Source organism: Rhinatrema bivittatum, chromosome 7 (genome assembly GCF_901001135.1).
Source record: "Rhinatrema bivittatum chromosome 7, aRhiBiv1.1, whole genome shotgun sequence".
Classification (NCBI taxonomy): domain Eukaryota; kingdom Metazoa; phylum Chordata; class Amphibia; order Gymnophiona; family Rhinatrematidae; genus Rhinatrema; species Rhinatrema bivittatum.
Window position 1 is genome coordinate 312,749,577 of NC_042621.1, and position 72,089 is coordinate 312,821,665.

General features: G+C 45.3%; 2 protein-coding genes across 2 annotated transcripts; one reads left to right on the forward strand and one right to left on the reverse strand.

The window, feature by feature from the left end:
* Positions 1–12,974: 12,974 nt before the first annotated feature.
* LOC115094977 lies at positions 12,975–14,732 on the forward strand. The gene is made up of 2 exons (XM_029608106.1): positions 12,975–13,855; positions 14,610–14,732. Exons 1-2 carry the CDS (start codon positions 12,985–12,987, stop codon positions 14,696–14,698), a joined length of 960 nt encoding a protein of 319 aa, XP_029463966.1. The 5' UTR covers positions 12,975–12,984; the 3' UTR covers positions 14,699–14,732.
* A 10,430-nt stretch (positions 14,733–25,162) lies between these two features.
* Positions 25,163–56,314, reverse strand: OAT (ornithine aminotransferase). Its single transcript, XM_029610607.1, has 9 exons — positions 56,072–56,314; positions 55,554–55,778; positions 54,824–54,919; positions 34,553–34,680; positions 34,330–34,452; positions 33,821–33,949; positions 33,146–33,259; positions 32,787–32,931; positions 25,163–27,401 (listed from the first exon to the last, which is right to left on the reverse strand). Exons 1-9 carry the CDS (start codon positions 56,268–56,270, stop codon positions 27,241–27,243), a joined length of 1,320 nt encoding a protein of 439 aa, XP_029466467.1. The 5' UTR covers positions 56,271–56,314; the 3' UTR covers positions 25,163–27,240.
* Positions 56,315–72,089: the final 15,775 nt, after the last annotated feature.

Sequence of the window (72,089 nt, forward strand, 5' to 3'; positions counted from 1 at the left end):
GGTTACAGCACACTCCAAAAAAACTTGTAAACTGTTAACCCAAACAGCAAACATCACTGATTGATAACATGCCAGCATCAAAAAACCAGGTACCGGCTTTGCCATACAATTGTCACTCTGTAACGTTCACAGCACGCCACAGGAAAGTCAGAGAAGAAGAAAAAAAATAAATAAAAAGAGCTGCGCTTTGATGACACAGAGCAAAGTAACAGGAACAATTTCCCTAGATCAATATTCTAGGTATTCAGGCTTCCAAGTGCCTATATAGAGATTTGTATCTCCAGTGGCAAAAACACAATATCAGCCGTGTGGCACATTTGTCGCCCCTTCCCCAGGCTGATCCCGAGACAGTTGTGCCTGGCAATAGCTCTGCGCCTCCGACAGTTCTGTAATCCGCCGCACTCCATCCTTCGTCTGGATCCGCAGGTGAGCTGGATATACCAGGGTGGCTCTCAGTCCGCCCTGTATAAGTTTAGTACAAATTGGTGCCATTTGCTTGCGCTTTGCTGATAATTCTGCCGAGAAATCTTGAAATATTAAGATTTTTTGATTTCCATAGCTCAGCGATTTCCCACGCATCGCCTGTAAGATTTCCACTTTATGAGCGTAGTTAAAAATTTTTGCTATCACAATTCTGGGCCTTTGCTCTGTCGCCCGCCTCGCTCCCAGTCTGTGTGCTCTTTCTATGCGTAGAGGGCCATGTGCTGCAGTGAGATTGAGTTCTTTAGCTAGCCAGCCTTCTAAGAATGTTGGGAGCCCCCTCTCTTCCAAGCTTTCCGGCAACCCCAAAAAGCGCAAATTAGATCTTCTTGATCTATTTTCCATATCCTCAAGGCGTTCTGAGTGCCGTTTTAATTGTGCTTTGAGAACTGCGAGTTCAGCCACTCTCTCCCGGTCGCCATCTTGGAGGTCAGAAACTCTCCTCTCCAGCTCACCAAATCTGCCTTCATAGCCCGTGAACGCCTCGGTAAGCTCCGACAATTTACAGGAGATAGTTTTTAATTCGGGGCCCAATAGCTCTGTAATCGCTACCTTTATGTCCGCGATCGCGGCCGTATTCGCCGGCAGCAAGGGCTCCGGCGCCATTTCTGCGGGCACTTCCGGGGTCTTCGGTTTGTCTTTTTCCTTGTCCTTCTTAGTCAAATGCGAGGTCATTGTCGACACGGTTCTGCAGATTCCGCCTGGGGAAGCCGGATTGTGAGCTGGCCACTCGAAAAATTTTCTTGTAAGAGTTTGGATGGGGCTGGATAGATGGGCTTAGGTGCCACGCTGGGAGATCACGTCTGTCCCCAGCACTGCATCACGTGGTCTCCCAAAAAGTTAATATTATGAGTTTTTGCCTCTATGTCCAACTTCATTTCAAATTCTCTCTTCACCTGTCTTATCAATGTTTTACACTTAACTTGACAGTGCTTATGTTTTATCCTATTTTCTTCAGATGGATCCTTCTTCCAATTTTTGAAGGATGATTTTTTGGCTAAAATAGCCTCTTTCACCTCACCTTTTAACCATGACGGTAATCGTTTTGCCTTCCTTCCACCTTTCTTAATGCATGGAATACATATGGACTGCGCCTCTAGGATTGTATTTTTAAACAATGTCCATGCCTTTTGCACACGTTTTACCTTTGTAGCTGCACCTTTCAGTTTTTTTCTATTTTCCTCATTTTATCAAAGTTTCCCTTTTGAAAGTTTAGTGTTAGAGCTGCAGATTTACTTCTTGTCCCCCTTCCAGTTATTAGTTTAAATTTCATCATGTTATGATCACTGTTGCCAAGTGGCCCCACCACCATTACCTCTCTCACCAAATCCTGCGTTCCACTAAGAATTAAATATAAAATAGCTCCCTCTCTTGTTGGTTCCTGAACCAATTGCTCCATGAAGCAGTCACTTATTACATCCAGGAACTTTATGTCTCTAGCAAGTCCTGATGTTACATTTACCCAGTCAATATTGGGGTAACTGAAATCTCCAAAAATCAACCGAAGCAAACCTTGCACAGAAGCAAGTACTCACGTAAACATGGTGCAGGAAAGAATATACAGTTCCATCGAAATTTCAAATATACTTTTATTATATCTTCAGGCATTCAAAGTTCAGTTAAGTGAGGCAACTCCATTCAAAGTAAACAAACGGAAATTTTAAAGTCCCCCGACACGGTCCGTGTTTCGGGTAAGCTGCATCAGGAGGGACCACAGCAAATTTATAATCTACAATAAAATAACATACATCAAGAATGGAACAATTAAGGCTGCAAATAAAGAAATATAAAATAGAAAGTTCATACCTTTATGGTTGACATCAGGAGCGCAACGCCCTGTATCAGTGACAGCCATTTAAAGGGCAAAAAGGCGCGAAAGAGAAAGAATCTCTCTCGCGAGATGCTGAAAGCGATAGGAACACAGTGCCACACATGTAGAATAATAACACATTAATAGAATAAGTACCATTCTATTTCCTTGTTTAGGCCATTGGGTGAAACTGTGTCCAAGGTAAAAATCCAGCGCTGTTCTCTCCTACCTAGTATCCCGGCAAAGTCTCCACCCCGACGAGGGAGTGAGACTACCTCCAGGACTAGGAAGGAGAGAGAAGCGACGGAGTGGCCAGCCTGGAGCCAGTGTGATACCAAAGGCTCATCGATTCTGGAGGATCTAATATTGCAGCAGTGCTCAATGATCCTTGTCTTGATCATACGCGAAGTCTTGCCCACATATAGCAGGGGGCAGGGGCACTTAACCACATATACTACTCCTCCAGTGGTACAGTCAGTTTTGGAGAACAATTTGAACACTCGTCCAGTTTTTGGATGTACAAATTCTGTGGACAATGCCGTATGCTGACACATAGTGCAGTGGCCACAGGGCGAATGCTCACCTCTCACATATGGTCGCACTTCACTGAGATGACTCGCCGTATGCACCAGCCGGTCCCGTAAGTTGGTCCCTCTTTTAAACGTGAATCGGAGTGGTACATGCATAAGGTCATTCAGGGAGAGAGCTGCCCAGTGTCTTTTTATCATATTGGCTATGGACCTGCCAACAACAGAGAAAGGAAGGATGCAATTCAGAGATGTGTCATCCGAAGTCAAAGATGGTGTAAAAAGCCATTCCCGGTGCGTATATAGTGCCCGCTTGAACGCCTTCTTTATGACCCTTGGTGGATAACCCCTCTCTGAAAACCGGACAGATAAGCTCTGAGCCTGTGACAGAAAGTCAGCACGATTGGAGCAAAGTCTGCGGAGTCTCAGAAATTGTCCTGTGGGGATGTTATCGCGGAGTGCCCTAGGGTGGCAGCTGTCATAAGCCAACAAGGTGTTCCGGTCCGTGTCTTTGCGAAACAGTGAAGTCTCAAAATGATCACCCTTCCAAAAAATGGCCACGTCCAAAAAGGACACATGTGTGGAGTGAATGTTGAAATTGAATTGAATGTGGGGATTAAGGGAGTTGACCCAGTCAAAAAATACAAAAAAATTGTATATCTGAGCCTGTCCATATTATAAAGACATCATCTATGTAGCGTAGCCATATATGGATGAATGAAGACCATTCCGAAGAATGGATATGGGATTCTTCATAATCATCCATATACAGGCACGCGAGGCTTGGTGCCATTGTCGCCCCCATTGCAGTCCCTTTATTCTGCTGGTAAATTTGACCCTGAAATTGAAAAAAGTTTTTCGTTAATGCGATCTCCGCGAGTTGGATCAAAAAGGGGGTAGTGACCCGGTGGGGAGCTGGACGAGTGTTCAAAGCCTTCTCAATGACTGTCAACGCCTCAGATTGAGGGATATTCGAATAAAGGGAAACTACGTCAAGAGTAATAAGAAATATGGTCGGCTGGGTTATCTCTATTTGATCCAGGATAGACATGAAATGTGAGGAATCCCTTACAAAGGACTTCGAGCATGGATCCTGGATCAAATAGAGATAACTCAGCCGACCATATTTCTTATTACTCTTGACGTAGTTTCCCTTTATTCGAATATCCCTCAATCTGAGGCGTTGACAGTCATTGAGAAGGCTTTGAACACTCATCTGTCCGGTTTTCAGAGAGGGGTTATCCACCAAGGGTCATAAAGAAGGCGTTCAAGCGGGCACTATATACGCACCGGGAATGGCTTTTTACACCATCTTTGACTTCGGATGACACATCTCTGAATTGCATCCTTCCTTTCTCTGTTGTTGGCAGGTCCATAGCCAATATGATAAAAAGACACTGGGCAGCTCTCTCCCTGAATGACCTTATGCATGTACCACTCCGATTCACGTTTAAAAGAGGGACCAACTTACGGGACCGGCTGGTGCATACGGCGAGTCATCTCAGTGAAGTGCGACCATATGTGAGAGGTGAGCATTCGCCCTGTGGCCACTGCACTATGTGTCAGCATACGGCATTGTCCACAGAATTTGTACATCCAAAAACTGGACGAGTGTTCAAATTGTTCTCCAAAACTGACTGTACCACTGGAGGAGTAGTATATGTGGTTAAGTGCCCCTGCCCCCTGCTATATGTGGGCAAGACTTCGCGTATGATCAAGACAAGGATCATTGAGCACTGCTGCAATATTAGATCCTCCAGAATCGATGAGCCTTTGGTATCACACTGGCTCCAGGCTGGCCACTCCGTCGCTTCTCTCTCCTTCCTAGTCCTGGAGGTAGTCTCACTCCCTCGTCGGGGTGGAGACTTTGCCGGGATACTAGGTAGGAGAGAACAGCGCTGGATTTTTACCTTGGACACAGTTTCACCCAATGGCCTAAACAAGGAAATAGAATGGTACTTATTCTATTAATGTGTTATTATTCTACATGTGTGGCACTGTGTTCCTATCGCTTTCAGCATCTCGCGAGAGAGATTCTTTCTCTTTCGCGCCTTTTTGCCCTTTAAATGGCTGTCACTGATACAGGGCGTTGCGCTCCTGATGTCAACCATAAAGGTATGAACTTTCTATTTTATATTTCTTTATTTGCAGCCTTAATTGTTCCATTCTTGATGTATGTTATTTTATTGTAGATTATAAATTTGCTGTGGTCCCTCCTGATGCAGCTTACCCGAAACACGGACCGTGTCGGGGGACTTTAAAATTTCCGTTTGTTTACTTTGAATGGAGTTGCCTCACTTAACTGAACTTTGAATGCCTGAAGATATAATAAAAGTATATTTGAAATTTCGATGGAACTGTATATTCTTTCCTGCACCATGTTTACGTGGGTAATTGAAATCTCCCATTATTACTGCACTGCCAAATTGGTTTGCTTCCCTGATTTCTCTTAGCATTTCATCATCTATCTGACCATTTTGTCCAGGTGGATGGTAGTATACTCCTATCACTATACTCTTACCCAACACACATGGGATTTCTACCCATATAGATTCTACTGAGCATTTACTCTCTTGTAAGATCTTTATCCTGTTGGACTCTATACCCTCCCGGACCCTCAGGGGACCGTAGGTGAGCAGCATAGGAAAGATATTCATGGGCCGGCCTTCTCTCCTCTCCGCCAGGCCGGCCCAAGGGTCCACCGTCCAGTCCTTAACAGCAACAGTTTACAAGGCCATGGACCCAGCGGACGCGACTGGGCTACAGGCCATACCCGGAATGGCCCAGAGGATTCAGCAGCAACAACATTGCTTAGATGTGCTCGCCGCCACTGTTGAACGCCTGGCGAACCGCCTGGACGCCAACCCACCGGAGGCCCCGCAGGCACCACCCCCAGTTCTGGCTGTGACCATTTCTACGCCCACCCAGCTTCATGCTCCTACTCATTATGCTGGGGATGCCAAGGCTTGCAGAGGATTCTTGAATCAATGCTATATCCGGTTTTCCTTACTGCCTGGGCAATTTCCTTCAGACTCCATGAGGGTGGCGTATATCTTTTCCCTACTTGATGGGAAGGCCTTGAATTGGGCCTCTCCTATGTGGGAGCGACAAGACCCATTGCTGCACGACCTACAGCAGTTCATCATCCAATTCAAGCAAGCGTTTGATGAACCTGCCCGTCTGCCCACGGCAACGTCTGAGATCTTACAACTGAGACAAGGATCTCGGTCCCTGGCAGACTATGCCATTGAGTTCCGCACCCTCGCCATGGAAGTGGGCTGGCGCGATGATAGTTTGCACAGAATCTTCCTAGAAGGTCTGGCGGGGTGCATTAAAGATGCATTGGCCACCCGGGACATCCCAGATACTCTGAACGGAGTAATAGACTTAGCTGGAAGAATAGACCGACGGCTCCAGCAGCGAGCTAAGGAAGGACACTTACTACGTTGTCCTATTTCACTAACACCAGCCTTCTCCAGACCCCTGACAACTCCAACTCAGGGAGCGACGTCTAATGACTCGTCCACCGAGGAACCTATGCAAATTGGACGTACACCCTTGATCGACAAGGAAAGGCGAAGGCGCCGCAACCTGGGGCTATGCTTGTACTGTGGCAGCAAGGGCCACTTCCTAGCTAAATGCAAGGAGCAGCCAGAAAACGCCAGAGTCTAGGGTGGAAGGAGGAGCTCCCCCTAGGCTGCGCTAATGCCGCTCCTCAATGTACCATCCCAGTTACGTTGGAATATCCAGGAGGGTCCTTCCACACCTTAGCTTTTATTGACTCTGGTGTGGGTGGAAATTTCATCTTACTCGATTTAGTGCAACAGTTACATCTTCCAACTGTGCCACGAAACCCGCCATTACACATTACGTCCATTCATGGGACCGTCCTCCCAGGCAACATTACCGAAGTCACGGAACCCCTGACTCTCCGGACTGGAGTGCTTCACTCAGAGAGTATATCTTTTCTTATCCTGGAAAAAGCGGTGCACCCCGTGGTTTGGGGTTGCCATGGCTACAGCAACACGCTCCTGTGATCCATTGGGACACGCTTCAAATAGGCCAGTGGAGCCCCTATTGTTTCAACAACTGTCTTAAACTGCCAAGCTTACCTAGAGTGTCTCTGCTCAGCACCGCTATCTCGCTCCCCACGCCCTATATGGACTTCTCAGAGGTTTTTTCTAAACAGAAAGCTGAGATCCTACCACACCACCGGCCCTTTGACTGCGCTATAGACCTCCTGCCTGGCACCACGCCCCCGCGCGGCAGAGTATACCCCTTATCGCTACCAGAAACATGCGCAATGTCCGACTACATTGCAGAGAATCTCGCCAAAGGATTCATTTGACCGTCACAATCTCCCACTGGAGCGGGATTCTTCTTCATGGGAAAGAAGAATGGTACGCTCAGGCCATGCATCAACTATAGAGGCTTGAATGTCATCACCAAAAGGGATCGGTACCCCCTTCCGTTGATCCCAGAGCTGCTAGACAGACTGCAGGGAGCAAAAATCTTTACAAAACTCGACCTACGAGGGGCGTACAATTTAGTCCGTATTCATCCAGGAAACGAATGGAAGACTGCCTTCAACACTCGTGACGGGCATTATGAGTACCTGGTGATGCCATTTGGGTTGTGTAATGCTCCGGCAGTCTTCCAGAACCTCATGAACGAGGTCCTCAGAGAAATGCTGCACTTGTTTGTTATAGTGTACCTTGATGACATTCTGATCTACTCCTGAGATCTGGAGTCCCATCGCCAACACGTCAGACGAGTATTACAGGTCTTGAATAGGGATGTGAATCATTTTTTGACGATTTAAAAAAATCGTCTGATATTTTTTAAATCATCAAAAATCGTTAAAGTGAGCAATACAATATACATTTTCCCGATTTATCGTGAAAAATCGTTACTCCCGTTAGTGTCCACTAACGGGAGTAACGGCCATCTTTAAAGATGTGGTGGTGGTCCAGTGGTGGTCCCGGGAGATCACTCCCAAGACCACCAGGTAATTTTAAAATGTTTTAGGGGGATCGGGAGGGTGGGGGAAGCTAAGGGGTCATTTTTAAAGGGTTGGGTGGGGTTTTTTTTTTAATCGAGCCATCGGCGCCATTTTTGAGTGGCAGCCAAAATGGCGCCGATGGCCCGAGAGCGGAAGATCGGTCCCCGCGCCCCTACTGGACCACCAGGTACTTGTAAAAAGTTTTGGGGGGGGGGTTCGGGAGGGTGGGGGAAGGTAAGGGGTCAATTTTAAAGGGTCGGGCCTCACTAAAAAAAATTTAACGATGTGAATCGGAACCGATTCCAATTCACATCTCCACCGATCAGATTTTTTTCTCCCTCCAGCTGAACCCGATCGTTAAGAAGATCGGGCACACGATTCATATCCCTAGTCCTGAAGGACAATCATCTGTACGCTAAACTTGAAAAGTGCCAGTTCGAGTGCGAGTCGCTTCCCTTCCTGGGATACATTGTGTCTTCAACGAGCTTTCGAATGGACCCCGAAAAGGTGTCGGCAATTACTAATTGGCCTCGCCCTACTGGACTAAAAGCCTTGCAGAGTTTCCTGGGATTCGCCAACTTTTACAGACACTTCATTCCACAGTATTCACAGAAGATAGCACCACTCACCGCTTTAACACAGAAAGGGGAGGATGCTAAGGTATGGCCCGAAGCTGCATGCTGGGCTTTTGAAGAACTGAAACAAGCCTTCTTGGGGGACACCTATCTCCACCACCCGGATCCCCAACGCCCCTTTATTGTAGAAGTAGATGTGTCCAGCATTGCCGTTGGAGCAATTCTTAGCCAACACTCAGTGTCCAGCAAACTAGTGCCATGTTCATACTTCTCAAAGAAATTTTCGCCTGCCGAATGCAACTACAGCATCGGAGACAAAGAGCTTTTGGCAATTAAGCTTGCTTTTGAGGAGTGGCGGCAATGGCTTGAGGGAGCGAATCACCCCATCACCGTCTACACCGATCATAAAAACCTAGAGTTTCTTGGCCACGCGCAACGATTGAATCCCTGACAAGCCAGGTGGTCCCTCTTCTTCAGCCGATTTGACTTCACCCTTCGTTATCGTCCCGCAGCAAAGAACATCCGGGCAGACGCGCTGTCCCGCACTTCGCAAGCTGAGGAGGAAGAGGGGCCACAATACATATTGGATCCTGCACGAGTCCGAAGACTATCGTGCCAAAGAGACTCCGCAGGAGGGTTCTAAGCTGGGCACATGACTCTTTGTCCGGAGGACATGCCGGTTGAGAGAGAACGCTAGATCTGATAAATCGCTTCTACTGGTGGCCTAACATTCGATGAGATGTCTCCACCTATGCAAATTCATGTCCTACTTGCGCCAGACAGAAGCCTTTAGTTGGACCCCCCCCAGGGGTTTGTTGCAACCATTGCCGGTCCCAACAGAACCATGGGTACCTCCATGTACCCATGGTTCAGAACCGGATACTCCATGTACCCATGGTTCAGAACTGGATACCTCCATGTACTTCACTTCGCCTCAAGTACGAGACCTGGGTGTACTTCTAGACAACAGACTCAGCCTCAACAAATTCGTAAATAACACCACAAAAGAATGTTTCTTTAAATTACAAGTTTTAAAGAAACTAAAGCCACTTCTACTCTACAGAGACTTCCGCATGGTGCTACAAGCCATCATACTCCCGAAACTGGACTATTGCAATTCTCTCCTTCTGGGCCTTCCCGCTTGTACCACCAAACCACTTCAGATGGTCCTCCTGAATGCCACGGCAAGAATTCTCACAAACGCCAAAAAGAGGGATCATATCACCCCAATCCTCCAGCATCTCCACTGGCTTCCGATTAAATACAGTATTCAGTTCAAAACCATTATGATGATACACAAGGCACTACATAACATCTCTCCTCTCAACTTAACTTTTCAACTCCAGCTACACACCTCCAAGAAACCGACTAGAAGTGCGTACCAGAACAGGTTAATCACCCAACCGGCAAAATCCTCCCTGAGGAAACGCGCACTATCCACAGCGGGCCCTTCACTCTGGAACTCGCTACCTCCAGACCTTCGCCTTGAACCTTGCCATACTACATTCAAAAAGAAACTTAAGACTTGGTTTTTCACTCAAGCATTCCCTGAGAGCTAAGAGCAGGAAGAATGACAATTTCAGCTTAGTCGTTGTCCCCCAGCTCCCTGCATACAAGTTCCTGAAGAGTTCACTATTGAAATGTAAATTCATGTTTCTGTTCTCTGTAAGTTCCACTAAGTTCCTCCTTGCGCCTTCATGTTTTTTGTGTTAATCGTTCAGCAAATAATTATTAATTGTTAATTGTTTAACTGTTCAATGTAAACCGCCAACGAGGCGATAGTTTTCTTCCTTGTAAACCGGTTTGATATGTATATTATACAGGAACAACCGGTATATAAAATCCAATAAATAAATAAATAAATGGACACATATAGCCATGGACTTTGTGGTAGACCTACCACCTTCTAGAGGCAAGACAATGATCTGGGTCATGGTGGACCGTTTTTCTAAAATGGCTCACTTTGTGCCTCTAGCCAAACTACCTTCCGCCCCAGAACTGGCATTACTGTTCACGCAACATATCTTTCGCATCCATAGATTCCCTCACGACATAGTTTCCGACCGGGGCCCGCAATTTACGGCCCAGTACTGGAAGGCTTTATGTAAAAAATTCGAAGTACAATTCAGCTTCTCTACAGCCTTTCCCCCCAAAGCAACAGACAGACTGAACGGATGAACCACTCGCTGAAAACGTTCCTTAGAACCTTTACCAACGACAAACAAGACAACTGGGTGGAGTTGCTACCTTGGGCTGAGTTTGCTTATAATAATCAATAAATAATTATTAAATTTATTTATATTTCCCTTACAGTTCCTGTTACACCCCACTCTCCCCCGTTCTGCTCATTCCATGTTATTTACCCCTGTTTTTTGTAACTGCTTCCCCCCTTGCACAAGTTTAGTTATACTGTTCATTGCACCCCTTGTTCTATGTGAACCGGCATGATGTGACTTGTTCATGAATGCCGGTATATAAAAAAGCTAAATAAAAATAAATAAAGTCCACGCTGCTACAGGGAAATTCCCTTTCCAAGCGGTCTACGGGAAACAACTCAAGCCGCCATTACCAGTGCCAGTACCGGTATCTTCACCTGCGGCTCAGCTATCCACTCAACAGTTGCGGGGACTCTGGGCATCCATTCAACAGAGACTCTTGTCTGCCGCCAGTACTGCTAAGAAGTACGCCGATCGCCATCGTCGGCCAGCTCCCACGTTCTTGCCTGGGGATCAGGTCTGGCTTAGCACAATAAACATTCACTTGAGACTGCCCTCCAAAAAGCTAGCACCAAAGTACTGTGGACCCTTCCGAATAGCAGAGCGAATACGTCTAGTCTCCTACCATTTGCGCTTGCCCACTACCTTGTGCATTCACGACGTGTTTCATGTGTCCCTCATGAAACCTGTACTCTTCTCTCGGTTCCATCAAAGACCACCAGATGCGGTATCCACTCCTACCGCCAAGGATTCCACATATGAAGTTCGGGAGGTTCTGGACATTCGCTTTTTCAACAGACGCTGGGAGTACTTGCTAGCTTGGGAGGGATGTGGGGCTGAGGACAACACTTGGGAGCCTGCTCTCAAAATTCTAGACAAGTCCCTTCTGCAGCAGTTCCATTTGGACCACCCCGACAAGCCCGGCCCTTTGAAGAGGGGGCGTAAGGGAGGGGGTACTGTTGCGGTCCCGGTCGGCTAGACTAGCGACCGGGTCCTTACCGCTTCTGCCGCCCTCAGAACCGCGCCGGGATCCGCTGAGGCCTGGGTCCACTAGGCCGCGTTGCAGCGGCGTCTCCACGAGGGAGATGCCACTGAGGCCCAATCTTGGCTCTGCCCCCGCCAAGCAACGCTCACGCGCGAGGGCCGAGGATTTAAAGGTCCAGCACCCGGAAGTGCTGGACAGCCCCCAAACTGACGTCAGACGCCGGCAGGGTATTTAAGCCGGCGTCTGCCTTCAGTTCGCCTTGAAACGAGGTCTCTCCGTTGGAGTATTAGTTGCAGCTCCTGTGTGCTGTCCAGCTGTTCCTGATCCGCCCCTGCTGTTCCTAATCCCCTCCAGTTGTTCCTGATCCGCTCCAGTTGTTTCTGATCCGCTCCTGCCCCTTTGGTTGCTTCTCCGGTCCTGACCTCGGCTCGCTCTTGACTCTCCGTGTCTGCTGCCTGCCTCGACTTCCGGATCGTTCTGACGCCTCTACGCTGCTTGTCTCCTAGGTCCCAGCAGTCCCAGTCCTCACAGGCTCCTCCTGGGGGGAACTGAGGACTTCTAAGGCAAAGACTTTGCTTGCTTGTCCAGCTGTGTCCCACCTCCCGGCCTTCTCTCCTCCTACGGAGCCGCCGCTCCAGCAGGCCGGCCCAAGGGTCCACCGTCCAGTCCTTAACAGCAACAGGAACTATCATTCAAGAACCACATCTCCACAAAAATCAAAGACGGATACCACAAACTCCTAACCCTACGTCACCTAAAACCTTTCCTTTCCCCCAACGACTTCAGAACAGTCCTCAAACTACTACCACTGTAAGGAGAGAAGGGGTATGAGAGGAGTCCCCAGGGACTTGTGTTCAAGATCTGTGAGGGATATCCTGATGGGGTCAGAGGGAAACGTTTGTCTTTTCTCACAGGAGACCCCTGAGGGAGCAGAGAGGATGAAAGGCAGTTAAAAGTGCAGAATGCAAGAGAGTGAGAGAGGAATGGGGTGAGAAGCGGATGTGAGCATGAGGAGGTGGGGCAGAGGCTGCCAGGAGAGAGGCAGAGGAGTGCGAGGGGTAGGAAGGGGCTCGGGAGCGGTTCTGATCTGTAGCAGCACCCTGCGCCTCCCTGCAGGCACACAGCTAGGAAGAGTATAATTAGTACCAGAGCTGTGTGAGGGGCGATGTTACCCACAGAGCTGAGGAATTTGAACATGTCCATGCCGCAGGGACAGCAAGCTTTCCCCAATCCCTTGCCAGGAATGCAGCCCTCCCAGGGCTTCCAGTTCCTCACACAAGGTGGTCTCCTGTTCCTATGGAAACAGCAGCTGGCCCTGCATTCTCTGACTTATGGCCAAGCTCCCGTCTCTTCCTCAGTTACTGAGCTATCATTTATTCCGTCAGCCACATGCATTTTATATTCTGCCTCTTCCCGAGGCGGATTGCATATTGGCAGGACGCACTGAGCAGCAGCACGATGCATCCACGCACAGCAAGTAAGGAGATGCATCCACACACAGCAAGTAAGGAGATGCATCCACGCACAGCAAGGAAGGAGATGCATCCACGCACAGCAAGGAAGGAGATGCATCCACACACAGCAAGTAAGGAGATGCATCCACACACAGCAAGGAAGGAGATGCATCCACGCACAGCAAGTAAGGAGATGCATCCACACACAGCAAGTAAGGAGATGCATCCACACACAGCAAGGAAGGAGATGCATCCACGCACAGCAAGTAAGGAGATGCATCCACGCACAGCAAGTAAGGAGATGCATCCACACACAGCAAGTAAGGAGATGCATCCACGCACAGCAAGGAAGGAGATGCATCCACGCACAACAAGGAAGGAGATGCATCCACGCACAGCAAGTAAGGAGATGCATCCACACACAGCAAGGAAGGAGATGCATCCACGCACAGCAAGTAAGGAGATGCATCCATGCACAGCAAGTAAGGAGATGCATCCACGCACAGCAAGGAAGGAGATGCATCCACACACAGCAAGGAAGGAGATGCATCCACGCACAACAAGGAAGGAGATACATCCATACTCGGGAAGTAAGGAGATGCATCCACACACAGCAAGGAAGGAGATGCATCCACGCACAGCAAGTAAGGAGATGCATCCATGCACAGCAAGTAAGGAGATGCATCCACGCACAGCAAGGAAGGAGATGCATCCACACACAGCAAGGAAGGAGATGCATCCACGCACAACAAGGAAGGAGATACATCCATACTCGGGAAGTAAGGAGATGCATCCACGCACAGCAAGTAAGGAGATGCATTCATACACAGCAAGGAAGGAGATGCAAGAGTGAGACACTGCTTAGGCACAGGCCAGCTACCAAGAGCAAGGCACATTGAGCAAGTGAAGCAGAACAAGAGCAGGAAGGAAGCAGTGTGGATCATCGGTGAGCCAGGGCAGAGAATTCAGGCCTTCAGACTGTTAAAGGCTGACAGGGGTAAATCTCTGCCAGAGAGAAAGGACGAACGCTTAGCAGAAAAACCAAACTTTGATTTTTGCAGACAACTAAATGCACAACCTCTCATGCCCATAAGTCTTGCTGATGCCACTGGCGAGAAGGCTAGGAAGGCCTGGTGGGAGGGTGCGAGTTCCCTCGTAGGTGAGCAGCATAGGAAAGATATTCAGGAGGCAGCTGCTTCAGGGGCTGGAAGACTAAGCACAGGGTTTTGCATTTTACCCTGTCTAGTTTCTGCAAAATTGTTCTCACATGGTCAGTGGAGCTGTGTTTTGTAACAGCTAAGAACATAAGAATCCAGTAATAACTTAAAAAAAAAAAAGATCTACTCAATTAATTGATGCAGTTTTAGCAGTAAATTGAATACCTTCAATGGAGTCAGTTCTGTGGATTTATAGATCTGTGATCCCCCTCTCCTTAACATCCTCACAAGCACGAGGATCCCTCCCACACGCGCCCCTCGCTAGCACGCATCCCATTGCCCTGCTGCAACTCACCGCGCTGGCAGATGAAAATCTAAATCCTAAATTGTGTTTTTATTTCAGGAGCTGCAATCTCAGGCTGCTGGATGGACAAGGAACCCAACATTTCTTTGATGTGCTTTTGGCCAATTTTTTTTCTAATTGTAAAATAAATTCATTTGAATTTGTATAACAGACTGTTCTCCGGATTAATGTACATGTGTTGCATATGTTCCTTCCCTTACCCTCGCACAAGTCCCCAGCATTGGCATCGCTCTCCGGGCGGCCTCTCACCAGGGATGAGAACCTGCTGTATGTGGTGGGATACTTGATGAAACATTACCCGTGGTCCCAAATTTATTACCCAAAACATAACCTGGCATATAAAAAATGCAATGTTAATTAAATTTAAAAAAAAAAGTGTGCACAAGCCCAGCACCTTTCCAGGATGTCCACGAGTTGGGCAAAGGCCCTTAATGGAGAGCAGTAAGTCGCAGGGTTTGGGCATCCATAAATGAGTCTTGGAGCAACGTCTAGGCCTTAGGCATCCTTTTAGGACACTTAAGTCCTGTGTGTGACACAGATAATGGATGTCCAAGTGGGCGAGAGATTCTGCACATAATCGAGGATGTGCGTCCTCTACAGCCACAGGCATCCATCGTGTGTGGGGCCTTCAGACAATGACAAGGGGTAGACTTCCAACCTTCAGAGAGGGTGAGGTCCATGTGTGGTCTGAACTTAGTCACAGCTGAGCAGAATCTTTATTTCCACCCTGGGTGCCACCGGGACCAGAAGTGGGGCAATAAGGTCGGGCTGGCACTCAGGGCGAGATGTAATGGTCAGGCCTCCTCTTGAAGGGAGGTACATTGGGAAGTGTTTTGTACTATAGGGTCCATTCTTCAGGGGGGTTTTTTGCGGATGTTTCATGCATGAACCCTCAGATAAGCTATTGTGAGAGGTCTGCCCAGTTTGAGATGTTAGTCTGGCGTTCTTTGTGACATTCTGGATGATTTTCTGGTTAGTTCTCGGGATGATATTGACAGGATGACCACGCCAGAGCCAAGTTATCATTAATTTCACATTTTTCAAGTGCACTGCTTCACAGAACAATGGAAGGAATCTGAAGTGCCTATAAACAGGTAGATTTTCTAACATTGCACCCATTAGAAACAGGGGTTACGCGCCTGGCCAGGCCCCCCCCCGTGTGTAAGCCCCTTTATGTGCAGAAGTGCTGGGCTGGGACAGCACCACGCATCACGGTCCTGGCTGCCAGCGAGCACAGCTTACTGCAGGGCCTGACCCGAAGTTGAAAAGGAGGTGAGCTCTCTTCCAGTCTGCTCCTTAATTGGAGCAGTGAGAGGGAACTAAGGAAGACTGGGATGAGGCATCGTAAGAAGTTTGCATTAATGTTCTCCCCGCTTGCACAGATTATTAAATCCGCTTTGTATGTGTATGCAGCCCACATACGTGACATGTGCACACCAGCATACACCTTATAAAGCCACCACATCCATGTGTGCGTGTGCTTCTTTAAAAATCTACCCCAAATTGTGTAATCAGGTCCAGGCAGGGGAGCAATGACTATTTTGGGTAGCCATGTAAAGTAATAAATGTTTTATTTTGTTTAGAAAGTTTTCTAGATATGTTGCAGAAAAATATTTCATGTGGCAGGTCCAGTAAAAGGTAAAAGCTACATCACCGGCTGAAAAGGAAATGTAAAATGCAGTTTTACACGAGTGCTTGTTTGTATTCTGGCATAAAATCCCATGCCGGATCTCTCCAGCACACAGTCAGTCTAGCCCAGTGCAGAATGCAGGTACCAATGGGTTTTTTCTAACTGTGCCCAGCAGGTGGAGGGAGTGAGGAGGGCCTGGAAGCTCAGGCAGGAGGAGTAAGAGTGGCTCCAGGCCCTCTGTACCTGGTATGGCCCATGGGATGGCTGAGTATTTGGAACATGAAAACAATGTTGAACAAAAGAAAAAGCTTAGGCTATTGAAATAATTAATCCCAATGTATGCGTGTTTCATTCCCAAATATCAGGACATTGCTGTGTACAGGAAGAGAAGAGAATGGTAGGTGCCTGGCTGTGTAGGTTTCTCAGAAAAACTCACAGCTGTGCAGCAAGTGATACAGGGATGCCAGTAAGGTACAGGGCAAAGTTGTGATTGTTGATCACATTGCAAGCAACGACTCATTTTTGGACTAATTAAAAATGGTATCATCCAGTAACAGTGAGATTGTACTTAACTTATATTTTCAATGTAAAGCACACTGAACACCAATATAAACTGTCAGAGGTTTGCAGCCTAAGTTATAAGGTAAATATTAATAAATACACTCCCAGCAATTATGGTAGCTAGAAAGTGAGTTTGTCTGTCTGTACTGTACAATTGATAAATTGTGAGCTCTAACTCAGCCCTGACCTACCTTTACTACCCCTTCCCCTCTGTGTAATGTTTGATATTTATCGTTTCAGATACCAGCAGCACCGCTGCAGAGGTGGGGGGTGACCAGCACCTCCATCACCACCTTCCATGAGGGCATAAGCACAGGCCCTACCCCCATGATCAGGGGAGGAAGCACTAGCACCTCTGCCTCAGCACGCTAAGGTGCAGCACCACCATCTAGGGATGTGAATCGTTTTTCAACGATTAAAATTATCGTCCGATAATTTTAATATCGTCTTAAATCGTTATAGAACACAATACAATAGAAATTCTAACGATTTATCGTTAAAAATCGTTAAATCGTGTTAGTGCGCACTAACTCCCGTTAGTGCGCACTAACAGAAAATGATACAAATAAACACTTTCCAGGTCACTGAAGGTCAGTTAGGAATGAATATGTGTTCCTATTGGCTGGCTGCCCTCTTATCTATTGATGTTACCAAGATTCCCACTGAGGTGATGGTTGGGGGGATGGGAAATGGAACTGGAAACTAACGAACACCAACAGAAAATGAAACAAAGTGTTCACACTTCCCAGGTCAGTAAAGGTCACTTAGGAATGAATATGTATGTATGTATTCCTATTGGCTGGCTGTGCTCTTATCGATTGATGTTACCAAGGCTAACACTGAGGTAATGGTTGGGGGGATGTGAAATGGAAACAGTTGGAAGCTTGACAAAAAAAGTAATGTGATGATCATCACTCACGTGACTAGAACTTGTTTGTTTATTATTTTTGTTAGCAGGCACCTGAAATGCTAGTGCATGTTGAATTTGCCAATCACTGTGCATTTTAGAAAGGTGGTCCTGGCTGGAACTATTATACACAGTTCAAATATATGTGGTAATTGATTGTTGGTAATTGTATTTTTTAAGTAGCCACACTGGCCACCAGTATGTTTACTTTTCCTCCTACTTAACTCACTAGCTCAACTTTATAAGAAGGGCTTCTCTGCTTGTGTGTTGCTTTTGTTTGGTGTGAGGAGAGCAGAAACATCAGATCTTTATTCAATCTACTACAGTCAGGCAGCTCCCCCCTGTCTGTGAAGCCAGCCTCTCACTAGTAATGCAGGCGGGATAGGGCACTGTGTGCAGGAAGATCACAACACCCCTGGTGTCAGGGTTAGGGCACTGTGTGCAGGAAGATCACAACACTCCTGGTATTAATAGGGATAGGGCACTGTGTGTACATGAAGATCACAACACCCCTGGTATCAGGGTTAGGGCACAAGTTCTAGTCACATTGACTGATCACATTACTTTTTTTGTCAAGCTACCAACTGTTTCCATTTCCCATCCCCCATATACTGTCAGTGGGAACCTTGGTAACATGAATAAATAAGAGGGCAGCCAATAGGAATACATATTCATTCCTAAACTGACCTTAACTGACCTGGCTACCGGTCCATATCGTCTTAACGATTGAAATCGTGTGGCAGGAGAAGAAAATCGTGTTTGGCACGATTATTTCGTTGAAAAATCGTTAAAAATCGTTTTTTCCGATTAGTGCGCACTAACTCCCCCCGTTAGTGCGCACTAATCGGAAAAAACGATTTTTAACGATTTTTCAACGAAATAATCGTGCCAAACACGATTTTCTTCTCCTGCCACACGATTTCAATCGTTAAGACGATATGGCACATGATTCACATCCCTACCACCATCCCTGTGGTCCAGTTTCTCCAGCTCCTGAGGCCCTGGAGGCCAGACAGAGCCTCACTGGCACCACTGAAGGCCTCTCCAGAGCAGAAGCATCAGCGGCTGAATGGTTGCAGGAGGCAGAGGCAGAGACAGACATCAGCCTTCTCCCATGACGGCACACGTGGAGGATGTGCTGGCTCTGCAGGGCCACGTGAGCCAGAGTCTGCTCTCCATGCTACAACTGGCAGAGCTGAGGCATGGCCAGGAGCAAGTGACTGAGCTGCTCTGAGTCATTGCTGGAGCTCGATTGCTTGTGGCCATGGCCCATGCTCCACCAAGCAGGCCACCATCTCCCTGTGGGGGATGCTCCTCCCCATCCCCCCACCCGTTTATAATTGTTTTCACTCAGTTTAATATAATTTTCATTTACAAAGAAATATGATTTAGATGGTTTGTGGTTGTCTGGCAATGATTGTATTTAGGCAAGTGAATGTCTAGCACTGTACACGTGAGACTAGGGAGAGGGAAGAGGATGATGTTGATGCCAGTGGGGTGGGGATGGCACTGGGAGGAGGATAGGAGGGGAGAGACACGGTGATGATGCTGGGTGAGGAAGGGAGAGACACGGTGATGACGCTGGGTGAGGAGGGAAGGGAAGTGGTAATGCCACGTGGTGAGGAGGGGAGAGACACGGTGATGACACTGGGTGAGGAGGGAGAGACACGGTGATGATGCTGGGTGAGGCGGGGAGAGACACGGTGATGATGCTGGGTGAGGAAGGGAGAGACACGGTGATGATGCTGGGTGAGGAGGGAAGGGAAGTGGTAATGCCACGTGGTGAGGAGGGGAGAGACACGGTGATGACGCTGGGTGAGGAGGGAAGTGGTAATGCCACGTGGTGAGGGGGAGTGAAGATTATTGATGAGGAAGGGAGTCTTGAGCCACAATGATGTGGGCCCTGCCATGAAACCTAGAAGTTAGGCAAAGCAGTGCTGCAGAATATTTTTGCTCTCAGCCAAGGTGATGCCCCTGGCCCCCATTGACCCAGTCCAGCTTTGATCCAGACTTAGGGCAAGAACTTCACCACGAACTCTCCCTCATACAGAGTAAGGCTGAGGTCTGCTCTCTCTCTCAACCTTAGCCCATAAGTAAGACACGCAACAGATAGCTTACACACAACTAAACTTTTATTAAGCAGAGAAGAAAATTCATGGTTGGTTCACAGACTGCACTGGCTACATCCTTGCCAGCAGTGATTACTTTGCCTCAGGCAGGACATTATTGCCACTGCGTTTTCTGTATGAATTTTCTGGAGTTCCAAATGTACAAACTCCCAGCCCTGGGCACCATCTAAACGTGATGCTTCACGTCCGACATCAGGTCAGCCACACAGTCAGTGCCCAGCCCCTCGATAGCAAACACTGCCTCTCCCAGGGCATCTGGTACTTTCTCCACGTGATGCTTCACGCCCGACATCAGGTCAGCCACAACGTCAGTGCCCAGCCCCTCGATAGCAAACACTGCCTCTCCCAGGTCATCTGGTACTGTCTCAACGTGATGCTTCACGCCCGACATCAGCTCAGCCACAACGTCAGTGCCCAGCCCCCCGATAGCAAACACTGCCTCTCCCAGGTCATCTGGTACTGTCTCAACGTGATGCTTCACGCCCGACATCAGGTCAGCCACAACGTCAGTGCCCAGCCCCCCGATAGCAAACACTGCCTCTCCCAGGTCATCTGGTACTGTCTCAACGTGATGCTTTCGCCCGACATCAGGTCAGCCACAACGTCAGTGCCCAGCCCCCCGATAGCAAACACTGCCTCTCCCAGGTCATCTGGTACTGTCTCAACGTGATGCTTCACGCCCGACATCAGGTCAGCCACAACGTCAGTGCCCAGCCCCCCGATAGCAAACACTGCCTCTCCCAGGTCATCTGGTACTGTCTCAACGTGATGCTTCACGCCCGACATCAGGTCAGCCACAACGTCAGTACCCAGCCCCCCGATAGCAAACACTGCCTCTCCCAGGTCATCTGGTACTGTCTCAACGTGATGCTTCACGCCCGACATCAGGTCAGCCACAACGTCAGTGCCCAGCCCCCCGATAGCAAACACTGCCTCTCCCAGGTCATCTGGTACTGTCTCAACGTGATGCTTCACGCCCAACATCAGCTCAGCCAGAACGTCAGTGCCCAGCTCCCCGATAGCAAACACTGCCTCTCCCAGGTCATCTGGTACTGTCTCAACGTGATGCTTCACGCCCGACATCAGGTCAGCCACAACGTCAGTGCCCAGCCCAACGATAGCAAACACTGCCTCTCCCAGGTCATCTGGTACTGTCTCAACGTGATGCTTCACGCCCGACATCAGGTCAGCCACAACGTCAGTGCCCAGCCCCTCGATAGCAAACACTGCCTCTCCCAGGTCATCTGGTACTGTCTCAACGTGATGCTTCACGCCCGACATCAGGTCAGCCACAACGTCAGTGCCCAGCCCCCCGATAGCAAACACTGCCTCTCCCAGGTCATCTGGTACTGTCTCAATGTGATGCTTCACGCCCGACATCAGGTCAGCCACAACGTCAGTGCCCAGCCCCCCGATAGCAAACACTGCCTCTCCCAGGTCATCTGGTACTGTCTCAACGTGATGCTTCACGCCGACATCAGGTCAGCCACAAAGTCAGTGCCCAGCCCCTCAAAAGCAAACACTGCCTCTCCCAGGTCATCTGGTACTGTCTCAATGTGATGCTTCACGCCTGACATCAGGTCAGCCACAAAGTCAGTGCCCAGCCCCTCGTTAGCAAACACTGCCTCTCCCAGGTCATCTGGTACTGTTCTCTCCGCTCCCAGAGTTTCAGGGATAATCTGTAACAGGGTAAGTGTAATCGGTATCTCAGGCTTGTTGGTGGGGAGGGACACTTCTGCTGGATTTGGAAAGGTGAAGTCCTGTGTCAGGGGAAACTCTCCCCTTCAACACCAGCCACACTGGTGACTCCTTGGGCTGTGGAGAAAGATAAGAACTGTTGGAAACAGGATGCTGGGCTTGATGGACCCTTGGTCTGACCCAGTATGGCATTTTCTTATGTTCTTATAAAGAACTTCAACTATTGAGCACCCAAAAGAAGAGTCATAGCACATTCAGAAGTCCTACCTTCCCTCTGCTGTCACACCCGTCTGATGCACCCACACCATCCACATCCGGGCAAAGAGTACGCAGGATTAGCTTCTCCATGGGGGGGTCAAAACTGTCACTTGATGGCCCAGCACCAGTCCTGTGGGCAGATGCCTCAGTGTCTGCAGCCTTCTCTCAGCTCCCTTCACAGGTCATGCCAGCAGTGCTAGATTGTTTGACTGAAAGGGAGCTCACATCCATAGCTTATCCTCTCTCAAATCCTTTTCTTGGAAGAGGAAGCCTTGCATTGGAAGTGCACTTGACCCAGCAAAGCAGTTCCTTCTCAGCCTCCGAGATGCAGGAAGCACGTGATCACTGGGGCCTGCCTGCTCTTCCTGACCTCCAGCATCTCTCTACCTGTGCAAAGTGTCACGTTTCAGTCATAAAACTCTAACTCTGCCCGTCGGAAGTGAATGAAAAAATCATTGCACGTCAGAACGTTGTAAGTCAAGGTAACATGTAGGAATATCTGCTGTCCACAAAGCAGTGTCTACATAAACTTTCCCCAAATGAATCCAAACCAAAATGTTCAATAGTTCATGGAAGGGCAACGTGAGCAGGGCATGGGGACCATTGACAGATAGCAAAACATGCACTTAATATGCTGCTTTATTTTCCTACAAGTACAGCAGAAACCACTTGGGTCCTGCGCGTCTGACGGCCAGGACCTGCTCCTGGATATCCAGGACTTTGGCATCCATGCTGTTCGCCTAAGAAAACCAAAATGAAATTCCTCTTACTTCTTGAAATTGAAGCAGGGTAGATCTGCCTGCAATAGCAAATTGAATACAAAAGCCACGCATCAGTGCACAGCACAGATCCAATCGAACTGAGCGAAGATTTCTACACGAAGCACGGCTCACATTGTGACATATCAGCTCACATTGTGACATATCAGCTCACATTGTGACATATCAGGCAGAAAAAATGATCATTGCAAATTAGAAGTTTAACATTTCTCATGTTCCATAGACCGCATGCCCTTTTCAGAGAATTTCGGCACACGAGTGATGCTATGCAGACGTCCTGTGCAATACAATGGTAGCGCCTAGGACACACGTGTGTCACTGAATACTGCACTGAGCACCCAGGAGAGGAGTCTGTGTGCACCCAGGTTTACTGCATCCATATTGCTTCTCCCTGAATACATTATACACGTAGGAAATGGCCTTTTGGGTGCAGCCCTTTAACTGCCATGGACAGAGCTGCCCTGGTAACATATTCCTTGATGTTATTGCCTTGCTTGCATATACTGCAGGCATTTCCCAAAGTGCCTCGTGACAAGCCAAAATGTGTCAATGTTTCCTGGTAATAAATGCAGCATCTCGATTTTTCCAGATGTCCACACACGTCTCAGACATTGCTCCTATTTTGCAGGATATGATAAAAGGAGATGCCTATTGGCAAAGAGTACTCTATCTGCTTTTTTAATAGCAAACATTGGTCGGATATCCCCTATCAAGAAATCTGTCATTTAATATCTGAGCATGATGCTGAAAGTCCCATTAGTCTCTGAAACAGACTTAGATACAGATGCAATAGACAAGGATGAAAACTCAAATTCCTCTTCTGATTTCTCCAACTCACCACACAGCTCTGTACCTGCTCCAATCTGATTCACTCATATTTACATTTTGAGCAGCTACATAAAATGTGGTGTTTTGGAGAAAATCAGAAGAGGAATTACAGCAGCTGCCTCTGTACTTCAGCCTCATTGTGTATGTTGTAGATTAAGTATCCCCCGGCCTTTGGCTGTAGGTTTACACACATTAAGGCAGATAAAACAAAGGGGCCAGATGATCTAATGAGTCAGAATTGTTTACACAACTGCGGAGATTAAAAAGCTGCTTTTTCATATTTCATGGGCTTCTCCTAAAATACAAACATTGGTCTGAGATTCTTAACATAAGAAATTGCTATACTGGGTCAGACCAAGGGTCCATCAAGCCCAGCATCCTGCTTCCAACAGTGGCCAATCCAGGCCATAAGAACCTGGCAATTACCCAAACACTAAGAAGATCCCATGCTTCTGATGCAATTAATAGCAGTGGCTATTCCCTAAGTAAACTTGATTAATAGCAGGTAATGGACTTCTCCTCCAAGAACTTATCCAAACCTTTTTTGAACCCAGCTACACTAACTGCACTAACCACATCCTCTGGCAACAAATTCCAGAGTTTAATTGTGCGTTGAGTGAAAAATAATTTTCTCTGATTAGTCTTAAATGTGCTACTTGCTAACTTCATGGAATGCCCCCTAGTCCTATTAGTCGAAAGTGTAAATAACCGATTCACATTTACCCATTCTAGATCTCTCATGATCTTAGACCTCTATCACATCCCCCCTCAGCCGTCTCTTCTCCAAGCTAAAAAGTCCTAACCTCTTTAGTCTTTCCTCATAGGGGAGCTGTTCCATTCCGTTTATCATTTTGGTAGCCCTTCTCTGTACCTTCTCCATCGCAATTATATCTTTTTTGAGATGCGGCGACCAGAATTGTACACAGTATTCAAGGTGCGGTCTCACCATGGAGCGATATAGAGGCATTATGACATTTTCCGTTTTATTCACCATTCCCTTCCTAATAATTCCCAACATTCTGTTTGCTTTTTTGACTGCCGCAGCACACTGAGCCGACGATTTCAATGTGTTATCCACTATGATCCTAGATCTTTTTCCTGGGTGGTAGCACCTAATATGGAACCTAACATTCTTTCTTGGACCTATCACTTTACAGCTATTTGCTGTTAGATCCTTTAATTATATTTTTGGCTGAGCCACAGGGGAATTTTCCTGTTAGGAAGGGGACATTTGTTTGGCTAATCTAATCGCAGCTAGCAAATCACCACTTGCATCCCTCCCTGACTGATGACTGCTTTGGCCACGTTATATATCTAAACAATAAATATATACAATGGAATTCATCACCTTTCACATGGGAAATATTTATATCACAATGTATCCAAAATATGGGCACCTTTTCATTGCAAGACACCACGTTTGCTAGTGGTTTAGTTGGGAGAGACGTAGGCTGGGGTACTTAGGAAACACTCAGATATTTAGTCATTGAGTGTACACATCTGTGCTAAACAGGTACCTTTTGCATTGGGATGTCTATTTTTGGTTTCAGCAGCTCATCTCCGCATTAGTATCCACATTGCATTCGGGTATAACATCAATGGTACAATTTGTTGTTCTTTATGGTCAGCTGTGTTAATTATTGTATTGATTTTACTGTTTTTCATCCGGCATTGTAACATTTTATTCAATAAAAATTTCAAACACAAGAAAGGCAGATGTTTCATTTCAAAAGAAAAAAAATGTTAAGACTAAATTCGCTATTTAAGAGATCCCAAAAGCACCATTAAAAACTATTTAAGGATCCGATCACATTTTCCTTTAATGCAAGCTACAGGTTATTGTACAGACTTAACACTTAGAAAGGAATGGATTTTGCAAAGTGCACGAGACGTAGCACCAAACCTCAGAGATGCAATATGAAGAGCTTCTGTAGAGCTGGGACCAGGCAGGCTTTTCTTCAGTCTGTCTGCACGAGACAGGCGCTAAGTGCTGCTTAAACATTCACAAAGGAAAGAACTGCCCATTCAGGGACCTGCCAAGTTACTAAAGCAATGACCGCTCTGCCACCCCTAAACACTAAGATATTTGAGCACGTTCTCATGGCAAAATCCTGACCATGTTTAAAATGGGACAGAATCTCTTGTAGAGGCTGTGGCCTATAGTCTGAAGCACATTTCAGAATACTTCAAGGGCACTTCTCCTTGCTCACTTTGAAGTAGCTGTGGGTTTAATGTGCTAAAAGCAGCCAGGAATGCAATTTCTCCAGTCAGGCACCTGGTCTTCTTCCTGGCTTCCTCAAACTGGCTGCTGTTTCACCATTTTTGAAAAAACACCCCCCAGGTTTTGATCAAACTGATCTTTTAAACTTTAGACCCCTCTCCTGACAAAAATCTTGGACTCAGTTAAGACTGACAATGGACTATCAATACAGTTTTAGAAAGTCCCTCAATGCTGAGAAGCTTTTGGTCTCAGACATGATCCAAAAAGGTTTTGATAAAGACCACAGCTATCTCTTTACACCATAATATTCTGTTAATCTAGAGACCTTGCCCTGTCGACTCCAGTATTTAGATGGTTTCAACCTTACATGCAGAATAGGAAACAGGTCTGATGTAACGAGACAAAGTCAAACTGGTATCCCATGATTTCAGGAGTCCCTCAGGTGTCACCTTTGCCTGCCTTGCTTTTCAACATTGATTTAGCTTCTATTTGTCATCTGGCTGGCCTCGGAGGACTTCCAGATCTATGCAGATGATAAACAGTTTGTTACCTATTGAAGACTCGTGGGAAGAAACCTCAAAAAGTGCTTCTTCATGTAGGTTAGCCATCACATCCTGGCTTCGTAAAATCGGATTCTCTCAATTTATGAGAAACAGAATTTGTACTTTTACGGCACCATGATACTATTCCAAGAGCAGTGTCCATTTCAATTCCATTGCATTCCCATCAATTACGTTCCCAGGCAAGAAACCTTGGCTTCATCATTGACTCAACATTGTCTTTCATGCCTCAAGTTACAGCTGTAATAAAGTCGGGATTTTATAAGCTCTGGTTATGTCCATTTAAGCCTTTGTCACATTCAAGTGACTTTCGTATTGTTGATCAGTTGATAATTAGGCCCATTATTGATTACTGTAGCAGTTGATACTCAGGCCTTCCCAGAACACGGCAGCCCAGTTAATCTCCAGTCGATCCATGTGTGATCCTATATCCCCTCTACCAGCACAACTTCACTGGCTTCCCGTTCAGTCCAGGATTAATTATAACATTGCTAGCCAAAATCTCAGCCATGCTGCCATGTTGAAGCCTTATTGCCCTGCATTCCTCCCAAAAGTCTATTCAAAGTTCCTTCAGCACGTCTGAAATCTGTAAATGCGCTTTTGTCGTTGCTGCTCCAGATTACTGGAATCATTGACCAGAGGAATTACTTTTGATCTAATGCGCTAAGTCTTTTAGAAAACAAGCTTTCCTAAAATCCATTTATTTTCACTACTAACACAGATTACTTTAAATCTATGGTGTATTTATTGTACTCATGAAAATGTTGTTAGCATTTTGTTTTAATTTGCTCTCTATATGGCTTGATCATACTTGGTCCATTGTTTTTATTCAAGTTTTATTTGCCTGATGTTAAAGTATGTTTACAATTGTTTATGTTCCCTTTGTTAGCAGTTTCAGGTCTTTGACATGAGTAACAGAAACAATAATATAACATAACAAGGGTTTTATACCTGTTTACAGAGCACCAGGATTAACGCATCCTGCCTGACAAGATAATGTGCGTCAAATACCGAGAGCCTGAGGTCTGGGTACCACCACCCATTATCTACCACCAGATAATCCAGCCAACATCACAAGCCAACAAGGTGCAGCTGTCCCTTAGAAGGAGAGGAGGGTCTTGTGAATAATGTCTATGCATTCCTGCAGCTCATCCTCATTGATGGTGAGTGGTGGAGCCAGTCTGATGATATGTCCGTGGGTGGGTTTAGCCAGAAGTCCATTATCACGAAGTCGGAGACAAACCTTCCATGCGTCACAATCTACAAATGGGCACATTAAACACAAAAAGCAAACAATGCATAAGGAGCTGCGCTATAGGTTCATAATATTGATGTGCGAGAAATCACACATCTAACAGGCTGCAGGAACAGAGGGCAGCGTCCGAGTCCCTCATATGGTGACACCAGCATGGATCAGCCTTGAGATCACTCTTACCCTTAAGTCTCCATAGCCATGAATTTGAAGGGGTAGGGAACATACCTCACACAAACTACCCAGGGACACCCTCCTTAATGTTACAGAGCCTGGGTCACTTCTCCTTGGACGAGTGCTGAAGAGGCAAGTGGAGTTAAGGTAGACCAGCCAAAATTAATTCACATAAAGCAGAGAGGCAACAGAGATGGTGCCTGGGTGAGCCAAAATGTATACAAAACTATTGTTTATAGAAACAGCAACACTGCTTTCCAGCCCATCCCACCCCCACGCCAGCAAGCACAGCTAGCACCACAGATAGCAGCAGCTTCTAGAGGGAGAGGAACCGGTGAGCTCAGGAAGTGCTCTGCAAAGTCTGGAGAGTTTGTCCATGGACTGCTGCTTTCTGAGAGTTCAGGTACCGTACATCTGCCTGGTGCTGAGGACTATTCCAGCTCATCCCTCTAGAAAACGCCAGCGAGCACAGCCAGCACCACGGATAGCAGCAGCTTCTAGAGGGAGAGGAACTGGGGAGCTCAGGAAGTGCTCTGCAAAGTCTGGAGAGTTTGTCCATGGACTGCTGCTTTCTGAGAGTTCAGGTACCGTACATCTGCCTGGTGCTGAGGACTATTCCAGCTCATTGCTTGTGGGGCTTGTATGCAAGTTTAGAAAGAATGGGAGGCAGGGCTGGGAGGAAAGTAAGTCTAACAGAGTAACCCACTAACAACTTGAAGGTTTTGGTAGAGAAAGATAAGTGTTGGGTTCTCACTAACGAGGGACCTCAATTAGTAATAGAGTAAGCCCTGCGGGTAATTACTGTTAATTGCTATAGTCTTTAGTAGCAAGGCTACAGAATTATTTAGAGAACCCAGATAAATACAAACATTTTATAGTTTAAAAATGAGCGTTGGGAAAATTGTGCATAAAAGTATCAGTGACCTTAGACAAAAGTGCAAAATTAACTTTGCCCACAATGAAAAGAAATAAAAGTGTTAGAAATCTTAGGTGCACAGCTTAGGAGGAATTACTGTTCATCAATTTGAGAAACTGCTGCTTTGTATCAGGAGCAGCAGAAAGGATTTAGGTCAAATTTGGTGAACTACAGAAAGAAGAAATAAAGAGCCTGAGGGAACTTGCTCGGTAGCAGATTGGATATTTGTGGTAATGATTTGTACAGAGGGAGCTACAGAATAGAGATGTGAATCGTGTCCTCGATCGTCTTAACGATCGATTTCGGCTGGGAGGGGGAGGGAATTGTATTGTTGCCGTTTGGGTGTGTAAACTATCGTGAAAAATCGTTAAAATCATGAGCCGGCACACTAAACCCCCCTAAAACCCACCCCCGACCCTTTAAATTAAATCCCCCACCCTCCCGAACCCCCCCCCCCCCCCCAATGCTTTAAATTACCTGGGGATCCGGCGGTGGTCCAGAACGGCGGCGGTCCGGAATGGCCCCCTCAATAGAATCGTGTTGTCTTCAGCCGGCGCCATTTTTCAAAATGGCCGCCGCAAAATGGCGGCCATAGACAAAAACGATTCGACGGAGGAGGTCGTTCCGGACCCCCGCTGGACTTTTGGCAAGTCTTGTGGGGGTCAGGAGGCCCCCCCAAGCTGGCCAAAAGTTTCCTGGGAGTCCAGCGGGGTTCCGGGAGCGATTTCTTGCCGCGAATCGTTTTCGTACGGAAAATGGCGCCGGCAGGAGATCGACTGCAGGAGGTCGTTCAGCGGCGGTCCGAAACCCCCGCTGAACGACCTCCTGCAGTCGATCTCCTGCCGGCGCCATTTTCCGTACGAAAACGATTCGCGGCAAGAAATCGCTCCCGGAACCCCGCTGGACTCCCAGGAAACTTTTGGCCAGCTTGGGGGGGGGCCTCCTGACCCCCACAAGACTTGCCAAAAGTCCAGCGGGGGTCCGGAACGACCTCCTCCGTCGAATCGTTTTTGTCTATGGCCGCCATTTTGAAAAATGGCGCCGGCTGAAGACAACACGATTCTATTGAGGGGGCCGTTCCGGACCGCCGCCGTTCTGGACCACCGCCGGATCCCCAGGTAATTTAAAGCATGGGGGGGTTCGGGAGGGTGGGGGAGGGTTTTAGGGGGTTTTAGTGTGCCGGTTTTCCTGCCCTCCCCCTTCCCCCGATTTACGATTTTTTAACGATAAATCGGGGGAATTGGTATTGTATCGTGGCCCTAACGATTTTTTGACGATTTAAAATATATCGGACGATATTTTAAATCGTCAAAAAACGATTCACATCCCTACTACAGAAATGCACATAGCTCCTAAATTTACCAAGACATTGTAGTCAAAGAATAAGATAAGTCACTTCATGCTTCCAAGCAATAAATAAGCAAGCGAACCGGGACTCTGAGTATGGAGGGGGAAGTTAGATCTTGCATAGTCACAGAACTGAGCTATTCCTCACATCCAGGCTGCACACCCCCCCTACACACATCCAGGCTGTATACCCCCCTCACACATCCAGGCCGCACACCCCACCCCCCACACACATCCAGGCTGCATACCCCCCCCCCCCACACACACACATCCAGGCTGCATACCTACCCCCCCTCACACACACATCCAGGCTGCATACCTACCCCCCCTCACACACACATCCAGGCTGCATACCCCCCCACACACACCCAGGCTGCATACCTACCCCCCCTCACACACATCCAGGCTGCATCCCCCCCCCACACACACACATCCAGGCTGCATACCCCCCCCCCCACACACCCAGGCTGCAAACCCCCCCCCTCACACACCCAAGCCGCACCCCCCCCCTCACACATCCAGGCTGCATACAAGCCACAGAGGGGTTTTTCCTTCATCTTTCCTCAGCATTTGATACTCTGGATCAGAACATTTTGTGGTCGTCTTGCACATCCAACCTCCCACCCTTCCAGCACAGAGGCTAAGGTGAGGGTGAAAATGGGATTTCAGATGTTAGAGGTCACCCTATGAAGGGAAGAGCAGAAAACTCTTTCCAACTGAGTCTCTCTTAAAATGGATCCAAAACACACCCAGCACATCCCCCAGGGGTACGGGGGAAGGCAGAATCCAAATTACAAATGCAAAACGTGAATGTAGCCAGAGGAAAACCTTTAGAGCATTCAAGATACTTCAAAACTGATTTTATTTTCAAACAGGAATTATCTTAGCACAGGATAACAGATGTTCATATAAATATTAATAAGAACTCTTAATTTTCTTAGCTCTGAATATAAACCAAGATGACCAGCAGATAAGTCTTGAGTCCTCTCCTTTAACCGTGGATTAAAGATGGAGCTTTAACTCAATAGCAGTTTAATAAGCAGATTCTTTGTGTAAACCTTTTTCCAGATGTTACTGGAACCAGCTGACGAATGACACTTTACCAGAGAATCTCCTAGTAATCTTCAAATATAAGTTAGACACAAATAACGTCCTCCTGTTGCCTCCCTTTAAAGAAGCAAAATCCAGTAGTGACAGAAAAATTAATCTCCTCTCACTATTCGCTGTTGCCATTTCTGATTGTGAATGGCCTTTTTCTTTCAAACTCTGAAGGTATAAATGGCTGTTAAGCAGGATTTTCTTGTGGCCGAAGTGTTAGTGTACCTTCTCTGTATCCTTGTTTGAATACAATGCGCTGCCATTTTGATGCCCAATTTTCCAGTCTCACAAGGTCTTCCTGCAATTTATCACAATCTGCTTGTGATTTAACTACTCTGAACAATTTTGTGTCATCTGCAAATTTGATTATCTCACTCGTCGTATTTCTTTCCAGATCATTTATAAATATATTGAACAGTAAGGGTCCCAATACAGATCCCTGAGGCACTCTACTGCCCACTCCCTTCCACTGAGAAAATTGCCCATTTAATCCTACTCTCTGTTTCCTGTCTTTTAGCCAGTTTGTAATCCACGAAAGGACATCGCCACCTATCCCATGACTTTTTACTTTTCCTAGAAGCCTCTCATGAGGAACTTTGTCAAACGCCTTCTGAAAATCCAAGTATACTACATCTACCGGTTCACCTTTATCCACATGTTTATTAACTCCTTCAAAAAAGTGAAGCAGATTTGTGAGGCAAGACTTGCCTTGGGTAAAGCCATGCTGACTTTGTTCCATTAAACCATGTCTTTCTATATGTTCTGTGATTTTGATCTTTAGAACACTTTCCACTATTTTTCCTGGCACTGAAGTCAGGCTAACCCGTCTGCAGTTTCCTGGATCACCCCTGGAGCCCTTTTTAAATATGGGGGTTACATTTGCTATCCTCCAGTCTTCAAGTACAATGGATGATTTTAATGATAAGTTACAAATTTTTACTAATAGATCTGAAATTTCATTTTTTAGTTCCTTCAGAACTCTGGGGTGTATACCATCCGGTCCAGGTGATTTACTACTCTTCAATTTGTCAATCAGGCCTACCACATCTTCTAGGTTCACCGTGATTTGGGTCAGTCTGTTAGTTATGATGTAAACCGGCATGATGTTTGCATACTAATGCCGGTATATAAAAAGTTCTAAATAAATCATTACCCATGAAACCCATTCCAGAGAAAGTTATCGCCAACATGCTCTTCAGTAAACACTGAAGCAAAGAAATGGTTTAATCTTTCCGTGATGGCTTTGGGTTTTGACTGGGCCATAGGAAGCATAAGCCAGTTGCCCATACCGGGACAATGAACCCTCCAGTCAGGGGCAGGCTGCAGTTTATGAACCAGTAGCCCAGTGTAACCTCAGACCAGGTTTTGTCCATTTGCCAAGGGTACCAATTAAATCTATTGGATGTCCTGCCAAATTGCCCTCTATGCATGAAGAGGTACTACAAGGGCAGCTAATCTCGTATCACCAGGACAAATAGGGTGGGGATTCAGGACGACTCCATTCCATCCTAGACCTAAGGGCCTTGAACTAGATTGTAGAAAAAAGTTTCAAGGTAGTTTCCCTGGGCTTTTGCTAAAAGCGGGACAAAGGTGGAGTGCCTCAGGGATCTGTATTGGGACCCTTACTTTTCAATATATTTATAAATGATCTCCTCCATCCTACAAGGCAGCTAAACTGACAAACTTCCTGACCTCGCCGCCACAAGTGCCTGAAACATTGCCTCAGGCCAATGCTGAGCTGAAATGCTTATTGCTCACACCTTAAGCTGCTGGCCTGATTTCTCTCAAGTCACACAGGCTTGTACGGTGCAGCCTGCACGCTAGCACAGAAGTATGGAAAGCCAGGAACGTCACACACCTTTTGTTTCCTTAATCACGATAGCATTCAATAATCCTTTTCCTCTTACTCCCGTCACAATATCCGATGGCGTCTTCATAAGTTCGGCTCTCAGCCGCTGCCCCATGTATTCTGCATTCTCACACAGTTTTTCCTCCTCTATAACCTGTAACGAAACATGGATCAATCATGTCTCCTCTCCCCAGCTTTCTCCCTCATCCCCTGTAACAATTAACCCTCTCCCCACAGTTATGCCCTCATCACCAGCACAATGTACCCCCTGCCCAGACATCCCTCACAGATTCCCAAGATTTCAACATTCACAGGGCCCCTTCAAACCACATCAAGGGTGACAGAGGTAAGATGAGAACGTTACCCACCTCAAGGGCCGCCAAAGCCACACGACACGCCAGGGGGTTTCCACCGTACGTCGATCCGTGCTGCCCCGGTTTAATAGTTAGCATGATTTCGTCATCACAGAGTACTGCAGACACCTAAACGAGACAGCCCTGAACAGTCATTCCTGGTCTCTCTCTCTACACCCGGGCCCTCCAGATCTGCTCACAGAGGGCCACCCAGGAGTATGCATGAGGTTTCCATGCCCTGCCTCCACTGCAAACCTCTCAGATTCATTGTAAGAGCTGAAACCTAAACTGCTTTGTGACCTTCAGGCTCCAGATTTGGTGGCCCCTACTTTAGAACCATTTCACCTTCATTAAGAGGATCGTGTGCTACCTGCTTTACAGGTTTCAAACTCCCTGGAGATAAACTACTGTCAATACAGAAAGAATAATGCAATCTACAGATGCCTCCCTCCCACAAATCCCACACTCTTAAAAGTTGAGCTGAGGAGCCTTGACATATTCACCCAATCACATACTAACGCCCCCATTTTGACTGCAAAGGTTGCTGTAAGCTGCCTAGAGCCCACTATTTAATGTAGGAAACTTCAAAATGTAAATAAAACATCCCCACTTCCCAAGAATCAGACAATCTCACTATTAACACAGCAGTTCTGCTGTAAACTGCCCAGGGGGAGAGGTGAGGATACTTACGGGGTATGTGCCCCCCGAGAGCGCCTTCCCAAGCATCACTATGTCAGGACGCACATTTTCATGCTCAGCTGCCAACAGCTTCCCGGTTCTGGCCAGCCCAGTCTGCACTTCGTCAGCGATGAGGAGTATCTGGTAGCATGAATGGGTGAGAGCTCATTTAGTACAGCGTGCGAGAGTAAAAATGACTTCTTGGCTGATGAAGATGTGTCGTAGTGTGGCTTGCATGGCGCATGGGAGGCGTGCAGGAAGGAGACGGCTCGCATGGCGCACGGGAGGCGTGCAGGAAGGAGACAGCTCGCATGGCGCACGGGAGGCGTCTGCTTGCATGGCGCATGTGAGGCTTGCATGGCGCACGGGAGGCTTGCAGGAAGGAGACGGCTTGCATTGCGCATGGGAGGCGTGCAGGAAGGAGACGGCTTGCATGGCGGCTTGCATGGCGCATGGGAGGCGTGCAGGAAGGAGACTGCTTGCATGGCGCATGGGAGGCGTGCAGGAAGGAGACTGCTTACATTGTGCATGGTGCACAGCTCTCGTACACCTGTCAGGTAGCCTTCATCAGGTACGATGACTCCTGCTTCACCCTGGATTGGCTCCACCATAAACGCTGCCACATCTGGATCCTGTAGAGCTCGCTGCAAAGACATTATGGAATTATAAATGGTTTGAAAAAGCTAGCCAGAGAGGATATAAGATATGACCAAGAGCATTTCTATTCTCTAACGAGAGCTGTACCTCAAGAGCTGGAAGATCATTGTATGGAATAATCTCAAACCCCGGCATGAATGGTCCAAAACCCTCGTAGCTGTTTGGATCTGTTGAGCTGGAGATGGCAGATAGCGTTCTACCCCAGAAGTTGCCAGCTGAAGAGAAGATTATAACACTTAACATTTATACAAAATACCGAGCAATTGTCAGACATGATGCACCATCTGCTGCTGCAAACAGGACACATTAAACGCAGAGGGGAGGAGAATGAGGACAAGATCTGGGGCAGCAAAATCCACAAGAGGCGAGTGGCGTCTTAGAGTTAAGCAATTTATTGCGGCATCCGAGGAGGACTCTGCCCTGGAAAGCTCATCCATCCATTGGTCTATAAGATGCCTCCCACCTTGTGTCCTTCCTATAACTTAGAAGCTGTGGTGTTTCACCCCAGACTGCACCTCAATCTAATTTGGATTAAGTCTGTTTGTTTATTCGAGAGAAACCATTTGAGCATGTGGAACAGCAATAGGGTTTTTGCCCAAAAAATATGCAAACTATTTGTTGGTAATTGAAAAGACAGTTTACAACCCTACATGAATAAAGTTTTAAAAGTTTGTAGCATATTTATCTCCCGACATTTTCTGCACAGCACTCAAGGCGAGTTCTTGTCTGTCCATATGGTTAACATAACCACAATAAAATAAATCCAGACAGCAAAACTGCACACATCTATGCAGTATCTTCCTAATACTCCACCAACGACAATCCAGAAGCTCCCTGACCAGAGAGCTAAATCCACTTGATTAAACACAGCACTTCGCTAGCTTGGACTAAATTCCACAAATACATTTAGATTTCCTGACTTGCAAAGATTGCCCAATGCCCTCAGCTCTTCGGGAGGGTATTCCAAAACCTGGGAACAGCGTTACGGGTGTTTAATTCATATTCCACTTTTCAGCAATTCAGGCACTGTAGGTATTTCCCTATTCCCAGAGGCACTGAACCATGAAGCCTTCAAAATCTCCTGGAACATCTTCGATTCCCAGTCTCAGATATGCTGGGTCCAGATAATGCAAGAAGTTTGAACAGAGTGAAAACAGGGAACCAGAGCAAGCTATTGAAAAGTAGGAGAAAGGAGCTGCCAGTGAGGTACAAGAGGCAGGCACCAAACCTCTGTTACTTGTAATCTCTGTAGGGCATTGCTCTGGCAGCCCCACATCAAGATATCGATATTACTAATGCCTGGACTACTGCATGAAGAGAGACCTATGAAACAAGCCCGGGACAGAACAGAAAGCTGGAATCCATCCCCTCTCCTAAAATTTATTTAGTGCTTTTTTATACCGGCATTCATGATAGATATGTCGGTTTACAAATACAGGGTTGAAACCTAACTATTAACATGGTATAGAGAAGACATAAGTTACAATGAACAGGGGTGCCATAACTGGGAAGAGGAAAATAAAGCAGACAGTAACTGGATAACTGTATCAAAATATTTACAAATTGTTGAGTAATCGATCTTAGTTGCCGAGGGAGCTCTATGGTTTATGGAAAGGCCTGTTTAAACAACCATGTCTTGAGCCTTTCTAAAAGTCAGCAGGCAAGGTTCTTGTCCGAGCTCTGGTGGGATGGAGTTCCAGATGGTTGGTCCCGCTGTGGAAAAGGCCCGTTCTCTGGTGGTTAGATGGTGGGTGGATTTTGTTGGGGGGGGGCATGCAGGGATCCTCTGTAGGCTTCTCTGATCGGTCTGGAGGAATTGTGGAGTCTGATAGGTAGTTTAAGATCCAAAGGGGCTTGGTTGTGAATGGTTTTATGGATGATGGTGAGGGACTTGTGTAAAATTCTGAAGCTGATTGGTAGCCAGTGCAAATTTCTGAGAATGGGTGTGATGTGGTCTCTTCTGCAGGTGTGTGTTAGGATTCTGGCTTCCGCATTTTGAAGCATCTGTAACGGTTTGGTAGATGAGGCTGGGAGACCTAGCAAGATAGAGTTGCAGTAATCTATTTTGGAGAATAAAACTGCCTGGAGCACTGATCTGAAATCATTGAAGTGCAGCAATGGTTTGATTCTTTTTAGTACCTGCAGTTTATAGAAGCAGTCTTTAGTAGTTTGATGAATTTTTTTTAGATTTAGACGGTTATCTATTAATACTCCCAGGTCTCTTGCGTGGGAGACCAGGGGATTGGGTGTTTGTATTGGTGAAGTATCGCTGTCATCGGGAGAAATGATGAGTTCGGTTTTGTCTGGGTTGAGTATTAAGTTTAGATTAGTGAGGAGGGAGTTGATTTCTTGGAGGCAGCCGTCCCAGAACTTGAGAGTTTTTGTAATAGACTCAGATATAGGGATCAGGATTTGGACGTCGTCCACGTAGAGATAGTGTTTTAATTTTAGGTTTGTTAGTAGTTGGCATAATGGAAGGAGGTATATATTGAAGAGAGTAGGGGATAAGGAGGAACCTTGGGGGACTCCTCGTGATGAATTGATGCGGGGGGATTCTTTATTATCGATTCGGACCTTGAAGCCTCTGTGAGGAAAGATTCAAACCATTTAAAGGCTGTTCCCGATATCCCAATATCGGCTAGTCTGTCGATGAGGATGGAACGGTTAACGGTATCGAAAGCCGCTGAGAGGTTGAGGAGTATCAATAGGAAGGATTGTCCTTTGTCCATACCCATGATAAGGTGGTCTGTTAGAGGAGGAGGGTTTCGGTGCTTAGAGCTTTACGAAACCTGTATTGGGATGGGTGTAGTATTTTGTGATCTTTGAGATAGTCGGAGAGTTGTTTGTTAACTATCTTTTCCATGATCTTGGCTATGAATGGCAGACTGGAAATAGGGTGGAAGTTGTTAGGTTCTCTAGTGTCTAGGTTGGGTTTCTTGAGGAGTGGTTTGAGAGAAGCGGGTTTTAGGTCGTCTGGGAAGATTCCTTGAGATAATGAGCAGTTTATGATATTAGCTAAAGGTTTGGAGATAGTGTCTGGTATCATTAGTAGTAATTTTGTTGGTATTTGGTCATAAGGTTAATGTTCATGTTTCAATGTATCGCCTCCCAGCCAATGTTTTGTTCCATTGTAAACTGGTGTGATCTATATTCTTTATAGGAATATCAGTATATAAAAATTATAAATAAATAAATATGGGTGGGAAGATGGTTTCAATTTATTTATTATAGATTCGATCTCCAAGGCAGAGGGGGGTTCAAAGGAGTTGAATGCTAACCCCTTGTTTGGGACTTGATATGAGCTGGGTGGAGCGGTAGGGCTTGAGGACAGGCACGTCAAGAGGTTGTGCCTGGTCATTAGGAATGGGTGGGGTGCTGGTTTGTGTGAGTTCCGATACGTAGGTGAATAGAGCTTTGGCGTCAAATATAAGGTTGTGAATTCGAGTGTAGAAATCTTTTTGTCCGTAGGGTAGTGTTTCTGTAAAGGTGGAGGGCAGATTTATAGGCAGATTGTGTGCTGTGGCATGGGGTCTTGCACCATTTATTTTCTGTCTGAGATTTTGTTTGAGTTTATGGAGCTCATTGGAGAACCATGGTTTTCTGTGTGAGGTGTAGTTGATGTTCTTTGTTATTAGTGGACATACTTTATTAGCTATTGTCTCAGTGATATTTTACCATGAAGATAGGGCTGAGTTGGGTGTCGAGAGGTCTAGTTGAGGTAGTTTTTCCACCAGAAGATTACTGATGGTATCAGAGGCGCATGATCTTCTGTAATGAAAAGTGGTTTGCAGTGGGTGCTTGGTGAGGCTTTCATTCATTGTGAAGTTGGTCGTGATTAAGGCGTGATCCGACCAGGGGACCGGAGTGCATTTGGGAGGGGAGGATGTTTGAGACCGGAGTTTATGAAAATGAGGTCCAGGGTGTGGCCAGCTTTGTGAGTGGGTTTATTGATAATTTGAATGAAGCCCATGGCCGATAGGGCAGAGAGAAATGCCTCACAATTGGTAGTTAGGGGGGTGCTATCAACATGAAGCTTGAAATCCCCTAGAATTAGGGCTGGGGAGTACAGGTTTATATATTTTGCGATGCTTTCCACAGTGGGTGAAGCGTCCATTTCGAGAAGTCCTGGCGGTGCGTATATGAGGAGTATTTGTAGTTGGTCAGTTTTGAAAAGGCCTAGTTCCAGTTTAGAGGCTGATTTGACTGGGATTTGAGATAGTTTCAGTTCTTTCTTGGCCGCTATAAGAAGGCCTCCACCTCTTCTTTTGTCTGGGGAGTGATAAGATATTGTAGAGATATGTGTGGGGAGTTGGTTGATTAGGGCTGTGTCTGTTGGTTTAAGCCATGTTTCTGTTATGGCGCAGATGTCTGGTTTTGTGTCTAGGAGGAAATCGATGAGGATATGTGTTTTCCTGGTGAGAGATTGAGCATTAAAGAGTGATAAGGAGAATAATGCAAGGCCTAGAAATTGTGTGATAGGGGAGATCATAATTGGGATGAGCGTCCTGCCAGAGCGTGATCTTGGTTCCGTGAGTGCTTTTCCAGTAGTGATGAGACTGGTGTAGCATGGGGATTGGGAGTCCTGCTGTCATATTGTTCCTATTGTTAGAGGAGGGGGGAAGATGTGAAATGATGGATGTTTTAGGGAGGCTGTGAGTTGAAGGTAGGTAGGTGAGTGCAGAGAAGGGAATCAGAGCAACCTCAAATGGGAACGAGCCTTCTCAATCTAAGCCTCTGGGGGAACTGAAGTCAGAACATAAGAAATTGCCATGCTGGGTCAGACCAAGGGTCCATCAAGCCCAGCATCCTGTTTCCAACAGAGGCCAATCCAGGCCACAAGAACCTGGCAATTACCCAAACACTAAGAAGATCCCATGCTACTGATGCAATTAATAGCAGTGGCTATTCCTTAAGTAAACTTGATTCTCTGATTGCAGGGTGGAAGACTATTTATGCAAGTTTACTTGGCATGAGCTACAGACAGTACCTGCAGGAGTCCCCTCCAGCCTCATTGTGTTCTCCTAGTGCCTCCTTCAACACCACTGGTGAGAGAATCTCACTCCCCTGGTCCTTGGTTGGCTCCACATTTACCCTTAGTATCACCTGGTTTATAGGACCCCTCTGCCGTGCTTCCCAGCACACTGCAGACACTGCATTAGGTACATCTACCCTTAGGATCACCTGGTTTATAGGACACCTCTGCCGCACTTCCCAGCACACTGCAGACACTGCATTAGGTACATCTACCCTTAGGATCACCTGGTTTATAGGACCCCTCTGCCATGCTTCCCAGCACACTGCAGACGCTGCATTAGGTACATCTACCCTTAGGATCACCTGGTTTATAGGACCCCTCTGCCACGCTTCCCAGCACACGGCAGATGCATTAGGTACATCTACCCTTAGGATCACCTGGTTTATAGGACACCTCTGCCGCACTTCCCAGCACACTGCAGACACTGCATTAGGTACTCAATGCTTCAGTGTATATTAAGAGTATTTCTTGCTTCTCATGGCTGCATAGTTAAATATCTGTGCTGTCTTCATAAAAGATATAGTTTTTGTTCAAATATACTATAAATAATCTATACTGGTTACAGCACTTAGTGTAACTGGGTTTAAAAAAGGTTTGGATAAGTTCCTAGAGGATAAAATCATAAACTATTACGGTAATTAATAAGCAATAGTAGCTTGTGATCCATCTAATGTTTGGGTAATTGCCAGGTACTTGCAGCCGGGATTGGTCTCTGTTGAAAACAGGACACTGGGCTTGAAGGACCCTTGGTCTGACCAGCAGTAACTGGCACAGACGCATGCCCTGTACAGATTATGCTATGATAAACAACCTGCTTATAACATCAGCTGATAGCACTTATGGAAGACTATTGCAATACACTACTCCTGGGCCTCCCAGCCAATTCTCTCAGACCACTACAACTCCTCCAAAATGCAGCGGAAAGACCACTCTCAAACACCAACAGATCTGAATACGTCATAGCAATCCTCAAACACCTGCACTGGCTACCCATTCCACACAGGATTCAACACAAAGTGCTATCACTCAAACACAAAGCACTTTACACCGATAAATTCAACTGGCTAAGCCCTGCCATACACTTTCAATCCACCAACACCGGACTCATCCCAACCCCATCAGCAAAAATGGCCCACCTAACCTCGACAAGGGACCGATCCCTAACAGTGGCAGGTCCAACACTATGGAACAGCCTACCACCCCAACTCAGGCTCAACCCCATTACCCAATCATTGAAAAAGAACCTGAAAACATGGCTCTTCAACAAAGCATATCCAACCACCCTTCACCCACCAGCACACACTTCCCCCTCAACATCCTCCACACAACCGTGCAATATTATGTCAACCCCAACGACCCAATTAATACAAAGTCCCAACCTTTTGCTCTACCTCTTATCTATAATAACTCTCCCCAGTCCAATTGCTAGGCACACTACAAAGGTGCCATGCAAAATGCTATAAACTCAGCTGTAAGCGCTTACTAAATTCAAGGTATAATTACATAATGTTACAAAGATCAATATAAAATGTCAAAGTCTTAATGTAAAACAAGTCTATGCTAAAAGTCACTTTACCCTCCATTGTCTCTGGTACAAACTTAGATTGTAAGCCCTCTGGGGATAGGGAAATGCCCACAGTCCCTGAATGTGAACTCATGTGATATGTCAGATTGAATGTCTGTATATAAAAATAAAAGGCATTGGAGGCTGATTATTCACTTGAAACAGCAACAGGCTATTCAGGAAGAGAGTGCATGCTGGAGATAGTCATTGAGAGGAGCTGGCAACACAGCCAGAACATACACAGGCAAATCAAGATAGAAAGGATCAGGTGAACATTTCATTTAAGGCTGCAGAAGTTAACATAAGAACATGCCATACTGGGTCAGACCAAGGGTCCATCAAGCCCAGCATCCTGTTTCCAACAGTGGCCAATCCAGGCCATAAGAACCTGGCAAGTACCCAAAAACTAAGTCTATCCCATGTAACCATTGCTAATGGCAGAGGCTATTCTCTAAGTGAACTTAATAGCAGGTAATGGACTTCTCCTACAAGAACTTATCCAATCCTTTTTTGAACCCAGCTACCCTAACCGCACTAACCACATCCTCTGGCAACAAATTCCAGAGTTTGAGCGTTGAGTAAAAAAGAATTTTCTCCGATTAGTCTTAAATGTGCCACATGCTAACTTCATGGAATGCCCCCTAGTCTATTATCCGGAAGAGTAAATAACAGATTCACATGTACCCGTTCTAGACCTCTCATGATCTTAAAGACCTCTATCATATCCCCCCTCAGTCTCTTCTCCAAGCTGAAAAGTCCTAACCTCTTTAGTCTTTCCTCATAGGGGAGCTGTTCCATTCCCCTTATCAAGTTCTTCAGCATCAGTTGCAGGAGTTGAGTAGAGAAGTTGCCAGTTAGTATAAGGGTGGTTAGGAGTGCCGACAACTCCTGCTTTTGAAGCTGTAGAATGTGTGCATCCTTAAATAAAAGTACAGATAGGATCAGGTGAATATATCTGCTACACCTCCTGATTTGCCTTCTTAAAAGAATGATAAACTGTGTGACATCCAGGTTTTTGGGGAATATGGGTAAAGTGTATATGTAGGGGGATAATACTGTAAATAGCTGCCAGAAAGGAGAAGCAGCTAGAACTTGAAAGATTATACTGTCCTTAACTACAGGATTTCTAATTCTCCAAACATCTATTACTTGAAATTGTTAATCACATCCTTGTTCTTTATGACTTCTCATTCTTCAGGTTTGCTTGAGCCATCACTAGTAATGTGCAAGTTTATCTCCAGCTATTTGTATCCCTTTCTCCTGAGATTCCTGGTCTCAGATAAGACTAAAAATGATCCCTTCAGCCTTTGGGGGAAGGGGAGATAGGTTAGAGACATAAAATCACTGGAAAGGAGACTGGGGATCCGCAAACTATGGCCAGAGGGCCAGATGCAGGCCTTGGGTACATTTCATCCATCTCCCAGCAGGAGCAGCACAGCAGGGACAGGAGCCTGATCTGCTGCAGCCACATCACATGCCGCTGCTACCAGCTCGCACACCTCAAGTCTGTGGTACACGTAGCAGCGAGTAGGTGGGATGTGTTGGTGCAAAGCCACCACAGATTTGCCAAGTTATGCTTTGCTGGAGTTAGTGCCACTTCCCGGACCAGAGACAGGGAGAGAAGCGTCAGCACAGCCCGATGGAGTCTGTCCAATGCAGGCCTCGGTAGTACCGAGCCACTGATGCCAGGGATGGTGGATGCTGGAGCTGCCAACTGTGCCGACATCTCTGGGGAAGGGCGTGGACATCACTCCCTAAGGATGCAGGCTTTGGTAGATAGGGATGAGATGTTTGTGAGTGGTGCACTACCTTTCCTCATACCTGTCTCTCCCCCTTCTTTTGTAAAATGCCAGGTTTCTGATACGAGCAAAACACTTCCTGGAGACACAATCCCGGCAGAGATACGGACTTTTCACCTGGGTTACAATGAGGATTTCTACATTGCCCGTTCCAGAGAGTTCTATGGAAAACATTACCGACGCCATTTGCCCTGGGAACCCTGCAAACTGAGGGCCTCTCCCCCAGTGCTCTGGGTGATTAAGTGTCCTATGTGCAGATGCCTGCACTGCAACGAATGAGGGGTCATTGGATGAGTGAAAGGGGGCGGCTCGGAAGTGATCTAAGTTTTTTTTCCTCAGAAGACAAGGACAGGGTCTACATTTCTGGAAATGTGCAGACAGGCAGAGGATGGGACTATAAAGCGAAGCCGATGTGGATAGGCACTGAGTTCTGTCCTATATTCCTACATATTCCTTACAGAAATCAGCTTTACTCTTCCTCATTTCCCTTGCTGATTGTGTCCACTCTTAAAAGTAAATTTTTTTAGTAGAATCGCAAGCCTTTTTTGAATTAAGATGAAAAGAAAAATTGCCTGCACCAACATTTTGCAATTTTGGGTGTAAGCATCAAGTGACCGTCTCAGATATATGATTTTGAAAAGTAAAAACAAGTTTTGATCTGCTCAACTTTAGCATTTTAGTTTTGAATCTCATATTTGAGAAAGATTGAGTATCTGAACTCACTAAATCTCCTGATACCTCTGAAGATGGCAGAGCCCAACACCAATATGGTCTCCAGAGCTTTTTTCAGTTTTTGACCATAGATCATATTTTGAAAACCCTGCATAACAAGTTTTGGCATTATTCAGAGTTTTAGACTTAGTTTATTGCTTAAATTCCAGGTCTGAAATTGGAAGATCAGAGAAGCCTTTCTGAAACGCCACCTCAATGCATGCTGAACTGGGAAGTCACAAGCAGTTTGATTAGTTCATAGAGGAGACCCAATCGGTCTAAGCTTATTCTGGTGCAAAGATGTGCAGACTGCCTTTCATTTCACATTTGAAGAAAAATGAAGAGGTAAAGATGCCCATGCTAGAAATATTCAAATGTGATGATTCAGCAGAATTGAAACAAATCTCAGTGTACCTGGAAGATGTAATAGGGTAAATTAGACTAAAGAGTAGCAAATCTCTTGGGCCAGATGGCATACATCCCAGAGAATTGAAAGAACTGAAAAATGAACTTACAAATTACTAATATCAGGTTCACAAACTATCATTAAAGTGATCTATGGTACTTGAAGACTGGAGGGTTGCCAATGTGACCTCAGTTTTAAAAAAAAGGATCAAGGGGTGATCCAAGAAGCTACAAACCAATGACATCTGTGCCATGCAAAATGATAGACTATCATAAAGAACAGAAACTGCTGAACATACTTTAATGGGACAAAGCCAGCATAGATTTAAACCAAGAGAAGTCTTGTCCCAGCAAGCTACCTTTTATTTTTTAGGTCAAATGTGGATAAAAGTGTTCCAGTTGATATAGTGTATCTGGATTTCCAGAAAGTATTTGATAGAGTCCCTCATGAGAGATTTCTTAGGAAAGTAAGAAGTCACAGGATTGGGGGCAGTGTCCTGTTGTGGACTGCAAATTGGTTAAAAGAGAGAAAACAGAGTAGGGCTAAATGGTAAATTTTCCCAATGGAGAAAGGTGAATAGTGGAGTCCCCCAGGGATCTGTTCTGGGACCGATGCTTTTTAATATATTTATAAATGACCTGGAAATGGGAAGAAGTGAGGTGAGCAAATTTGCTGATGACAAAATTATTTAAAGTTGTTAAATCACAAGAGGATTGTGAGAAACTGCAAGAGGACCTTGCATAACTGGGAGACTGGGCATGCAAATGGCAAACGAAATTTAATGTAGACAAGTGCAAAGTGATGCAGTTAGGGAAGAGAAACCCAATTATAGCAACAATGCAAGGTTCCATATCAGAAGTCACCACTCAGGAAAAGGACCTACGTGTAATAATTGATAATATGTTGAAATCTTCTGCTCAGTGTGCAGCAGCAGCCAAGAAAGCAAATAGCAGGCTGGGGATTATTAGGAAAGGAATGGAGAATAAAACAGAGAATATCATAATGTCTCTGTATCACTCCATGGTGCGACCTCATCTTGTGTTCATATATCATACACAAACAGAATGCTGGGGATTATTAGGAAAGGAATGGAGAATAAAACAGAGAATATCATAATGTCTCTGTATCACTCCATGGTGCATCCTCATCTTGTGCTCATATATCATACACAAACAGAATGCTGGGGATTATTAGGGAAGGAATGAAGAATAAAACAGAGAATATCATAATGCCTCTGTATCACTCCATGGTGCAACCTCATCTTGTGTTCATATATCATACACACACAGAATGCTGGGGATTATTAGGAAAGGAATGGAGAATAAAACAGAGAATATCATAATGTCTCTGTATCACTCCATGGTGCATCCGCATCTTGTGCTCATATATCATACACAAACAGAATGCTGGGGATTATTAGGAAAGAAATGGAGAATAAAACAGAGAATATCATAATGCCTCTGTATCACTCCATGGTGCATCCTCACCTTGTATTCATATATCATACACAAACAGAATGCTGGGGATTATTAGGAAAGGAATGGAGAATATAACAGAGAATATCATAATGTCTCTGTATCACTCCATGGTGCATCCTCATCTTGTGTTCATATATCATACACAAACAGAATGCTGGGGATTATTAGGAAAGGAATGGAGAATAAAACAGAGAATATCATAATGTCTCTGTATCACTCCATGGTGCATCCTCATCTTGTGTTCATATATCATACACACACAGAATGCTGGGGATTATTAGGAAAGGAATGGAGAATAAAACAGAGAATATCATAATGTCTCTGTATCACTCCATGGTGCAACCTCATCTTGTGTTCATATATCATACACAAACAGAATGCTGGGGATTATTAGGGAAGGAATGAAGAATAAAACAGAGAATATCATAATGCCTCTGTATCACACCATGGTGCATCCTCATCTTGTGTTCATATATCATACACAAACAGAATGCTGGGGATTATTAGGAAAGGAATGGAGAATAAAAGAGAATATCATAATGTCTCTATCGCTCCATGGTACGACCTTGTCCTGAGTATTGTGTGCAGCTCTGGTCACCGCATCTCAGGGAAGATACAGCAGAATTAGAAAAGGTACAGAGAAGGGCGACCAAGGTTAAAAAGGGATGGAACAGCTCCCCTATGAGGAAAGGTTAGAGAGGTTAGGGCTGTTCAGCTTGGAGAAGAGACGGCTGAGGGGAGATATGATAGAGGTCCATAAAATGAGTGGTGGAATGAGTAAACAATTGGTTGCTTTCTCTTTCAAAGAGTACAAGGACTATGGTACACACAATGAAGTTACTAGGTAATATATTTAACCCCTCTGAGAGTTCGTCCCAGCAGTTCATCCATTCCAGCCCCCCCCCACACCCCCGTCCTTCTATATCAAGTTAATTCTTCCTGCAAACCAATGTTATTTTGAATTTAATTGTTGTTAATATTGTATTTACTTTCAAGTTATATTTTTATGAATCTGCTATACTCACACTCAATATTTAACTTGTTTTTGTATGGAGTATGGAAACTCTCTGTTCACTGTTCCATGTAAAAAGCCCCAGTCTGGCGTCTAAGACCAGGGCAACTTATCCTTCTCTGTAAACCGGATTGATTTGTATCTAATACAGGAATTTCGGTATATAAAAATTAAAAATAAATAAATATTTAACACAAGAGAAAATATTTTTATACTCTATGCACAATTAAGTTCTTGAATTTCATTGCTAGAGGATGTGGATGAGATGAAAGCTATTAATGCTGTGCTTTAAAAGGGTTAATTTACAGAAATCCACTTCTTATTCTTGGGATAAGCAGCAGGGAATCTCTCTATCCCTTGGGATCCTGCCAAGTACTTGTGGCCTGGATTGGCCACTGTTGGAAACAGGATACTGGGCTTGATGGACCCTTGGTCTGACCCAGTATTGCAAGTCTTATGCACTTACAGCATATAAGTGGGGGAACAAAATGTGCACAACTTGTGTCAAAGTCAGAGAAATGCTATTTCAGTCAGGTCTGTAGGGACAACGCAAAGCCATGGCTATAGAGGCAAAATACATAGGAGCCCAAAGAGCTGTATCATGGACAATTTGTATTCATGAAAGAGTAAGTGGGTACAGGCTGGTCAAGCAGCAGAGGCATGTCCTGTGCCCCTGCCACTCAAGGATTAAGTCCATATGGACTAATGTGCATGGTCTGGGAGAGGGATCTTGGGGTGACAGTGTCTGGAGATCTGAAGGTGGAAAAGCAATGTGAGAAGGAGATATCTAAAGCCAGAAGAATGCTGGGCTGCATAGAGAGAGGAATATCGAGTAAGAAAAGGGAAGTGATTTTCCCCTTGTACAGGTCCTTGGTGAGGCCTCACCTGGAGTACTGGGTTCAGTTCTGGAGACCGTATCTCAAAAAAGATAGAGACAGGATGGAGGCGGTCCAGAGAAGGGAGACCAAAATTTAAGGTCAGCATGGGAAGACATGAGAGGCTGAAGGGTCTGAATATGTGCAGCCTGGAGGAGAGGAGGTGCAGGGGAGATGGATACAGACCTTCAGATATCTGAAAGGTTTTAATGATGCATGAACTTCTAATGTTTCCTTTCCAGCAGAAAAGGCTTGAACTAGGGGGTCACAAAATGAAACTCCAGGGAGGAAGACTCAGAACCAATGTCAGTAAATATTTCACCAAGGAAAAGCTGGTGGATGCCTGGATCGCCCTTCCATAGGAGGTGGAAGATAAAAACAGTGAAAGACTTCAAAGGAGCATGGGATAAATACTGTGGATCCAAAGAAACAAAGAAAAGAGTGCATGGGGGTAACTTGCGACTCTTAAATAAGCCTCGATACTGTTAATGCAGCTCCATCATTACTCTCTGCTTCAAAGGCAGAGGGAAAAGGAGAAACGGATTCAGGCAGAACCGAGGGCCCCAACTTTTATGGTTTGGGGAACAAACATGGGGGTAACTTGGTGATGCGGCTTTTACTACCCTTAATCACTAAGCCTGATACTTTTGCTGCAGCTCCAACATTGCTCTCTGCTTCCACAGCAAGGGTGGAGGGAAACTGGATTCAAACAGCATCCAAGGGCCCTGACTTACAGTCTCAGAAAGTGGTGAGCATGGGGATAGCCTGCACAGCTGGCAGCAAGTATTGGCATAAGCATAACCTTGCTGGGCAGAATGGGTGGATCATTTGGTCCTTTTCTGCCATCGTTTCTATTTTACTCTAGAAACATCTGCAAAACTGCTTTGAAAGCATAATCCACGGAAAGCCAAGGAGAAAGACAAGAGTTCAACCTCCTAGGAGTTTACATGGTAATGGGGCAGGAGAAAAAAAAAAACCCAACAAACCCAGACTTTAGTTTTAGGAGTTTTATTATACTGCTGTGGATTTATTTTGGTTTTTAGTATAAATTTAAGTTGAATTATGTTTTTGTATTTTATTTATAGTTTTGTTTCATATTAATGTTTATTTTATTTAAAATCTTTTCTATATCATCATTAAGTAAATATCACCACAACGGTTTACAGATAGGCATGTATAACAACGTTAGAATTAAATTGGGTAATACTAATTAACAAAATGCCAGTAAACTCTGGTTACATATTTTAACTACGTGCTGTGAGCTGATGTTCTGCTGCCGGCTTTCTTTTTTTCAATTCTCCGTTTTCTTTGTAAAACGCTTGTTTGAAAATATGTTGTATGTTTACTATGTATTTTATGTTTACTGTTTAAGCCAGCCTGGAGTCTTGTATGAATGAGTGATATATAAAAGTTGAAGATACCTCATTGTAAAGCTTGGATTTAATTATGCAAAAAAAAAAATAGTTAAACACAGGGCTTCCAAAATAAGATCTATGGTCAAAAACTGAAGAAAGCTCTGTAGATGTTACCACTGGCCTCTGCCATCTTCAGGAGTAGCAGAAGACTGCAGCTCCAGTGAAGACTTACAGGCCGATACAGTACAGTGTGCTCTGGCCGAGCGCACTGTTAACCCATGATTGGACGCACGTTTTGGACACGCTAGCGTTACCCCTTATTCAGTAAGGAATAATAGCACGTCCAAAACGCGCGTCCAACCCCCCCCGAATCTAATAGAGCCCGCAACATGCAAATGCATGTTGATAGCCCTATTAGGTATTCCTGCACGATACAGAAAGTAAAATGTGCAGCCAAGCCCACATTTTGCTTTCAGATATTAGCACCTACCCAAAGGTAGGCGTTAATTTCTCTCGGCACTGGGAAAGTGCACAGAAAAGCAGTAAAAACTGCTTTTCTGTGCACCCTTCGACTTAATATCATAGCGATATTAAGTCGGAGGTCCCGAAAGTTAAAAAAAAGTAAAAAAAAAATAGAAAAAAAAAATTTGAAATAGGCCTGCGGCTCACAGGTCGAAAACCGGACACTCAAACCCGCTGACAGCCGCCGCTCCTGTCAAAAAAAAAAGTGGCACTAGGGACGCGCTAGTGTCCCTAGTGCCTCTTTTTACCGCCGGCCCTAGTTTTAATAAATTAAAATACTGTATTGCGCGCACAGGAGAGAGCGGGCGCTCGTCCGCTCTCCCACGATTTTAGTATATCGGCCTGTTACTTAGGAAGCAGCTTGGTACAGAATGAGTGTCTCTGGTAGATACTCTTACATGTAATTGCCAGGTTCTTATGGCCTGGATTGGCCTCTGTTGGAAACAGGATGCTGGGCTTGATGGACCCTTGGTCTGACCCAGCATGGCAAGTTCTTATGTTCTTATGTAATATGCATAAGTGTTTTGAGGATTTTAGTTCAGTTAGATATAGCTTTTGATATGGTATGAGATTTTTTAAGCTATTTTAGGAGTTTCTTAGAAGTCAAATCATAGGCAAGCAAGATACTAACAAAACACAGAATAAGACAGGAGAAGGTTTGAAAACCAGAAGCAGCATATTCAAGTATTATCCACATGAGAGCAGTATGCAACCAAGTACAAAGAGCACAAAAGAAACCCTGGTATAAGGAAGCTACATCATGAAATGGTCCCCATATTTGTTTATAGTTTGAATGTTAACCCTTAATTTTTCCAGGTCAGCTATATTCTAGGTCTGAACACGCCAATAATCCAGGCAAGGGTTACATTTCCAAAAAGTAGCTATAGTAGAACAGGCAGCCAGCAACAGCTAACCCATTAAAGGCCTAAATTTCAAGGGGGATATAGGATCCATCCCCATCTGCTGAGGATTCAGAGTAAAGGCCTAAGATAGATTGGAGCACCAAAAATGTCAGTTCTCTTGTGCAATCTCCAGCCAAAAGTACAAACCCCCCTGACAATACCACATATGCAAGGAGGTGCCAGACTCATCAAATGTCCTCAATGTGGGCTTTTATCAGGAAAGTTTTGTACAGAAAACAGAGGTGCAGTTACTTCATAGATTTTAAGCGCTACACGACGCATAAAAACAGATGCATGAAAGGCAGAAGACCAGACAGACAAGTCTGGAAATCTAATTCTAATCCAAGGTCATCATTCCAAACATCAAAAGCTGCGGTGTACAGAAGCCACATTTATCAGCAAGAATACCTCTATAATAGTATAGCAACAGCTTTAGAAAAATTGCCTACAACTGTCAAAATCCTCCAGTTTATTTAATGATGGCAGCAGCCTGGTCAGATCAAAATATCTGCCGAGGGCCTACCTGAGTGATATCCTCTGAGCTCCTGAAACATCTGAAAGCCAGTGTCATCCCAAAGCTGGACAATGAAGATCAGTCCCTTAGTTTTCCATTCCTTAAAGATATTACTGCCTACGAATTTGCATATACAAGGACAGTCACTGGTACTCCCCCTGCTGTCTCATACCTAAACATTTCAATAGTTGCCTCCAAACTTGCAAGATGTATGCAGATAACATGGAGTCAAAAAAGGGGAGCATAGCCAAGCCAATCTCTTCAACTTGCTCTTTTTCTATCACCAGTCAAAGACCTGCAGTCCATGAGCCAAGCTTTTAAACTAAGTAATCTAGCCACAAATTAGGAAAAGCCTTTTAGTCAGCCACATGTGATCCATCTGAATCCTGGCTGGTCAATGCTGTCCGATATACTTAACAATAGCACTATGAAGATCAGCAAAGACAGTAACCAGTATCTCACATGCGGAAATGTAGAAGCTTGGCAGGGATACTCTTTTTTAAAAAGTTAATTCTTCCAGCCCACTAGACAAGTCATGTCAAGCCAGCAAGTCTGCTTTATTTGCCCTAGAGGACCAGTAGAATTCTTTAAATAAAGATCCCGCAGATCTCTTGGTATATATGCGCCTAAATACTTGAATATATCACTTGCTTCCCAGAAATCCATCAAGCATACAGGAACAATGACCTTACAACCCACCTGGAACAATTCCAACTTATTAAAATTGACTTTGTAACAGGAAAAAGCTCCATACTTAATTCAAAAGATCCAGCACATAGGCCCAGATTGCCTCAGACAAGACAAACCAGAACATTGTCTGCATACAATGAAATTCTTAGCTCAACCTCCACTCAGAATCCATGAATGTCTGATTGCTGCCTAATGGCAACTGCCAGCAGCTCAACAGGGGGACAAAAGGAACCTTGCCTAGTACCACGACCTATATAAAAAAAAAATGGAGGCAGCCATTAGTGACAATACGCGCACTTGGTCTCATACGTTGCGAGAATCCAACTGATTAATCTACCTGGGATTCTGATGTGCATCAAGACCTCAAACAAGAAAGCCCATGAGAGCCTAAGGCCTTTTCTGCATCCAGCAGAACCGTTCCAGAAAGACCTTTCTTCTTTGCTAAATATAAGATAAATAGGTCACAAGTGTTGGATGTAGAACATCTACCCTTAAATCTAGTCTGGTTTACATGCACCAGTCTAGGAAGAGTTTTAAGCCTCAACTGCAAGACCTTTGCCAATATTTTTACATCCAAATTCAAACTCCATACTTCCAACAGACCAATTAGAGAAATCCACAAAGGAGCGCTACAATCCCCTCCAACCAAAGCTATTCGCCTCATCTCGACCAGGGTCCGAGCTTTTTCTTTAGCAGGTCCAAACATCTGGAATAGCCTCCCCGCAGACCTCAGGCTGGAACCATGCCTACTAACATTCAAAAAAAAACTTAAGACTTGGCTGTTCCAACAAGCCTTCTCGGATCCTTCAGACTCACAATAGACAAACAACCTATTCACGAACTACGGAACCATGCTACTATTTATGTTGCCTATTATTATGATTATCCTAATACCTCAGATAATATTCTTTCCTGTTTAATCTGAATCCATTGCAACTTTTGTGTTTAAGTTATTGCCCTTCTCGGGCCTTTTTATTCTACTTACTTCCAAGCTGTAAAGCCTCCAAGTTTATAGTCCTTGTTTAATGTAACTTACTGCTCTCCTCTGATTATATTGTACTGTTCCATTTCTGTTACAAGTTCTCTATCCCCCGTTCGATGTAAACCGATCTGATATGGTATTTAACCATGAAGTTCGGTATAGAAAAATGCTAAATAAATAAATAAATAAATGAGATGGGTCTATATAAGCAGCAGTCCTGAATATATCTTTACCCTGCTTAAGAGTGAGTGAAATAGTTGCATCAGTTGTATCTCAAATCAAACCCCTCCAAACCAGCCCCATTGTATATAGGAAGAAAAGGAGCAATCTCCAATAGGTTTGGGTTTTTTTTAAATCAATATAGTACCCATCAGGGCCAGGACACTTACCACCCGGGAGAGCCTTAACCGCTGACTGGATCTCAGAGTAATAGCTGATGAAAGCTGTTGCGCATCAGAAAGCATTGGTAGATCTAATGACGCAAGAAATTGCAGAATATCAGGTTTGTCCACCAATACAGGATCTGTGTAGAGATCCTCAAAATATCAGACAAAAGCCATCTTGACAGCAGATAGGGTAGTTATGTTACCCGCCTGGGTCTTAATGCTCATGTTTGATCTACAAAGCTTCCTTTTAACTGCCCTAGCTAAGAAAGCCCCCAGCCTGTCACTGATATTTTAATTGTTTTTAGCTTGATTTAGACCTTTAATGGCTAGAAAAGTGTACATAGGTGATATTTTTGGACAATGCTGAACTTAGGGGTTCTGCAAGGATCTGACTCGTGTCTGGTTCTTTAATATTTGTGACCCCTGGATAGAGTATTCGCTTCCTATAGCATGTATTATGAAGTTTGTCGATTTACAGAAGACAGCTTCCCAATGGAATTATATATTTTTGGATCGATTGAGGGTTGGATATATAAAAATAAGTTGTATTGTGGGTTTCAAAGGACCCTTTATCTGGGAATTTCTAAGCTATTCAGATTCCTGCAATTTGGGAGGTTCCAGACTGTCAGGATAAACCATTTGATATGCTGGAGATCTTGTGTCCTGTTCTGCAGGCTTTAGTTCTGAGTGAAAGATTGCAATGAGGTATATCTGGGGCTCCCCACAGTTTTACTAAGTGTACTCCCAACTAGTGCAAAATGCATCTGCAGAGGATTTCTCCAAAACTACACAAGTTGCAGTGGCTTCCACAGTTCATGGGATTATTTACAATCCAAGTCCTCCTAGCTTAGTGATGTGCTTGGATACATATACTGGACAGATGGAGGACTTTTCAGAATAGATAAACAAACAAGCTTGAAAATCACTCCACAGTACAATAGGAATCTTCGATCAAACAACATCTCTCATCTATTAATTCCTCCCATCAAAGATGCCCATCTATCCATTGCCTGTCCTAAAAAAATGGAACTCACTACCACCTTATTTAAGAACTCAAACTAATATAAAAACGTTCGAGAAGGATCTTAAGACTTTCCTTTTTCACAAAGTCTACATTAATGATTTAATTCAACAATCTAACTTCAATCAATACTACCAACCAGACCCATGCAAGAGATACTGAGCTAACATCTGGCATCAGCCATTGTAGCAGCAATATGAACTTATAACAACGCTAGAAGTCCATTCCAAAGATGAATAAATGCCAAGACTATTACCTTCCTCCTTTTCCCTTTACTTTCTTGTCCTCCCTTTTTCACCACCAATCTCACTCCCTTCCCTTCATCTCTCCCACTGTTAATTTATGTAACTATGTTTTAATTGTATATTCTTTGTTTGATTTCTGTAAACCGTTATGATGGCTGCACCGAATGACGGTATAACAATGAACAATAAATAAATTCAACTTGCAGTTCCATGTTAGCATAAGATGGAAGCTTCCTAGCCAGCTGGGGAAGATGTTGATTACTCTAAGTTTAGAAAGACATTGCAGGCTGTCTTGACTGTTTATTACTATGATTTCCTAGGTCTAGTTTTTTAGTTAATTTTTCGAGGATATATTTGTGTTATTGTAATTATGAATGTTTTTAACATGTAATCTGCACTGAGCAGAGAATTTTGGAAGATGTGCAATTTGAAAAAATAAAAGATAAGCAGTCTGTCACAAGAAGTGCCTTCATTTACTCTGCCAAGCAGCCTTGGACAACATCCCTGAAGAGGACTCCTTCACTAAAAAGAGTGTTTACACTGATAAACTAGCAGAAGCCACAAGAAATCATTTCTGAAAGCTATTATACATTTTTATTCTAAATTCATGGCAAAATAAGAGGCTTATTTTTCCCACAACAGGCACTTAAGAGTAAATAGTTGCCAACTGGTGCTGCTCTAGAACTCAGATTGATATTTTGCTTTTGTGATAAACGTCTCCGATAAGTAGCATGAAACCATTTGTGCATGAGTGCCATCTTGTCCGACAGCAGCAGTCAGCCTTTCAAATCTATTTCTTTCGAGTCCTATCTTCCCCAAGTTTCCATTGCTTCAGTGAACTTCACAGCCGATGTACTATACCTGCAAAAATAATTTTTGCTTTGTATTTCCGAATTCCCTTCACAGTGTAAGCCCACTTGCGAGCCAGCTTGCATGCCGTCTCCCCAGCTTCCACACCTGAAAATAAAATGACAGTATTACTACCCAACTATTCTTGTTCTCACCATTCTGGACCACGCACAGTAACAATCATGACTGAAGTCATGAACAGGAAATTATAGTAACTCATGGTTGATTTCAAGGTATTTAAGGCGGCTCTAAAAACCTGGTTGTTTAAGAGGGCTTTTGAGTAAAGGCTCAAATGGATGAAGCTTACAGTCATGCTGATCATTCAGATGTTTGGATTGATCATTCAGGGTTTGGAATGGGACAAAAACTTTTCTAACTTTTTTATAGTGTGTGATGACTTTTGTAATATGATTATGTATGTTAGATTGTAAGCCGCCACATTTGGTGGAGTGCACAACTAAGAAATTCAATCAATCTTTTTACCATATTACCAAATTTGCATATTCTCTTTATGCAAGACTGAAAAAAAGGCAAGAAAAGAGCTTATAAAAGGAGATGGAGACTATAGAAGTGCCATGGATGGACTCCAGACTTTCAGGAAGCTGCGATGTGTGACACCTAAGAGTCAGCTTCCTGATATGCAGATTAAAAATCAAAATATGATTCAGACACCAGTGTAAAGCTTCTCCAGACAGTGCAGCAATGCAGGCTCCCATCTTAGAGAGACCACAGACCCAATTACCTGTATTTATTGGCAGAACTTTGTTGTAGTTGAAGAGTTTTGTGATGTATTCCTCATATTCCCCAAGTTCAACATTGTAGAAAGCTCTAGATGTAAGGGTAAGTTTCTCTGCTTGGGACTTGAGAGCAGCAATAATCTTTGGGTGACAGTGGCCTTGGTTGACTGCACTGTAAGCACTCAAGAAGTCAAAGTACTTCCTGCCTTCAACATCCCACACATAAACACCTAGAGATGAACAGATGCAGAAAGCAGAGGTTTTTATGATCATAGACACTGGAACAAACAAACATTCACTAAAAGAAGGTTATATCAGGAACTAAGCATCTGATGTGCCACTGCATGAACTTGTGATCTTGTTTACCTTTGGATCTGCAACACTAAGAACTGCAGACTCATCTGTTGATGCTACTCGAGGTTTTAAATGCATCCCCAGACACCTTTTCTTCAACCCAATCTAAGGGGTGAGCCAAACCTTTCCCAGAGTCCAACCAACAGAGGCTGTGGGGGCCCAACTGTACCTTTTCCCTTTTCCAGTGCTACCGGCAGTGGGTGATAGTTGTGCGCGCCGTATTTTGCTTCACGCTCAAACACATAGTCCGAGGTAAGTGGCTCTTTCAAGGTTTTCTGGGTCAGAGCTGTTGGAGCGGAATTAATTGAAGCATGAACACCACGACATAGGTTGCTGAATGTTTGTCTCTGAGCAAGCTTGGAAAACATCTTCACAACTTCAGAAAGACCTTACTGGAAATAAAAATAAATAAATAAAAACAGGTCCAGCAATAACACATTTCATAACTAAGGCTTCCTCTCTCTAACATCTCTACAGAGGCACTACAAGCCCCAAAACGAAAGTAGTGTTCCAGGAATCAACATGATCCTTTCTACAGACAATTAAAAACCCCTATCACAAGTCATGCACGAGGCTACAGAGAGAATATCAACTCAACCCATGCTATCAACCACCTTCTGTACTCGAGTCAAAAGGAAGAAGCGCCTTAAACAAAATTCTTCTCTCAGATTAGCCCAGGTACCAGCATTAGCAGCTGTTTCCATCATTCATGGTATAATTTACAATTATAGACCCAAAAGAAAGCATTTAAGCTTATTTCTTGAGCTTCCCTGGAATTTCTATGCTTTAGGACTAAGTTGCTCCAGCTACCCTCTCAAGTGGGACCGTACTTTGTCTATATTTTTCAGCCTTTGTAAGAACAACCACTCTTGAGTCCTAACATATACATTACAACAGAGAAAAGCCAAACAGAAAAATTGCAGTATACTTAAGTGTAGTTTATCACATGTTGCTAATGGCTTCACCGAATGACGGTATATAAAACTCAACAAATAAAATGGCTGCAGACATAGCCTGTCTGCCATTCTCTTCATGGACCCTATTGCTGACAGCATTATAAGTATTACTATTACCATCTGGAGGCATAAGGGTTGTTCAATTATCTGCAATAAAAAGAAGCAGCCAACTCATCTGAAAAAGTAAGTCCCTAAAAAAAGCCTTCCCAACTGATCAGCATCTGAATATCTGCCCCAACTTACAGAAGGATGAAAAACCCAGGATTAGAATCGTGGGTCAGACACTCCTACTCTCCCAAACTGGGCAGCATCCAGGATATCTGCCCACTCCCACAGAGGAGCAGGAAACTCAGAAATAAAGGTGTTATAGTGAGCAATGGAAGGGTAAGAGCAGTGAGACATTCTCACCAACAGTACCGGCCTTTTCTGCATTGGAAAATGACGTGATATTTGAAAGAAAAGACACCCAATGCGCACAGAAACCCCATAACATTAACAAATGTCATAATAGAAAGCCAACAGTCACTCAGCAGCGCATGGTCAGAGAGAGGTATCTTCAAAGGATACTAATGATGCATTAGAATTAGGGCATCCCGACAGTGAGGTTCCAATAATTAGAAAAGTAGTCCAAGTGCCTGTAACTAAAAACTCACCTGACCTAAAAAATTCTAACTTATCCCTATCAATTAAAAAGCAGAATGAAAATACAAACAAAAAACAAACTTTGAAATGTTTGTATGCTAATGCCAGAAGTCTAAGTAGTAAGATGGGAGAGTTAGAATGTATAGCAGTGAATGATGACAGACTTAACTGGCATCTCAGAGACATGGTGGAAAGAGGATAACCAATGGGACAGTGCTATACTATGGGTACAAATTATATCAAATTATATCGCAATGACAGAGGAGCATCGGGGAGGTGGTGTGGTGCTTTATGTCCGGGATGGCATAGAGTCCAACAGGATAAACATCCTGCATGAGACTAAATGCAAAACTGAATCTTTATGGATAGAAATCCCTTCTGTGTCAGGGAAGACTACAGTGATAGGGGTATACTACCGTCCACCTGGTCAAGATGGTGAGACAGACAGTGAAATGCTAAGAGAAAGTAGGGAAGCTAACCAAATTGTTAGTGCGGTAATAATGGGAGACTTCAATTACCCCAATATTGAATGGGTAAATGTATCATCGGGACACGCTAGAGAGATAAAGTTCCTGGATGGAATAAATGATAGCTTTATGGAGCAATTGGTTCAGGAACCGACGAGAGAGGGAGCAATTTTAGATCTAATTCTCAGTAGAGGACAGGATTGGTGAGAGAGGTAACGGTGGTGGGGCCACTTGACAATAGTGATCATAATATGATCAAATTTGAATTAATGACTGGAAGGGGGATAGTAAGTAAATCCACAGCTCTAGCACTAAATTTTCAAAAAGGAACCAGAAAATGAGAAAAATAGTTACAAAAAAAAAACAAAACTGAAAGGTGCAGCTACCAAGGTAAAAAGTGTGCAACAGGACATTGTTAAAAAAAATACCATCCTAGAAGCACAGTCCAGATGTATTCCACACATTAAGAAAGGTGGAAGGAAAACAAAAGTATTATCGGCATGGTTAAAAGGTGAGGTGGAAGAAGCTATTTTATCCTAAAGATCTTCATTCAAAAACTGGAAGAAGGATCCTTCAGAAGAAAATAGGATAAAGTATAAGCGTTGGCAAGTTAAATGTAAGACATTAATAAGACAGGCTAAGAGAATTTGAAAAAAGGTTGGCCATAGACGCAAAAACTCAAAAAACCTTTTTAAATATTTCAGAAGCAGAAAGCCTGCTAGCGAGTGTTGGTCTGTTAGATCGAGGGGTTAAAGGGGCACTTAAAGGTAAGATCATAGAAAGATTAAACAATTTCTTTGCTTTGGTGTTTACCGAAGATGTTGGTGAGATACCTGTTCAAGAACTTTTTCATAGGTAATAATTCAGATGAACTGAAACAAATCATAGTTAACCTGGAAGATGTGGTAAACCTGATTGACAAACTGAAGAGTAGTTAATCACCTGGACCGGATGGTATACACCCCAGACTGAAGGAACTCAAAAATGAAATTTCAGACATATCATTAAAATCATCCATTGTACCTGAAGACTGGAGGATAGCTAATGTAACCCCAATATTTAAAAAGGGCTCCAGGGGCGATCCGGAAAACTACAGACCGGTTAGCCTGACTTCAGTGCCAGGAAAAATCGTGGAAGCTGTTAAAGAATAAAAATAACAAAACATTTAGATAGACAGGGTTTGATTGGACACAGCCAACATGGATTTACCCAAGGGAGGTCTTGCCTAACAAATCTGCTTCACTTTTTTGAAGGAGTTAATAAACATGTGGATAAAGGTGAACCGGTAGATGTAGTGTATTTGGATTTTCAGAAGGCGTTTGACAAAGTTCCTCACGAGAGGCTTCTAAGAAAACTAAAAAGTCATGGGATAGGAGGCGATGTCCTTTCATGAATTACAAACTGGCTAAAAGACAGGAAACAGAGAGTAGGATTAAATGGACAATTTTCTCAGTGGAAAAAAGGTAAACCGTGGAGTGCCTCAGGGATCTGTACTTGGACTGGTACTTAATATATTTATAAATGATCTGGAAAGGGGTACGACTAGTGAGGTGATCAAATTTTCCGATGACAAAATTATGTAGAGTAGTTAAATCTCAAGCGGATTGCAATAATTGAGAGACTAAGATTGGGCATCCAAATGGCAGATGAAATTTAATGTGGATAAGTGCAAGGTGATGCATATAGGGAAAAATAACCCATGCTATAATTACACAATGTTGGGTTCCATATTAGGTGCTACAACCCAAGAAAGAGATCTAGGAGTCATAGTGGATAACACATTGAAATCGTCGGTGCAGTGTACTGCGGCAGTCAAAAAAGCAAACAATGTTGGGAATTATTAGGAAGGGAATGGTGAATAAAACAGAAAATGTCATAATGCCTCTGTATCGCTCCATGGTGAGACCCCACCTTGAATACTGTGTACAATTCTGGTCGCTGCATCTAAAATAAACAAAAAAATAGATATAGCTGCACTGGAGAAAGTGCAGAGAAAAGCGACCAAAATGATAAATGGGATGGAACAACTCCCCTATGAGGAAAGACTAAAGAGGTTAGGGCTTTTCAGCTTGGAGAAGAGATGACTGAGGGGCAAGGGCGGATTGACCTATCGGGGGATCGGGCTTCCCCCGGTGGGCTGGTGACTTGTCACATGATTTTTTTTTTTTAAATTATAAAGTTTCCAGCCAAAGTATTAGGGGGCGCTGCGAGCAGTGGTATCCAGAGGGGAGCCAATGCCCCCGAGTGCAGGGAGGCTCATGCAGCCGCCAGTGACACGCATGTAGCAGGGCCGTGGTGGAGCTCACGTCACCATGGCCCGAAGAAAGAGATTGCGTTTAAAGGCGCTGATGCTCCTCCTCCTCCTTCCTGCCCGCACGGTCCCGGAAGTAAACATTGCCGGAGCCGCATGGATAGGAAGGAGGAGAAGCATCAGTGCATGTAGAAGAGGAGCAGCACTTGTGCTTATGGGCTGCCGCGAATCATCTCAGCGGCCGGAGAAGAGGAAGAGGCCCGGTAGCAGGGCCGCTGGGGGCCGAGAAGAGGAAGAGGCCCAGAGGTGAGAGAGAGGCTGAGGGTCTGTAGAGTGCGTGTATGAGATGAGTTGAGAGATTGTGTGTGGAGTGAGGACCTGAATGTTTGCAGAGACAGCATGTGGGAGTGAGAGAGCGGCTGGGTGTGTGAGAGTCAGACAGCATGTGCAAGAGAGAAACTGTGTGTATGAATGATTGAATGAGAGAGAGCATGTGAGAGTGAGAGCCTGTGTGTGTATGTGTGGGTGTGTGAGAGAGAAAGCATGTGAGAATGAGAACCTGACTGTATATTTGAGGGAAGAAGATAGATGGAGAGAAAAGAAATAGAAAAAAAGACACTATGAAAGGAACTGGCAAAAAAATAAGAAAGGGGAGGTGGAACAAAAAAGCCTGTGACCAACTGATTAGAAAACTAAGATCAGAGAGCAAAGGTAAAAAAAAAGAAATAAATTACTTTAGTGATTGGCACATGTAATCTTTGGGAATGTGCAAGAGTAGCACTTTCTCTATGCTGATTTCACAATGTACGAGATCAGCATGGAGGAAGTGGAAACCCACGGGGCCTGCACAGAGGAGGCAGCAGAATGGGCTTCAGTGTCAGTAGCAGCAATCGGCACCTCCCCAATAGCCATGTGGCAGCAGTGACAGTGGCAGCAGAGGAATGAGAGAGGCTCAGAGGTTGCTGGCAAAAGAAAGAGGGGGTCTGCCTTTAGTGTGTGCATGTGCATGGATGGGACTCTGCCTGGGGGTGTGTGTGATGCATGTGTGAGAATGAATGTGTGCATGCCTGGGGGATGGGGAGTGGTGTGAAAATGAATGGGAGCCTGCCTGGGGGTCAGTGTGTGAGTGTGAGAGCATGAGTGTGTATGAGAAAATCCAAAGGAGTAAGAGTGTGTGTGTGTTGCGGGGGGTGTGTGGAGGGGGAGAGAGTGTCTTAGAGCCCGAGACTGTGTCAGTGTCTGTGAGAGCGAGAGGTTATGGTGGGTATAAGAGCATGAATGTGTATGTATGTGACAGTGTATGTGTGAGAGAGAATGGACATGAGTATGTGTATGTGAGAGAGGATAACCTCCTAATCCTTGACAATATCAGGGTGACTGGAAATCAAGAGCTCCCATGTATGGACAGCAGGGGCTTTTTAAAAGCCTTATTAGTTTTAATTATTGGGTGTTAATTGATATATGTGCTGTTTTGAAATAAAAATATTAGTGTTTGGGATATTATAAAAATGTATAAGATTTTAATTAATAGAAATTCTATTTATCAGTAGTTTTAAAATTATTTTATTATTGTTTTACTATTATAACTGATGCTTTATGTTTCTTGATTTTGTTTTATGAGGAATGGTGGTTCTGTTTTTCTATTGTTAATACATGGATGGAGGCTGGCTTCTTGGAGTTTCCATTTCAGTTTTTGTCATTTGTGCTCCTTCATTTTGTATTCTGTATTTGGTGAGGGTTTGTGTTCTGCATGCAAAGACTGAGATGAAGCATTCTTTTAGCAAGTGGTTTCTCTGTAGGGATCTGTAGTAGCTTGGCCTGTTCTGTTTTCCTGATAGGAGGTGTATTGATATGTTAGATTCTGGTGTAATATTTGTGGTATTCTTTTTCATAGGTGGGGTTGTTATTCTTTGAGTGTTGGCAAATAGTACTGTGTTGATACGGGAGGACCAAGCCGAAATATAGGGGTGTGTACATATATATGTAAATTATATTGTTTATGTAATTGGGTACCCATGGGCCAGTATGGAGAAAAATCCCCCGGGCCACTATTTTCCCTCAATCTGCCCCTGCTGAGGGGGATATGATAGAGGTCAACCAAATCGTGAAAGGACTTGAACAAGTTAATGTAAATCAGTTATTTACTCAGATAATAGAAGGACCAGGGGGCACTCCATGAAGTTAGTAAGTAGCACATTTAAAACAAATCTAGTTCTCACATTTCATGCATAGTTAATGTGTGGAATTCATTACCAGAGGATGTGGTTACAGCAGTTAGTGTAACTGGGTTTAAAGGTTTGGATAATTTCCTAGAGATAAATCCATAAACTGCTATTAATTAATAAGCAATAGTAACTTGTGATTTATTTAGTGTTTGGGTACTTGCCAGGTTCTTATGGTCTGGATTGGCCACTGTTGGAAACAGGATGCTGGGCTTGATGGACCCTTGGTCTGACCCAGCATGGCATTTTCTTATGTTTTTTTTTTTTTTTTTATTTAAGAGTATTTATATACCGCTTTTTAAAATAAAATTTTATCAAAACGGTTTACAGAAAATTAAAAGATAAAAATAGAATATAAGTAAAATAAAGTTAAAAATGTATATAAATGTTCTTAAGTTTCTCTTTTAAAAATTGATACCCAAGAACTTTGCACCAATGGGGCGTTTGAACCTGTCTAGTGCCCTTACGACACAGCAGCTAATGCCCAGCTATGACTGGATATTTCCAAGTTTCACAACTGATACCTGTGTATTAACGTACGCCAATCCTTCCCAAATCAGCCAGCAGGATTCCTCCAGATATCATAGTAATGATGGCCGAAAAGGCCCAAATGGTCCCCCTACTCTGCCCAGCAAGCTCAGGGCAGTATCTGCCAAGCTGTGCAGGTTACTCCCACGTTTCTCTTAAGGGTAGATTGATTTACAGAGCATGAGTCATGAGAATCGAAGGGAAAACCAGCAGAACAGGCCTGGGTGCATTCAGCTGTCAGAGTCCTTGTGTGAGAAACCAGCAGCAGTGGCTCAGAGCTACAGAAAGCACCAAATTTAACTCAGAGCGCCAGGTGCACTTCTCGTGGAACCAGACAACCCGAAAGCACTTCTGCTATTTGCCCCATGTAGCTTCACATTTTAGATGGAAAGCGAGCCCATTTTGAGACAAGATACTTTGCAGGGGTGAGTAACTCGAGTCCTTGAGGACACCTAACCAGATGGGTTTTCAGGACAATCCCAAGGAACATGCATACAAGAGATCTGCATACAATTGCACATGCATTCAGATTATTCTGAAAACTTGTTAGGAAACCCTCAAGGACTAGAGCTGCCCACCATGCTTTAAGGATCTTTTCAATTCACACCCCCCTTTGAGAGCAAGAAACTTGGAGAATAGCAAAGCAGCACAACACGAGAGGACTCACTCATTTTGAAGCGAGAAGCCATGAAACAAGTCCCACTGTGGTGAGCTTGTACACTAACCCTCTTAGGTCTCTTCACCGTTCCAGGCTAAGATGATGTAGGGCCAACCTGCCTTATGAAAGCTCCACATCCTCAGCTCAAGCAGCCAAGGGAAAGCGAGGAATGCAAATATCTGGGACGTGCACAGCTAGGCTGCTTCAATAGTTAGTGTCAAGACCACAGGCCATATGGCTCTCTGCAAGCAATCTAGTCTACCTTGCACACCAAGTCACTCAACTCTACAATCCCTACCACTCCCACACGATTGTCCCATTCAATTCAGATACTGGAAGCCTGCCCTGTGCCCTGGAATAACCTAAACAGTTACTTAACAGAAGGCCCATGCCCTGACCCCCACCTACTCTTAAATTGGCCAAAATCCCCTTTCAGAAAATTGTGTCCATTTCTATTGGCTTTCTCCAATCTGTAGTCTTCCCTCCTCTGCAACCCAGCATAGGCTGCACAGTGCAGTCCTGGAGGTTGCCACACTAGCCCTAGAGCCTAGGAGGAAGGGGAAACAGAATCCAAGGGCACACTCACTTCACCGTAGAGAAAATTGCTTTTAGTAAGGTTGAAAAACCTTAAACACCTTTAACAGCAAAAGGGAAAAATATTCTGCATCTCAAGGCCTTGCACATCCTCTCTTATATTTATTTATTTATTTTTAATTTTTATATACCGAAGTTCTTGTAGGGACTACAAATCACTCCGGTTTACATAAAACGAAGAACTGCTCAACAGAGAGCGGAGCTTTACATGGAACCGTAGAACATATGGAACAGAATAACTGGTTGACAATTTAACATAGTGCTAAATAAAGTGATAATAGTTTAACTGGAAATAAAGAAATATAATATTTTATATATAAGAGGTATAACTATTTAACGTAGCAATAAATATAAAAATAAGCAATGCCAAATAAATATATGAAATAAAGTGAATTTTTGAGCTCCAAGATAATTGTCCAGTTGCAGATTCTTAAAAGTAGTATTTGATACAGTGTCCATAATAAGGGATACCTAGTAATTAGGAAGTCTGTCCGTCACAGTAAGATTAAGCGTCTGGGAAAGCTTGTTGGAAGAGAAAAGTCTTCAGTCTTTTTGAATTCTTGATAACTGGGTTCTAGTCTGAGATCTGGGGGAAGCGTGTTCCACTGGTGTGGGCCTGCTGAAGATAGCGCTCGTTTGCTCAATGATGATTTTATTTGCGGAGCATGCAGTGTTCCTCTGTATGCGCTTCTGATTGGTCTGGAGGAAGTGTGCGGTTGGAGTTGAGAGCTTAATGTGATGGGAGCTAGTTTGTTTGTCGCTTTGTGGATGATAGTGAGTACCTTATAGAGTATCCTTTGTTTAATGGGTAGCCAATGTAAGTTCTGGAGGATTGGGGTGATATGATCTTTTTTGTTGGTGCTAGTTAGAATTCTAGCCGCTGAATTCTGAACCATCTGTAATGGTTTGATAGTGTTGGCGGGTAGACCTAGAAGCAGGGAGTTGCTGTAGTCGAGCTTAGAAAGAATGATGGATTGCAGTACTAGCCTGAAGTCGGAGAAGTGAAGGAGGGGGTTTAAGTTTTTTGAGGACTTGCAGTTTGTAAAAGCAGTCCTTTGTGGTATTGTTTACGAACTTTTTTAGGTTTAGATGATTATCAAGCCATGCTCCAAGGTCTCTGACGTCAGATGAGAACGAGTTGTTTGTGTTTGGTAGAGAGAGGCTGGAAGAGATTGTGTGTGGATCCTGGGAGACAATGAGCATTTCGGTTTTATTAGCATTCAATACTAAGTTGAGGCTTGAGAGTAAGTTTTTGATGGGCTGTGGGCATTCATTCCAGTACGTGATGGTTTTTTGAAGGGATTCTGTGATCGGAAGGAGGATTTGTATGTCGTCTGCATAGAGGTAATGGGTAAGCTTAAGGTTTGAGAGTAGATGGCAGAGAGGGAGGAGGTAGATATTGAAGAGGGTGGGTGAAAGTGATGATCCTTGTGGGACTCCTTGTTCTGTATAAATGCTGTATATATAAATGCCAGCTTAGCCACTCTTACCAAGAGTAAGACACTAGTGCACCCAGTCTCACACCAGTACACCACTGGTCCCCACAGCTCACTGTCTGAGCTCCTGCAGACTTCTGTACTGCAGTCTGCCCTGGGCTCTCCCTCCAGCCACCTATATTCATCTGTGCTGTTTTACCAACGCCGATGCCTGAGCTATCCATGTTTCAGTCTCTGGCTATTCAGAGAATCCCACTGCTTGCACCATCTGTAACATTGTCAGCTGGGCCCTGTACATAGAACACGTCTCAGAGGCAGCTTCTTGCAATCAGAGTGGCTTCATGCCTCACATCTGTTTACTCCATGCTTAAAGCTTCTAGTTTCCCTCCTGAAACACCACATCACCCTAGTAAGGTGCATTAATAGTTAGTAGTAGGCTAGCCTAATTTCCCAGAATCAGCATTTATTCCACGCTGTACATTTTGCAGATATAAAAGCCCTAACTGAAGGCCGAGGCTTCTCCGCCGCTCCCCGCCTGGCTCTGCCATTCTACATCTGTTTCCTCCCAGTCTATGACAGATCTCCCAGCGAGGCTCGGGTTTCTGCTTCTAACATGGAGCAGTCGCAGGGTAGATTCCTGAACCTGATGTCCTTTACCCCCATGTCCTCACTTTAGGACTCTTAAAGGAGGGCGCTCAGTTTATGCGTCACCCGCATCCAACTCTGCTCGCCCAGTAAAAGTAATTAAGGTTTGTCAGACAGGACCGACCTCCGATTCCTCTGTTTTAGCAGCAGCCTCCTCCACAAAGGGACCCCCTCTCACTACAAGGAGGGATTTACATTCTTGCACTGGCTTTGCAAAGCAGAGGTGGGGACTCTGCCTGGGAACCTGACTGGCACCTGGAGCTGGAATTACCTAAGAGAAAGCAGCAGCAGCTCGTCCCCGGCCAGCACAAAAAAAAAGAGGCTGAAGAGACAAGAAAGTGTGAGAGAGGCTGAAGAGACCAGAAAGTGCATGAGGCAGAGCAGCACATTTAGTCCTGGCTGCTAAAAATAAATGTTGGCTGGTAGCCAAGCTCCAGCCTTGCTGGCCGTTCTCAGAGCAGACTAAATATTGCTGCATCCAGGCCGCTCTTCCCGACACTGAGCAAACATTTCCAGCAATAATTGGATAACGTTGAATCTGATGAAAGCGTTAAGTCTGTGCAATTGGTTGGTGGCAGGGCAGCCCTGCAACACCTCCAGTGCCAGTCAGCCAGCGAGCTCAGAAAACCTCTCCCCCCATTGCCTGCCCTTCAGTCTCTTGCTTCACCGGTTGGCTTTCTATTTCAGCCAAAATGTCAAGTTCACCAGCAGGCAGGGTGCAGGAGTGGGCGTAATTCCTGCCGATTGGCCCAGGACTGACACAGCCCAGCTCACACCTCCCGTCAGCAGGCTCTCCCTCCCCCTTTCTAAACAAGTTTCTGTAACAGGAGACCAGCCAGAGGCAGGAAATCAGCTGCCAGGGCCTGCTCAGGACGTTTGCATAACCCCTGACCGAGGGCACACGAAGGAGGACAGCAGTGGCAGAGGTAGAAACCTCTCACAGACCAGGAAAGTAGGAAGCAGATGCTGTGCTGCAGAGACAGGAGATATAACCCCAGACAGGAGACATAACCCCACAGACAGACAGGGAGAGGGGGAAGAGACAGGAGATATAACCCCACAGACAGGGAGGGAGGGGAGGGAGGGAGGGGGAAGACACAGGCGATGTAACCCCACAGACAGACAGGGAGAGGGGGAAGACACAGGCGATATAACCCCACAGACAGATGATATAACCCCACAGACAGGGGGGAAGAGACAGGCGATATAACCCCACAGACAGGGAGGGGAGGGAGGGAGGGGGAAGAGACAGGCGATATAACCCCACAGACAGACAGACGGAGGGGGGAAGAGACAGGCGACATAACCCCACACACAGACAGGGGGGGGGAGAGGGGGAAGAGACAGGAGACATAACCCCACATACAGACAGGGGGGGGGGAGAGGGGGGAAGAGACAGGAGACATAACCCCACACACAGACAGGGGGAGGGAGAGGGGGAAGAGACAGGAGACATAACCCCACACACAGACAGGGGGAGGGAGAGGGGGAAGAGACAGGAGACATAACCCCACACACAGACAGGGGGAGGGAGAGGGGGAAGAGACAGGAGACATAACCCCACAGACAGACAGGGGGAGGGAGAGGGGGAAGAGACAGGAGACATAACCCCACAGACAGACAGGGGGAGGGAGAGGGGGAAGAGACAGGAGACATAACCCCACAGACAGACAGGGGGAGGGAGAGGGGGAAGAGACAGGAGACATAACCCCACAGACAGACAGGGGGAGGGAGAGGGGGAAGAGACAGGAGACATAACCCCACAGACAGGGGGAGGGAGAGGGGGAAGAGACAGGAGACATAACCCCACAGACAGGGGGGGGAGAGGGGGAAGAGACAGGCGATATAACCCCACAGACGGGGGGGGGGGAGAGGGGGAAGAGACAGGCGATATAACCCCACAGACAGGGAGGGGAGGGAGGGAGGGGGAAGAGAGAGGCAATATAACCCCACAGATGGGGGGGGGGTGAGGGGGAAGAGACAGGAGATATAACCCCACAGACAGGGAGGGGAGGGGGAAGAGACAGGAGATATAACCCCACAGACAGGGAGGGGAGGGAGGGAGGGGGAAGAAACAGGAGATATAACCCCACAGACAGGGGGGGGGGGAGGGAGGGGTGCAGGGGGAAGAGACAAGAGATATAATGTGGTTCTGGCTGGGCCCCTGAGTAGATGAGAAGGAATTTCGGAGGGAGGTGGTGCTGTGGGACAGGAGATCAGAAATGATTGCTAAGAGTCAGTGGAGGATGGAGAGGGACGGGGATGTGTAATAAACATTTATGGGACTATTTTCCAGGCTTAATCCTTACGCAGGAGCCCCATCACTAACAGTCGCATGCAGTATCATGGGCCGAGCCAGCGCACAGGTTAACAAGAGCTCGGATGTGCCTCCGTAACCCCGATGAAATAAGGGGATCAGCACATCCAAAACATACGTCCAAGCCCACCTGTAGCTTACTGTTATGAAGTGGACCCTTGTTTCGCAGTAACAGCTACCGAAGGGCGAGGCCTTTCGAACCGAAGACTCTTGCTAGAAGGCTTCACCCTGGAAGCACGCGACCCCCCCAGGAGGAGCCCGTAGGGGTCCGGCCGCTGGGACTTAGGCGACTCCTCTGAAGACTGTAAGAGGTCTGGATGCAGGCGCCTCCTGCAGGTCGTGAAAGTCTGAAGATGGAATCGAAGAAGAGTCCAAGTCCAGTCCAAAGTTCAATATACCAGCGGAGTCCGAATCCAGTCCAGGGTTGAAGCAGGAGAAGAGTCCGAAGCCGTACCGGGGTCAAGCCAGAGAAGAATCCAGAGCCGAACCAGGAACAAGCCAGGAGAAGACACGAACACCAGTCCAAAGTCAGCAGCCAAGAATCAATCCACGGAGCAGGGGAGAAGACGGGACGAAGAAGCAAGAACCAGGAGCCAGGAACCACTCAAGGCAGGAACCTTAATACCAAGGCAAGGACTGAAGGCTCAGCCCTTGCCTTAAGTACAGGAAGCAGGAGGAGGAGCTTCAGGGGGAGCCATGACACTTCCTGTCATGGCCCCTTTAAGAATTTCCTGCAGCCGCCGCGCGGCCCTAAGAGGCACAGGGGGAGGAGTCAGATGGCCGCGGAGCCTCGCTGCCGGCTCGAAAGCGGCGGTCAAGGAAGGAGCAGGAAGGGCAGCTTGTCCCCGCAGATCACCGCAACTAAAGCCCGGCGAACCGGGTGAGTTATGCTTGCTGCCCCTGGTGCTGCCTACATCGCGGCCGACCGCGGCCGGCAGCCATGACACCCGGTCCCGGTCTGCCATGGCCACTAACACTTACAGCGCTCATCACATGCAAATTCCACATACAGGAGACTATTAAGCTATTACCCCACCATGCAAAATATCCCTGTGTGCACGAGGTGCACTTTTTAACCCAGCAAATTTTATACCTGCCCGGAGCAGGCGTGAAGTCTTCCCGTGCGTCAGGGGCTCAACTTAAAAACAAAAAACCTGCTTTACTGTGGTTCCTCCTACTTAGCATTCTCGCAATATTAAGCAGGAAGAACCAGAGAAAGCAGCACCATGCAAGAAAATCTTGACTTAAAAATCATTTTTCGGGACACACAATATGCACCCCCATTCTACACACTCCGGACCCTGTATACTGTGTATTCTTATGTGCACCGTGCCAGTAAGGGAGCTGCCGCAGGATAAAAACTGACGCTTGTGACGGAAGGAACTTATTTATTCACTGCTTCACTTACTGCCGATTGGTCCTTTCACTGTCACATGTCAGAGAAGAGGACCAATCATCTTTCAGAAGGCTGTGCTTAAAGAGGATTGGTCCTTTCCCTGTCACATGTCAGAACGCCCTGCCGGGGAGGGAGCTCTGGCCAGGCTGCTGTGGACGCAGCCACTTCTCCTGGGCACCCGGTGCAGAGCGCTAGGGATGCACAAGTTATCCATTGCGTACTGAGAGGTGGATGTGCGAGCATAGACTTTGGAGACTTTCACACACAAGATGTGCTATCGGCCTGTGTGGAAAGTGTGGAAGAAACAGAGAGACAGGGATAAAGGGAGATGAGAGCACATTTTATAAAATCCCTGAATCAGAGTTAAACCAACACACACACACACACACACGCCCGCCCCCGCAGCAAGTCACGTGCTGTGCTTGTTTTCTAACTACTGTCCTATCCCTGGAGAGGATGGCCCCGTACCCCTCATGTCAGCCTGAGAGGGGAGGCGAACTTCTGTCACCCCACGATATTAGAGGGGGACAAGAAATGTAAGAGTAGGGATGCAGACATGAACACATTTTTAAATCAAATCTTTGAGATCTGAAAAGCAATATCAGCAGAGACATCGCCTCATCTCAAAGACAGCACACACTGAAAGTGCACAGAGCAGAGCAACAAAAGTGACAGGGGATGGAAAGAGACTGGCGGGTCCACTGAAGGACCTGTGCAATAGATCCAAGACATGGGAGAGTCGCCATGAGATTGGAGAAGAGCGGAGGTGATCCTGCTTCACAGGATGGTCCAGAGAGGAGGCTGGAAACTACAGGTCACTTTATCCTAGCACTGAGGTGAGGCTATTAATGGAGACACCACTGAAGGACCTGTGCAATAGATCCTGGACATGGGAGAGTCGCTATGAGATTGGAGAAGAGTGGAGGTGATCCTGCTTCACAGGAGTGGGAGCAGAGAGGAGGCTGGAAACTACAGGTCACTTTATCCTAGCACCGAGGTGAGGCTATTAATGGAGACTCTGCTGAAGGACTGTGCAATAGATCCTGGACATGGGAGAGTCGCCATGAGATTGGGGAAGAGTGGAGGTGATCCTGCTTCACAGGATGGTACCAGAGAGGAGGCTGGAAACTAGAGGCCACTTTATCCTAGCACTGAGGTGAGGCTATTAATGGAGACTCTGCTGAAGGAAAGGAGAGTGAACTATCTACAGTCCAGGGGGATGCTGGACCAGAGGCAGCATGGATTCACAAGGGGGAAGGTCCTGTCAGTCATATCTGTTCAATTTTTTTGATTGGGTGACTAGAGTTGCATTAGGGAAGAGCACTCGATATGATCTACTTGGATTTCAAAGCTGTTGATACGGTCCTGCACAAGAGGCTTATGAAAAAAGTGAGAAGCCTGGGAATAAGCACAAAAGCATTGGAGTGGGTTACAAACTTGACAAAGAGAAGACAGTAATGGTAAATGGAATTTACTCTGACGAGAGAATGGTGTTAAGTGGAGTGCAACAGGGATTGGTGTTGGGACCTGTTCTCTTCAATATCTTTGAGAGTGAGATTGTGGAAAGGAATAGAAGGTAAAGTTTAAGAACATAAGAACATGCCATGCTGGGTCAGACCAAGGGTCCATCAAGCCCAGCATCCTGTTTCCAACAGAGGCCAAACCAGGCCACAAGAACCTGGCAATTACCCAAACACTAAGAAGATCCCATGCTACTGATGCAATTAATAGCAGTGGCTATTCCATAAGTAAACTTGATTAAAAGCTGTTAATGGACTTCTCCAAGAACTTCTCCAAGCCTTTTTTGAACCCAGCTACACTAACTGCACTAACCACATCCTCTGGCAACAAATTCCAGAGCTTTATTGTGCATTGAGTAAAAAAACTCTGATCAGTCTTAAATGTGCTACTTGCTAACTTGTCTATTTACAGATGATACTAAGATCTGCAACAGAGTGGACATGACAGAAGGAATAGAGAATGAGACGTGATTTAAGGAAGCTTGGTCAAAAATTATGACAGCTGGGATTCAATGCCAAGAAGTGCAGAGTAACATCTGGGGTGCGGTAAACCAA

Bases quoted from the DNA above. Each gene is read 5' to 3' on its own strand.
- LOC115094977 (XM_029608106.1), top strand. From the start codon at position 12,985: ATGCATTTTATATTCTGCCTCTTCCCGAGGCGGATTGCATATTGGCAG. The intron at 13,856-14,609 runs GTAAGGAGATGC...TTTTTATTTCAG, and splicing joins GATGCATCCACGCACAGCAA to GAGCTGCAATCTCAGGCTGC.
- OAT (XM_029610607.1), bottom strand. From the start codon at position 56,270: ATGTTTTCCAAGCTTGCTCAGAGACAAACATTCAGCAACCTATGTCGT. The intron at 54,920-55,553 runs GTAATTGGGTCT...TTTTATTTTCAG, and splicing joins AGTTCTGCCAATAAATACAG to GTGTGGAAGCTGGGGAGACG. The intron at 27,402-32,786 runs GTGTGTGACGTT...GCCCATTTGTAG, and splicing joins CGTGATTAAGGAAACAAAAG to ATTGTGACGCATGGAAGGTT.